We start from the raw sequence: 72089 nt of genomic DNA on the forward strand, positions 1-72089 counted from the left end.
GTACACAAAGGTTACCATAAAAAGCCAATTCATCACAGGAAAAAAAAAGTGTGACTGAGTACATAATTGAGGTCTATAAATTATAAATTATCACTATGTAGCACCTAAATTTGTACCAAATCTTAGATCAGAACAAGAGTCTCTTCTCCATCTCAGAGAATCTCTCCATTCAAAAGATATTCCAATGAGGTACATGAAATGAATTTATTCTTTCAACAAATATTTATCAATTCATGTACCTTCTTTTCTTTTCTGAGCACTGAGGTAGGACAAAGAGAATGAAAATGTAAATGTAAAAGTAGAAACTAGTGGTAAAAAGCACCCTAATTGCTAAAAAACTTTATTTGACTTTGGAATAATTTAGCCACTTAAAACCTGTGAGCTTCTTACTTCCCATCTACAGCTTTATAAATAAGAAAGTTTTACTGATCCTTTCCAGCTTCAAAATTCAATGAGCCAAAGGTTCTCCCAAATATTCTGTTTCATCTCTGAGTGAGACTGAGATATCAAGAATTAGAAAGAACACAGATTCATCAGGGATTTTAAGATTCAGAAATGGAAGTTGATGCGTCAGTCACAGGAAACAGACAAAGCCAGTCGTAGTATTTAAGGACTATGTGCTGTCTATGAGGTTCACATAAAGTTGTCAAAGTTGAATCATTAATAAAGGTCTTTCCTACAGATTATAACTAAATTTCCTCTTGGCAAGTTTTTAAACAAATTTTCTTTAATCCCTATGTGAGAAAAATATCATATTTATATTAATTTTCCAGAAAGGCTTGGTATTGTATATCATCAAGTAAGTTATATTTTACCCTTTTCAAATTTTATTCTTTCATATGAAATCAACACTAAATATAGTTTAAAGAAAGGAATTTTTTCCCAAAATAAAACTAAAAATCTCACAAGTTGTGAATGACAGGATAATTTTAAATATTTAAATCTATTAATGTTTTGAAGTTTGAAATACAGATAATAATATACTCTAGTCTTCTATCTGTCCTTAACTTCAAATTCAGATATATTTCTTAACCTAAACTAGGTGTTGACATTTATATTATATACAAAATTTACATGAATGCATATTTTTCCAACATATCTTTTGTTGATAATTAAAAGTATTTTTAAATTGCTAGTATTAACTTACAAAGAAAAAGGAGAAACATAATAAAATATTAAAAATACACTGTATACCTTATGACTACTATTTCATTAAAAATGTTAATATACAAAAGACAAGTGAAACCATTCCATAAAATACATTGCCCTGAGAAGAAAACATCCATTAGAAAATCATTGATTTTCTCTTCAAGTAACGAATAAAACAATTTCATTCTGTTCTATTCTACTTTTCTTGATTTTACTCCTAGAAAGATGATATTTTTCTTTTGGTACATATATCTCTCAAGTTATTCACTGGTGCAGTGTTGGACTTTCAAACTACAGCCAGTTGAACTGGGATTTCAAGTTGGTCTTTAACGTATATGATTAAATGTTTTCACCATTACAGATGAAAATTTTATATTACTGCTTGGCAACAAATATTTCTTTAAATTTTTTACTTTATATATTCAGAAATCAATAAATCAGTTAATATATTAATACATTAAGCAGACAAATGAATAAGCTTGGTGAACTATATTGGTAATCATGTGGGGCTTATTTATTTGATATATTTCTTGTTTTTTTCATATCTCACTTATATTTTTAATCTTTGTTATATATCCCTAATCCTTGATATTTTGTACATTCTATTTAGTTTCCAAAAATGATTTTTCTTTTCCTATCATGATGAGTTTTTACTACATAAATACCTTCTAATTTTACAAAAGTAGTTTTAACTGTTAGCATCTATATTCTTCTAAGAAAACAGCACTTTTTTTTAATCACAAAAGTAGAATTTTCTCAGAATAACAGTTTAAGTTCCTCTAATTTTTACAATATATTTCCTTTATTTTGAAAAATATTTAATAATTTAATATGTATTTTAGTCTGACCTCATCAGAGGGCAAATCTCAAAAGCAAATTCTATCATGTAATTTTTAAGTTCCTCAAGTATTTTTAACTCAGTATGCATCCCCACCCAACTAAGCCAGAGTATTAGAATTTCCTGAGAAAATTATTTTGCCTAAGTGCTAATTTTGGAAAAATGCTATTAAAGCAATATATATCAAATGGAAATATTAAAACATAGAATATCATATCAAGTGTCATCCCTCAGCAACTAGAAAATAATAAATATTATTCAGATTAATTTATAATTGAGAATCTCTTAAAATAAATTTAGAGTATAAAGTATATCTTGAAGCTGAGTTGAAAAAATAAGAATTCAGAAAATTATTATAAATATGGATGGAAAATTCACTAAATTTTGAATGGTAGTCTTGCACACTAATGCAATGGACAGTGGATCCTCTATTTGAACTAAACATGCATTTTTGCATTTTAATGCTGCAGTGGAGTTCCCCTAGCTCTTTACAGGACTTCAGTATTAACTCTCTCGATAAATTCCCTAGTCTTCTGGATGGTGAGATATATGGTACTTCAACAGCTTTCATGGTTGTGAGTCCACTCCCATCCCAATGGTGTTTTCTTCATTCCTTCTATTTCAGCCTTCATTTTCATAAAAGTATACATTATATACACACATAAAATATACATAATTTTATTTATATATATATATAAATACAAAATTTTTTCTACAAAATGTTTTATCTTTATAATTCATTTTTCGTCATATCTCATTTCTAAAATTTTGTAATCTTTATGTTTTTTTAAAATATTTTTTGGTAAATTCTTATTTTTCTTTGAGTATGTGTTTTGGGGACACATCACTCTGATGTGACTTCACTATGTTAGGGGAATTACTTATTAATAATTCTCATTTTCTTTTTGTTTCACACAACTTATATGAAATTCAACCACAGTTCTTTCCTATCACTCATGAGGTGAGATGAGCTCCCAAACAGGGATGATCTCATCACCACAGGGACACCTGGAAATGACTACAGACATTTTTGGTTATTATAACTGGTGGGTTGCCACTGACATCTACTGAGTAAGACTAAAAATATGGCTAAAAATTCTGCAATGCATAGGACAGTTTCCCTCAATAAACAACTGTCTGGTCCAAAATGTCAATGGTATGTCTGTAGATTGGGAAACTCTGGATCCACATTCTGATCAAGAAATAATCAAGATTCCAGAGAAGATAGCTCTAATATTGCTCCTTTTATTGTAATCATAAACTACTCAAAAATGGGTTTTCATAATTTTTGCAATTACTTTATCTTCTTCCCACATGTATTTTCATCTGTACATTTCTTTTGATTGCCCTTCATCTTCATTGTCTTTTCAATCTTAATTTTACTCCCAAGAGTCTGTTCTTAGTACAAGTAGTTATGTTAGGAATTACAATTTGCAAAGCCCCTTCCAGTCGGACCTGCTTTTATCAGATTGGCCTGCTAAGGTTTCCATAAGCATTTATGATCTTTCATTTTTGAGGTTAGGATCTATTGGAAAAAGCTGGCGTAAAAAACTAAGATCATGATGTCTGGTCTTATCACTTCACGGCAAACAGAAGAGGGAAAATTGGAAGCAGTGACAGATTTTATTTCTTGGGCTCCAAAATCACTACAAATGGTGACTGCAGCAGCCATGAAATCAAAAGATGTTTGTTCTTTGGAAGGAAAACTATGACAAACCTAGATATCATACTAAAAAGCAGAGACATCACTTTGCCAACAAATGTCCATATAGTCAAAGCTATGGTTTTTCCAGTAGTCATCTATGGATATGAGAGTTGAATCATAAAGAATGTTGAACACCGAAGAACTGGTGCTTTCGAACTGTGGTGCTGAAAAATACTCTTGAGAGTCCCCTGGACTACAAGATCAAACCAGTCAGTCCTAAAGGAAATCAACCCTTAATATTCATTGGAAGGATTGATGCTGAAGCTGAAGCTCCAATACTTTGGCCACCTGATGCAAAGAACTGACTCACTGGAAAATACTCTGATACTGGGGAAGATTGAAGGCAAAAGGAGAAGAGGGCAGCAGAGGACAAGATGGTTCGATGGTACCATCAATTCAATGAACATGAATCTGAGCATACTCCAGGAGAAGAGTCCAGGAGAAAGGAAAGGGAGCCTGGCGCACTGCAGTCCATGGGGTTGCAACAAGCTGGACATGACTTAGTGACTGCAAGGTCTCCAGTTATCAAGCCCATCAGAAGTCTCTACTTTCCTGCTACTTCCTCTTCACAGATGCTGATACATGATATACCACCTTGGTGCCCAATGTTTAACTCACATTTTCTTTTCTTAATATTGTCATGTATACATTCTCACTTAGTTTTCTTAGATGCTGTCCATGACAATTTTTAACCAATGATTCAATTTCTATATGAGCATCATTTTTCAATTATATGAATTCAAAATTCTTAAAATGATCTTGCTATTTCTTCTTGAAAATGCTTGACAATCTATACTTTGAAATTAGGTTGCTAGTTTAAATTTTTAAATTTACAGGCAACATCATGTTTCTATTTTTCTTTCAATGTCTTTTAATCTGTCCTTCATTTGTAGCTATGTCATTCTGTAGCTATGTCACTATGCCACTCTGTTTTCTTTTTCTATATATTAAATACATATTTATATATATATATATAATATATATATGTTAAATTTCTCAAAATAATTAACGTCAAAGAACCAGTAAACAATCCTGGTTTTATTTTTATCTTTTTTACCCCTCTATTTTCTTTCATTTGCTATGCTGGCCTTTCTAAATTATTAGGTTGGACCTTTTGTTCATCACCTCTTAGCTCTTTTATTCTCATTTATATGAACATAAATTTAAATTACTTCTTTTAAATAGTTCTTACTATTTAAAAGAATCCTACTAGTTTGAAAAGTTTTCATTAAATTTTAAGTTAATTTCCAAACTAATGTTATTATAGTTATAAAATTGTGATTTTGTATCCTTTCAATTAAGGGTCAGTTCTTGATTATTACATGCTTGAAAATAAGTTTATTTTATTGTGTAAGTATATATGTATATGTCTTTAGAGCAAGTTTATTACTTAAATATTTTTAAAATCCTTTGATCCTTACTAAGCTATTTATTCTACCAATGGTTCCAGAGAAAATTTTAAATTTCCACACATAAAGGTGGATTTGTCAATTTTTGTACTCTTTTGCAAAGTTTTGTCTTCCATAATTTGTGGTTATTTTTTATGCTTTTATAAAATTTTAAATTGTATTATGCTTTTTGGTGAAGTTTTAAATGTAGTTTCTTACTGTATTAAACTCTTTTCATTAAGCAGGCACTCTCTGTATCACTTTAAATGCCTTTATCCACAATATCTCTTTTTCTCATTATTAGTGTCTGCCTTGTATATATATATATATATTTCCATTCTTTAACTTATATTCTACCATCCATATGGGGAAATTCTAACATCTAAACTCCTTGCAGACTAAATTTCCTTTGTCCTGTTTATAGTAACTTGTTTCCCCATGTTTTTTTTAATATAAATTTATTTTAATTGGAGGTTAATTACTTTACAATATTGTATTGGTTTTGCCATACATCAACATGAATCCACCATGTGTGTCCATGTGCTCCCCATCCTGAACTCCCCTCTCACCTCCCACCCCGTACCATCCCTCTGGGTCGTCCCAGTGCTCCAGCCCCAAGCATCCTGTATCATGCATCAAACCTGGACTGGTGATTCGTTTCATATATGATATGAAATCACATTTGATGTTAATGTCAAGGATCATAGGGGCTTGAACAGATCTGTGTTTTTCTAGAGAGGATTTGCTCTAGCATTATTTAGGTGCATGTGCTTACTACCAACCTGAAACTAGTTTCTCAGATAGACCACTCAGGTAGAATAATATTAAACCTTACACCAGTGTGAATGCAGCATACAAATTACAGATTTCTAAAGGAATATTTCATTGCCACCATTTTTTTTTTATAGACCTGAGTTTGAAAAGGTTATCTCCCTTTCTCAGAGTGCCAAGATTTTTCTGCTCACTCTTTCACTGATGCTTTGTCCATTCAAGGTTCATACTGACAAAAAAGTCTCCACCATTAGTTCACCCAAGATCATTTCTTGTCTGTGTGAATATTAAAGCACAATCCTGAGGGTTTTGGCAAAGAACCTTACATCCACTAGGGTCTAAACATTATTTTTCCAGTTTGGAAACCTGATTCTGGTTTGCTTTTGATCTGTGACCATTTCACTTACTTTACTGCAAGTTTACCTAAAAGGGATGTGAGACTATGCCCAGAATTTTTGGTGTTCTACAGTTGGATACTTTGTCAGTTAACATAATTCATTCAAATTACTATGGAATTAATATTACCTAGAATGTCTTACCAGCCTCTTCCATTTATTAATTCTTCAGAGAATTTTTGGAAATACTTAACTATTTTTATCTTCCTCTGGATGATACTCTGCTGTACTTTGCATAGGACCTCACATATTAGAAATTTCTGAATCAGCCTTAGTGGAGATGCATCACAGCCTATTAGGGCATAAAGTTGCTTCACACTTCCAAAGGAGTCCATTTAAGTCTTTGCTATTTCCAAACCATCCACAATGCAATCCTATAGGAAATATTTCTATATGTTTCTAGGTATTCCTTATGAATGCACACCCTATTTGTCCATCTTCAGTTTTTTGGTTTTTTTTTCCTCCTTCTATCAGAACTCACTTTGGAATGCTTCACACTGTTACAGAGTTAATATACAATAATTTTAATAGCACCCTTGACCAAAGGATTTTTTCCTACCTGTTTGGATGAAGCTTTTCCTCACCTAAATCTAAATATCTTTATATCATCATATGTATTGGAATAGCAAGCACTAATTTAAAAGTCACACCATAAAAGAAGTCCACTTACATACTTGGCCCTCAAGAATACCTTTCAATAGTATATTGATTTACATCATTTAAAAAGTACTACTTCAGGTGAAGTAGTCCACTGGTGAAGCGTCCACTTGCCAATGCAGAGGACATGGGTTTGATCCCTGATCCGGGAAGATCCCACATGCCACGGGGCAACTAAGCCATGTGCCGTAACTACTGAGCCTGCGCTCTATAGCCCACAAGCAGCAACTACTGGAACCCGTGAACCCTGGTGCCCCTGCTCCACAACAAGAAAAGCCACCCCAATGAGGAGCCCACAAACTACAACTATAGTAGACCCCCCTCATGACAACTAGAGAAAAGCCCAGGCAGCAACAAAGATCCAGCACAGATGCAAATAAATAAATATTTTTTCAAAGTACTGCTTCTCATATATTCTATTGTTCTCACTTCCTACAACAGTTATTTTCCTAACTCCTTTCCACCCCTACTGCATACTTTCAGCAAATAAAAGTTAAGTCACTCAGTCATGTCCAACTCTTTGCGACCCCGTGGACTGTAGCCCACCAGGCTCCTCCATACATGGGATTCTCCAGGCAAGAATACTGGAGTGGGTTGCCATTTCCTTCTCCAGGGGATCTGCCTGACCCAGGGATTGAACCCAGGTCTCCCGCATTAGAGGCAGATGCTTTAACCTCTGAGCCACCAGTAAAAGTAACAAGCAAATGAAAACAACAAAAACACTGTCAAAAATCCCTTACTTTCTCAATGCCAAACTATAAACTGAAAAGAATCTACCTATATATTCTTAGTTTTAATAAATGGCTGTCTACTATCTTATTTGAGGCCAGAATAACATTCTGTCCTGAGGCTTCCATTATTTTTTCAGAAGAACTAAAATGCATTTCTTCTTTATTTATACCAAGATACTCTTTCATTTTGATTCCTCAGGTTAACTTTTTTTTCACATATAAGTTTTTGTTATTAAAAAATAAATAAATAAATTAACCTTCAATTAAAATAAATAAATTTATATTAAAAAGTAAAAATCCACACATATTCCAAAAAATAAAAATAAAACAATAAAATAGAAAATAAATTCACATATCCTTTCCCATACAGTCTTTCTGGCCTCCTCAAAACCTACTTCAGAGAGTTCATATTTTTCAATTCGTATTTCCTAGCTTCCTATTCAGTCCTCAAGCACTTTGATTTCCTCACCCATCTTTCCACAGGTATAGCTTGCTGTGATCATACTAAGCCAATGTTTTAATTCATACATTTTGTTAATCATTAAGTATGTATGGTATGCTAGTTGTTGGCGCTGCAAGATTATGCTAAAAAATTTTAGCATGAATTCATTGCTTTCATTAATACTACTTATTATAATTCAGAAAGACTCTGATTCTTATTTTTTTATTATTGTCTCAGTAATTTTTTTTTAGAAAATTTAGTATTTACAATGCTATTAAGCTAAGATATCCACTATGCACTTAAGACCTCCACTACAATAGTAGAGCTTCCAAAGATAATCCTGAGTGTAACTTCATGCCTTTTTCATGTCTTTTATCAAGTGGTCATTAAAATTATGTAATAATAACATAATTTCAGGCATATATATCTAAAATGCAAATTTTAGTATTATGATGTTTTACACTACCAGAATATGATACCGAGATCTCATACCTACTTTATGTTTCAAGTTAGTGCAGAGAATATCTTCTGCTTTATCCTTATTTGTTCTTAACATTTATCATACTTTCCCACCTGTAAAAATTAAAATCTGCATTATGAACTTTGTAGCTAAGAAATATTCCTGAAAAGGTGTTTTAACCTTTAGTACTAAATATTCAAAGCAGTCATGGATCTTTCATTTGATGTGCTATTACCCATTATACTTCTGTCACCTTCAATTCCTCAAAATGATGGGTAATGTGGACCAAGAAATATGTTAATTTTCAAATCTTTGGTCATTTTTTCAGTTTATAAAGTAAAATTATGTTAATATAAAAGTGAGATGACAATAATTTCTAAATACAGTAGTGAATTAATGTTTTTAGAGTTGATTTACAGTATCAATTACAATGAAGCAATATTTTAAGAAGCAAAGATGGAACTGAGCAAAGGTTAGCATTACTGGGTAATTTGATACCTTCACAGAAAATTCATTTAAGGAAGACTAAATATTTGTTTTTTAGGGTGTGGTTATTTGCTTTAGGATGTTTTCATTTTAAAATTTTGACAGAGCTTTGTAAACATGTACATTGCAACAAAATTGAAGAATTTTAAACAAAATGGTCAATACCAGTCTCTTTATGTCTGTCTTCCACTTTTAGTAAGCCAGGTATTTCAAGATCATGCAATTATTAACTCCAGAATTCTTGAGTGGCTACTGGCCCAATGAATCAGTATTGGCTGGCTATATAGTTTTTTAGAATAAGCCAGTTTTAGGAGCATTTTGAATTTTAAATAACTTTCCAAATAAGTTGGAGTCAGTTATATAAATTGTCTATGTAATATAGGATTTTTTAATACTTTTGTTGCCTCAATATTATATAACAGTTCTCTCAGAAGGGAACTACCATCAAAAGAGGAAGCAAAAATGAAAGAAAATGTAGAGAGGACTGGATTTTGATACGAAATGATTATAAATTGAGACTACTAAAAAATGAATTAATGTTATTTAATTTAGTGGTCTGGCTTCTCAGGTGGCTCAATGGTAAAGAACCTGCCTGCTAATGCAGGAGCCATTGGAGACACGGGTTACACAAGTAGGTCAGGAAGATCCCTTGGAGGAGGAAATGGAGACCTACTCCAGTATTCTTGCCTGGATAATCCCATGCACAGAGAAGCTTGAATGGGCTACAGTCCACAGGGTCACAAATAGTTGGACATGACTGAGAAAGAATGTAATTTAGTCGTCTATATACTCCACTAATTAGAGTAGAGTACAACTCTCTTGACTTGTTTCTTAATAGTATTTTGCTAAATTAAATCCTTATAAAAAGGGAGATTCTGAATGATCATGTATTTATTACCTTAAAATATTTTAGTCAAATTAAGGAGTATATGTAATTGGCTGGTTGATTTGAACTGTGCTGAGAAAGTGGGTAGTGAAAAGAACACTCTAAGCTTTAACTCTGCATTAGTGACCTAAAAATCCTCTCTTTGTGCCCTGAAAGAAATCCTTATTTCCTGCAACTGATGGGTAAAAATTTCTGAAAAACCAGTTCCAGAATATCATCCTGTAAGTGGCTGCATTACAACAGAAATTGAATTCTAATCCATAGCATATCTGCTGCTAAAGTGAAGTTACTGTTTAGGAAGGAATGGGATTCTAAAAAACTGGAATAGGATATTGAGTGGATCCTAATGAATCTGGGGCAGAAAACCTATCAATTCTGCTTAGTCTTCTTTACCAACAGAAGCAGCTATTATTCTTCCTCTGTCTGAGTGGGTTAGCCCTCTTTTGCCTGAAGAAACTAATTGCATCCTCTGTGGTAGTTTACCAGCAAGCTACTGCTGATTCCTTTCCATCTCTCTTTGCTTTTAGACTAAAAGTAGACTCAAATCCTATCAGGCCCCAGAGGGTAAGGTACAAAGTTAGACTCATAAGGAAGGGAACTACTCACCAAAGTAACTGAATTTTTTAAACTATTATGCAGAATAAAATCTGGGAATATGTATGGGACTCAGTCATAAATGTGTTGAATCATGATGAAAAGAATATAAAGTTGGGTCAGGCTGAATTTGATATTGGCCACTAAAGGGAGATTCTGGGTTTGATATTTAACTTGACACACTTTAAAGGGCAAACATAGCCTGTAATAAATGAAGTTAAAATGCTATTAATAAAAATTCTATAGTATAATGTTGAGGTGGGTATCCAGAGAGAAGGGATATTTTAATGTTAGGGTTACATAACATGTAGATCTGCTCAACTTCTCCTGGAGTGTCCAAAAGGACATATCTTTCACTTGACTATGAGAGATATATCTATAAGAGAAGCCCCAGCATCCTTGAAAAACTCTGTAACAGCTCTTGCTTGTAGACCAGACATTAGAGCCGGAAGTACTACCATCAAATTGTGGCCCATAAAATGTAATGGTAACAATGGGAGCCTTGATGGCAGTAGCCTAGTGACTATGATTAATTGCCATAAATAAGGTGGGCATGGTTACTCTAATGGACTACATACAGAACCAGGGCTGTAATCAGAACACTGATATACAGAGGCCTATGTTGTTGGCTGTTTTATCATGGTGTGTCTACAAGGCATCTCAGAAGCACATGAATTCTACAAATTTACTCCATAGTCTAGTCAGTAGGGACAGTGTTCCCCTTTCCCTTCCACAAGACATCACATTGGTCCACTACAATAGTGAGATTATGTTGATTGGACCTAGTAATCAGGAAGCACACTTAGTCTAGACATACTGCTAAGTCATTTTTGTGTAACGGGTGGGAAATAAATACAACAAAAACTCAGGGGCCGTTAACCAACCTCACAAAAGTTTCTAAAGGTCCAATGGTATGGACATGTCAAGTTCTCCCTTTTATAGTCATGAATAAATTGCTGTATCTGGCCCCTCCTACCAAAAAAAAAAAAAAGAGAGAGAGAGAGAAAAGAAAAACAACAGAACAAAACGGACTTGTGGGTCTCAGAATTTTGAGGCAATATAATCCTCATTCAGGACTGCTACTCTAGTGCATCTTCTGACTAAGCCAAAAAGCAGCTAGTTTTGAGTGGAGCCTGGAACAAAAGAAAACTCTGCAACAGCTACAAGTTGCCGTGTTAACAGAAGTTCCTTAAATGCCTGGAACAAAAAGTAAGAAAATACACACCTTTCTGTCCTAGCTGCTGCTGCTACTGCTAAGTCACTTCAGTCGTGTCTGACTCTGTGAGACCCCATAGAGGGCAGCCCACCAGGCTCCCCCGTCCCTGGGATTCTCCAGGCAAGAACACTGGAGTGGGTTGCCATTTCCTTCTGTCCTAGCAGATTGGCTCTACTAAGTTGTTCTGATGCTTTACAAGGCCGCTTACCGCTCCAGTCAGCAGCACGAAGTTTTCCGCCTTGAGCGGGAAGATCCGGCCGGATGAAAGCTCCCGAGTTCTCCCCCAGGTCTTGTCTGAGCATGCGCCTAGTCCTGGGTCTGTGCGTGGCTTTTAAACCCTTGTGTGCGGGCGATTTCTCATAACCTGCTTCACCGAAAGAAACACTATCTTCAGCTTTTTCCTCTCAGTTATTCAAGTTTCCTGTTTTCTTTGCCGGGAATCTTTGTCCCAGGTCGCAGAGAGGTTTTTCACTTGTCTTTCAATGTTTCGAGGACGCCCGCTACATAGAAACTTTTCTTCTCAAGAGAGTTCCAGTTTCGCTCTAAGAGAGCAGTTCTTCAGGCAACTTCTAGAAAAACTGATGCAGTTTCACGAGAAGGTCTGCTCTGCTCTTCGTGGAGCCTGGCCGCACGCTGGGAACCTGGGCTGCCTTTTTTCGAGACCGCTGGTGAGTCGGGGCATCCGGTGGCTTTTATTTGATATGGCGTTCACTTGGTTCCTGTAAACCTCCCACTGTTTTCCAGAGTTCCCACAAGTTGTTTGACACTTTTTGCTCATTCTCCTCCCCCTGTTTTTGTGGAAAAATGAGCCCCGAGAGTTACCTACACTGCCATTGTTGCTAATGCCATACCTCTCTTTTATACTGACTTTTGAAGTCAGGCAGTGAAAGTTCATTTTTTTTTTTAAGGCTGTTTTTTACGTTTTGTATCTTTTGCTTTACGTATCTTAGTAATATTTTGTAACTTTTGAAATATTCTGCTTAGACTTAATTACCATGAGCTTATAAAAGAGTGGACACAAACTTTTTCGGTAATTTTTTTTTTTAATTACCTCAAAATTTTGTGGTTTTGTGTGTGTCTCTTTTTCCACTTCTTTTGTCAACTATAATTCTAAGTATTTTTGTTACAATGCATATACTTAGTTTCTTAATTTAATTTTTTATGTTTTTTTTTAAGGGGTTATTTATTGCTGGTGTATGGAAATACATTTGGTTTTTGTATGTTGATCTTTATTCTGAGTCTTTATTTAGCTCATTAGTTTTCATAGATTTTTTTTGTGTGTGTGTAATTCTTAAGATTTTCTTTATCCATGTTCATACTATCTGTTAATAAAACAGTTTTAAACGTGGACTTTTTTTTTTTTTTTTAATCTTGCCTCATTGGCTACTTGCTCTGGCTAGAACCTCATGTATCGTCCTGAATAGAAGTGGTGATGGAAGACATTTTGTCATGTTCCTGATTTTAGGAAGAAAAAGTCATTCTTTCACTATTTTAGTTTGTTGAGACATTTTTGAGATATTTTCCCAGAAAAATAGATTTTTTCTTGAGCCATTTCCTTATTAATTACAAGTGGCATATTTTCATGTGTCTGATGATTGTTTAAAAAAGAACAATAAACACTCTTTTGTTCTATCACCAGCCAAAAATAATTGACATATTTGCATTTAGAGACTGTGGATATTAAAAAGGTACTTATTAGTTATTAACAGGAGTGTCAATTTAATTACCAAGAAATATAAGTAATTATCCATTTATTCTAAAGCTCATGAGTTACTTGAATTATCAGATTTTATGTATTTAATAAGCCTGAATAATAAACCATCTACTGTTATTTTTCACCAAGCCTCTTTTCATATTCTCTTAGAGTTAGGTCCACTCAGATATAATCTTTATAGATTAATATGTTGCTCTTTGCCTGCATAGTGTCAAATATGCAAGTAAAAATTATTGTAAAAGAAATAAGTTTTAATGTTAGTTATTTCTGAGTGGATAGACAATCATATATCAAATGACTAGGAGGGAATACACTAAAATGTTAACTATAGTTATACATCAGTGTTGGATTATGATTTATTTTGGTATTTTATATGCATATTTTCAATTTTATTTTTGAAATATTTTAATATTTAAATAGGTTAAGTAATTCAACTTGATTTTAGCAAAGAATAACACCTTAGATCTTGTCCCCAGGCTATCATTATTACATGGATAATTTTTTTCACAGATTTTACACATTTTTTTAAAGTTGTCTTCCTTTTAGTCATCTTAATGTCTTCGGAATATCAAGTGATAGGAGCAGATAAAAAGGGATAAGTGTGAAATGTATCATAAGAGAGAGATGGCACCCAGGAGAATTCTAGGTGGTGTGTAAACAAGCATAGGAAAAATCGAACATTTAACTTAACCTTATTTGGTATTTGTATTGTAGTGCTATTTTCCCATAGACCTTGAGTATTTTATGCAATTTGGGTGTAACATAAATACATCTATATTTTTTAAATAGTTTATAAGAGACATCATGTGAAAATTGTATGTTCCATATTTGAATTAGTACTAGGCAGGGAATGAGACTTGGCAACAGTGAGTAAGGGAAGAGTAGAACTGGAACCAGGGGGTAACATGAAATCATAAGCCATAGTATTTTTCAGCATACTGTAAAGTGTATTGAACTTCCACAAGATTAAGGAGATATTTAAATCACCTATAATTTTAGTGATTCATGGATCCATCTGGATTAAAGTTGGGTCTCTTCACACATGAAGTTATTTGAACTGTGTTATAACAGTCCAAACCAGCCAACCTCTCTTTGTATTGTGCTTGTGATTTATTTGCACAATTTTCAAAGTTTGGAATATTTTGAGTCTCTCTGAATTATTCACCATCTGCTTGTCTCCTTTGAGTGCAGAAGTCACCATTTGCTCTGTTGTTGCTCAGGAGCCAGTTTGCTTGTATGATACTCCAAGGTTTACTGTGCATCTGCACTATTGCATATTAGAGTTCAGAAAAATATGTCTCTGAAGCTTAGTTTATATATTCAACCAAATGCAATTATTTGGAAAATACAGAATGATCTCTGTACTAAAATTGATCTGCTCTAATCTAGAGAGAGTTAATATATTCAGTGATCAATTCCATGCAAGGCGTGTAAATTTTACATAGACTAACACTAACAGATTGCAAGGAATCTAATGAGTGAGTTTCTGTGTCTTCTAGGACCTATACAAATATGCAACCATAATAAATTAGAAGAGCTGGAAAAAAGAAAAAAAAGGTACACACACTCTTCATATGGTAATTACCCAAGTGGAGATTATATTAATAGGTGTTTTACTCAATTTCTAAAATAAATTCACACATTTTTTACCTTAAGAATGGTAACATACCTGGAATATTGCCTGAATATAAAATCATTGTACAGGTGTTTTCACTACAGTGAGGGATGTTGAGAGAGAATATTCAATTCAATAATTCAGGAAGTTTCAAAAGGTATTACGTAACCTAGAGTTGGCAGTTATGCATAATTTTCATATGCAGTTGCATAAAACTTCCTAATTCTAGGCATCAACTCAAATTCCGAGAACTTATAATTTGATTTTTATTGAAACCAGCACCTTGGTAATAATATATGGTACAGCAATATATCTGAGTAACATTTATACGTGAGATATCAACATGATTAAAAATATTAACAAGAAGTCTGAATTTCCTTCTCCTGAAAGGCATAGAATAAAAGTACATTATTTAACTTGTTGGTCTACTCTTTTCCAAATGTTCACAAAATAATGCAAATATAATCCTCCAAAGAGAAACGAAGTGCTGTTTTCAATATCAATAAAAGAGATGCAGTAATTGAACATTAAATGTTGCTGCTAGAATTTATGTCTAGGTTGAGCGGTTAAGCAAATTGCGATCTGTTATAAAAGATAGCTGTGATTGCTATCTATATGAGCCATATTGCCCCATTTGCACAATGTTGAAAATTCAGTAGTACTGGACTTTTCAGTGTCTACTTTGTGTAACTGTCAGGGTGAGGGGCCAGGATCTTAGACGGTGCATTTTAAGATGTTGCTAATTCTGGACACCAAATCCTCCAAAAATTTCAGTTTTACTATTTTTATCATTTGTGGTATTGAATGCTCTTACTTGTTTTCCAGTATTCTGGGTTTTAAGTTTTCAAGACAAATTTATTATATCACTCATACAGCCTACAGTCCTCCCATGGAATAAGGATAGAATATATAACCAAAGCTGTTACAAACTCCAGTGTTGTTGCAAATTTCTAGATGGCAGTTAAATGTTCCAGTTAGACTAAAGTGATCTCTTAAAATGGTGCAAACTGACAAAAATACTCTGATTTATACATTGCCTCACTTTATTTCTAGTATCCTGTTTCTCTTTATGGCATGGAAGAAGATGGGTAAGCCAGCGTATTTTTTTATTCTTTAAAATGGAAATAAAAATAGTAAAATAGACTACAACCCTGCTTTTCAACAGTTTAACTTGACTTTAAAGACACACAACACCCCTTATATGGGTTAGCTGACTTCCAAAGACAATGTGAAACCTATCCACCATTCCCTTCACTGTCTACCATGAGAAGAGGAAATTCTGCTCTCCTTGAATCTGAACTACTTGTGATGGTTTCTGACCCAGTCATTAAAAAGACCTAGCAGCCTAAGGTCTCCATCATAGAGTCCTAAGCTGCCAAGAAGTCCAAGTTGTCCTGCTAGAAAAAGCATATGATGAGGTCTTGGAAGATTAGCTACAACAGAGAGAGACCAAAAAGAATAGTACAGAAGCAACATACAGCCCAGCCACTATCTGATTATACCTGCTTAAGAGAACTCAAGCCAGACAGATAGAACAATCTATACTAGCTTATTCTGGCCAACCCACAGAATCATAGAATAGAGTAAAATGGTTGTTGAATGAACCACCAAATTTAAAGTTACCTGTTACTTGACAATATTGAAGTGAAATAACATATTGCTATCACACACACACATACACAAAAAATCTTACAGTGTGTGTCATTCATTTGAGGATAACATGGTGGGTAGAAACTGGAAGCTCCTTGATAAGATTTAGGATTGAAGGAAAGAAGGAAATTATTTGAGCTGAAAAGAAAGGGGCCTAAGTTATAGTAAACAAAGCAGTCAATGAAGGGATCATGAAAGATGAAAGGAAATCTAAAAAACTTGTTGATCTGGTTAATGAGATATCGAGGCAGAATGTTAAGAATGTAAGCTGTTTTATGGTTTTGTTTCGTTTAAAACAAAAATCTGTTGATGATAAAGTATAGGAGAAGCCAGATGAGCTAAAAAGGAACTTCTCAATTTGTCAAGATAACTGAGAGGAAACATAAAGAAGCAAGGATGTTCTGACTTCAAAAATAAAACTTTGTATTCATTTCAGTTTTTATAGAAGACCAAAAAGAATGGAAATAGGCAATAGACTCAGAGCAAAGGTCAAATCTAGGCCATTGCCGGTAAAACTCAACCTTGAGATAAATTTTAAATCAAGGATTACTGTAAACCTCTGTTAAACATCAAAACAAATGTTATTTCTAAACATTTTCCCCTAGATATAAAAGTCTCTTGATCAAAAATACGATTTCTAAGTACCTTAAGGATGCTTTACCCCAATAGCCTCACAGGAGAAAATGGTGGCGAAGGTTTCACTTTTGGAAGAAATGAATGGTATTTTTAATCTAAATAATTTTATTGTAATTTGACACTTGTTGTTAAAGGAATTATACCACCTTATACTGAAAGGAATAAATGAAGTTCATAATGGCAAAAGTTGCCCTGGGACCAAATCTATAAGCAGGATGCAGGCTGAAGTTAATGAGCTGCAACTTGCCTCATTTCTTAGACAAAAGTGAAGTTAACTCTGAGGACAAAGTAAGGGCTGGAGATTGGAGCCAACATCTGTGGGGAGCCACTTCAAAGGAAGTGGAAGTTCTAATCAAGGAAATATATATATGTATCCAAATGGCTTTGGGATGCTTATTCCTCTCTTTCTCCTACTTTCTGCTTACATCCAGAGTGAGAGCCTGCTATGGATTATTTGTCCCATTCACTGTTGTGTGTTGAGTGAATGGAGTACAGAAAACCTGTCCCTATTTCAAAGTCCCTAGCTCAAAAATGTCAGTATCCAAGGAGGTAAAACAAATCACACCAGAGGACCCTCATCTACACTGTTCCTGTTTTAAAGTAGGGATTTCTAGAGTTGAAGCTGATACTGTAAAGGGACGATACTTTTGGGGGTCTAGGGGCTTCCCAGGTGGCTCAGTGGTAAAGAGTAGGCCTACCAGTGCAGGAGACACAGGAGACACGGGTTCAATCCCTGGGTCAGGAAAATCCCTTGAAGGAGGAAATTGCAACCTACTCCAGCATTCTTGCCTGGAGAATCCCATGGACGGAGAACCATGGTGGGCTACAGTCCATGAGATCACAAAGAGTTCAACATGACTGAGCACTCACACATGCACACACACAAGGGAATGGGTATACTTGGCACATGGAAGGAAATAAATTGTTAAGTCCTAGAGGTGGATGGTTTCAAAATGTCTGACCCTCACAATAGGCAGATGATATTCTATAAATTGGGAGGTGGGACTTAATGTCTTTCCACTTGAATTCAGGCTAGAATTGTGACTAATTTGATAAATAGAATGGAGAGGAAGTGGCATTCTGAAAGTTCTTAGCCCAGGCATTAAGAAGAGCATCAAGTCAGAATAGAATAAAATATTTGCAGACGATGTGACCTGCAAGAGACTAGTCTCCAAAATTTACAAATATCTCAAGCTGCTTTATATCATCAAAACGAACAACCCAATCAGAAGATGGTAGAAGACCTATATAGACATTTCTGCAAAGAAGACCCACAAATGGCCAAGAGACACATGAAGAGATGGTCAACATTGCTAATTACTAGAGAAATGGAAATGAAAAGTACAATGAGATAACACCTCACATCAGTCAGTATGCTGCTGCTGCTGCTAAGTCACTTCAGTCGTGTCCAACTCTGTGCAGTCCCATAGACGGCAGCCCACTAGGCTCCTCTGTCCCTGGGATTCTCCAGTCAAGAATACTAGAGCGGGTTGCCATTTCCTTTTCCAATGCATGAAAGTGAAAGTGAAGTTGCTCAGTCGTGCCGGACTCTTAGTGACCCCATGGACTGCAGCCTACCAGGCTCCTCCATCCATGGGAGTTTCCAGGCAAGAGTACTGGAGTGGGTTGCCATAGTATGGCTGTTATCAAAAAATCCACAAACAATAAATGCTGAAGAGAGAGAGTGGAGAGAATGGAGCTCTCCTTCACTGTTGGTGAGAATGTAAATTAGTAGAACTACTGTGGAGAACAGTATGGAGGTTCCTTACAAAACTAGAGAGCTGCCAGATAATCTAGCAATCTCACTCGTGGGCATATATCTGGAGAAATACATGGTCCAAAAGGATACATGCACCCCAGTGTTCATTGCAGCATTGTTTACAGTAGCCAAGACATGGAAGCAACCTAAATGTCCATTGAAAGAGGAATGGATAAAGAGGTGGTACATACATACAATGGAATATTACTCAGCCATTAAAAAGAATGAAACAGTGCTATCTGCAGCAACGTGGATGGACCTAGAGATTGTCATACTGAGAGAAGTCAAAGAAAGGAATACCACATGATACTGCTTAAATGCAGAATCTAAAAAAGAAAATGATACAAATCAACTTATTTACAAAACAGAAACAGACTCAACAGACCTAGAAAATGAAATTGTGGTTATTAGGGGGTGAAGGGTGTGGGTGAGGAGTAGTTAGAGAGTTTGGGATTGACATGTACATACTGCTGTATTTAAAATAAATGACCAACAAAGTAAAAAAAAAAAGGAGTACAGGGAAGGTCTCCAACCATCCCCACCCCACAAAAAATATATATATTATTAAGGTAGCTTCCTCTTCTATACTCTTGTGGCTGCAAGACATCAGGCGGGAAATTCAGGCTACTCATGTAGAGAGGTCCTGGATGATGAGGTATCACCTAGAGAGAAAAGCCACTTGGAGAAGTACAAGATTATAATTAACCAGCTTCAGCTTTAATCCCAGTTCCCATTTGAGATACTGCAACCACTTGAGATACCTGAAGCAAGATAAGTGACTCAATCAGCTGAGCCCCATTTGGATTGTAACATAACAAAATGGTGGTTTGTTTAAGCTAGATATTGACAACCATTTTTGCAAAGGGTCATATATTAAATGTTTTAGGACTTGTGGTCCACATATGGTCCCTGGCCTTACAAACCTTTAAAAGTATGAAAATCATGCTTAACTTGCAGGTTTACAACAAAGGCCACAGGCTGTGGGTATTTTCTCAGCACATATTTTAAGCCATTACATCTTAGGCTTGTTTGTTATGGTGCAGGATGTAACCAAAATTATTTATAACCATAGTTAAATCATAAGAGGGAAATTTAACAGCACATTTAAGAAGTTAATACATGCTAGATAGAACAATATACTTTTGTTACATTTTTAAAACAAAATACACTCATACCTAGAAGGTAATATTCTTTGATTTGATTTCTTAAACAGTAACACAAAAGATAAAAGTATGTTAAAAAGTAAATAACCACTATTTCTGGGAATAAAAAGTAACATTACAATTTTAGTTTGAATATATTCTAGTTGATCGAATAGATTGAGTCTCTGAATTCTAACTTGCTGCCTATAAATTGTAAGGTAATTAGCCTCCAATTAAATAAATTTATATTAAAATATAAAAATAAAATAAATTTCAAAACAATTAGTTCTTTACCAAAAGCACATGTTTCATTTTACCTGGCCAAAATCCATCGTATTAACTGACAAGAACTGTCTAACCCACATGTATACCAATATTTGTATTTAAGACCCTGTGACTCCTTATTTGTCTTGTTATAAAACAAATATTTTAGTTTCTACTGTGGGATATAGCAGTTGTTTAGTTCCTGTGTGGGGAAAAATAAAATGTTTACAACATGTACTTTGATGGAGAATGATCATCTGAAGGAAATAAAAGTAAATGGTAAACAATTTTTACCTTGTGTTTATGTTCACATGGTCATTTTTGTAGAGTAACTACTCAGAATATTTGGCAATTGACTGAAAATAAGGTAAGACATAATTAGGTGTCAAGTGGTTGTTATGATTGGAAGTTTAGAAGAAGGGTATTTATTGCTAAACTTTTTAAAAGTTGATTTGTTACTCATCTTCTGTATTTGTTATTTTTGGTATAGATTTAAATATTCCAAAAAATTGAAATCTTTCATTTGTTGTGCATCAGTTATTCAGATTTTTTATTGCATGGAAAAAATGGATAAATTATCTAGTAATCAAAGAAAAAATATATATAGTAGAATAAAATGAAAATTTGGATGCTTGCTTCTTGGAGGGAATGTACAGAAAATTTAGAATATATTTAACGTAAGTGAAATTCAGAATTAAGATTAGTAGTTTTATTCTTTATAATGATGTGTGTTAATTGATGGACAACTAAAGAAAACTCATTTTACAAGTCTTCACTTTTTTTACTCATTTTACTTTGCTTCACTTTGAAGCAAAATAACTTTGCTTCAAAGTTATTTCTTAAGTATGCAGTCACAAAGCGATTTCATTTTCCTCTTATAAATAGCATACAATATACCAGACATTTTTGTTCATCATTGTTGCATAATAGTTTGCATTGTTATAGCCCTATAGCATCAATTTCAATCTGGACCCTACCTGATAAACATGCCAAATTGTAGATGATCCTTTCCCTACATTCTCTTGCCCATACAAAAGTACAGCATGCCAAATTACTATTAGATTTTAAAACTTTGTAAGGAGAATAAATGTGCAGCCCTTGAGATTTTCATAAAAACGCACAAAACACTTCAAAACACCTACTCTAGCCACTGTAAAATTTATGATCCCAGTTACGTTTATTAGACAATATGAAGGAAATGTCCTTTCCTGTTTTTCACAGGGAAAGAAGATAAAACTATTATTATAACTAACAAAAAGGCAAAGAAAATGCATGTATTGTTTGATCTACATTTAGAATGCTTATTAGCCACAGTTTTCCACATTTGTGCTTCTCTAGCATAATCCACATCTTGATCAAACTGTCAGATTCATTTATTTTTAGTTTGTACATTCTGACTAGTAAAATTTGAGAGTTATAATCAAGACAGCAAATTACTTTGTCTCAATTCTGAGAAAAAGAGTATCACTGATTCCTTTACCTAACTTTTCGATTCCAAGATTTCCCACATCACCTTCGACAGACTTCAATGTGATATTCCTCAGATACTCATCTGGTGCTAATAAACATTTCTCATGGAACACCCAACGTCACACATCTCTCTCTTTTAATCAGGTCATTGTTTATTAGTTCCAGCCCATGTGAACCAGACTGTATTGTAAGAATTAAGTTTTATTATTTAGAATTCAGTACTTCCTCTGAGCAGACTTCTTTTTATCCATCTGCACAAGATACTTCATTATGTTTCCATTGTTTTTTTCTTTTTGTTTGTTCTTCCTGTTTCAGGAATTCCATGTAATTCCCCTTGTTAGAATTGTTGATACATTTCTTGAGTAGAAAGAACTGTAGCAACATTTCTGAGAAAAGAAAGCCCACTTAAAAAAAAAAAAAACTGACATTGATTTCACTAATTGCATGTTTTATGGTAATAAAACAATATAGACATTTTCAAATAATATTTTTAAAACTATTATTTATTTTAAACTATTATTCATTTACCAAGTACAAGTGCCTTAAGAAAAATTTCATTGTAATTCACTTGTATCTTTCATGTTGCCAGTAAAAAACTGAGCATACATAGTACTTAATACATATTTGTGAATTAATCAATAAAATCATGTTTTTATACTTTAACCTACATCATTTGCACTTACATATATGTAAGAGTAAGCTTTCAGTACCTAATCTTTATTTTTTTTTTTGCATATTCTGGCCTTTCTCTTTGAATTCTGAAACCATTGTTTAAGGTTTGAACAAAATAAGCACTTTTAACAAATAAAGTATGAATAACCAAAGTTATTTCTCCACTGTCAGGGAATCTTCTACATGAAAAGTAAAACACTAATCAAAATTATTATCATCAGCACATGTAATTATAATTTTTTTCTGAAATAAAAACATAACTTTAACCAATATGAAACAAGAGTTAATATATTTGATATATTTATAGCTTGCAAATCTAAATGAGAAAAAAGTTAAAATACAATCCAGATGCTTAAAGGACATCAACATAAGACTAAAAATACACATGGATAATAAAATATGAATGCAAATATAAACAAATTTAAAAAGCATTAAGTGTAAGGTAGCAGTTTTCACCCATCAGATTGACATTTTTTAATGATAATCAATGCTTTTGAAAGTAAGGCAGTATGTAAGACATTCAAAGCCAATCAGAGTTGTGTAAATTGATGACATTTATGAAAATATTTAAATATCCCATGTACTTTAGTATTCCCATAGTAAGTAATCCTTGGGAATCTATCTGATGAGAAGAAGATTTTAAAATGTTAACCAATCCTATATATGCCAAAGAATTTATGCAAATATCAAACACTTAAGAATAACTGAAGTTTCAAACCATAGCAAAATAGTAAATAAACCACCTCTTCCACCCTGAGATAGTTACACCTCTCCCACATGCTTGCTAGAATATGCAGCTACAACTTCATGTTGGCCACTTTTGAATTAAAGCCTCATTGGGTTGCTTTGAACTGGCAGTATCTAAGAATGGTGCATGCACACCAGAAGGATAATAATCTGGAACTGTTTATTGTCTAGTTTTTACCTTAGGAAGCCCAGGCCGACAATGTGGAAAATTACTGAGTTATAGAGTGCTTGCCCTACAATGTCAGAGACAATATGTATTCACTGTAAATGTCTTCTTTCTATGTTATTTATATAAATGTGTACTGTTTAATACATGTGGAAAATGCCAGTTCTTCCTTTGGTAGTCACCATTCTCCTTTTACAATGAACTTAAGCAAATAGGTTTTTATTGACTTGTTATGCAAGTTAAGCATTGCAGAACATCTTTTATATAATTTGATTTATTATTTTGATGGCAAAACTTTCTCAATCTCCCAAGTTTTAGCAAAAGTAGCATAATTTGAACCATAGTTACAGTAAGTATATACAAAACTTGGTTATGTATACATAAATCCTGTCTGCACCATTTATTAGCTATATGCTTTGAGTAGTGATATTACTATTTAATTGTTTCTTCATCTATAAAATTATAGTAAATAATAATGTTGTGAGGACTGATTCACTTGATGTATATAAAGAATTTAGAACAATGCCTGGCAGAGAGTATATAAATGTTATTAACCCAGTACCTTTCACGAAAATACAGATTGCTTGCTACACACTTTTTTCTTTTTCATGTGTGGAACTTTTACTCAAACAGGCATACAGAGAGCTATGATTTGACTAGCTTTATTGTCTCTCTGTGTATTATACAGTGTCTACCTGCATACACATTTCTTTCAATACTATTTTGCAGAAGTGGGAGTTACTTCCTTCTGTTTATCAGCTATTTATTTCTAACTACAACACACACACACACACACACACACACACTTTTTGTATGCTTACCAGAGGAAAATCATAGTGTTCCCAGTTTTAGGATGTTGCAGAGACAAATATACATGAAACTTTATTTCAAATGTTACATATATTCAAACAAGAGTATAAATTGCTTTTATATGAAATGTATAGGTTAAAATCATAGCAGGACGATGTTGTTTCAGCTTTTTCACCTGAGGGTATTAGTGAAAATTCACTAAAAGGAAAAAGAAAGAATGCAACACCATATACCATTGCTGTTATAGGACTTGTTAAAGGTTCTTGAGGGTAAAATTTGGAGATTCACTCCTTCCACATTTTTGCATGCTCAAACACTGCTTATACTTGCAGATTCGGTGGTCTTCTATCCATCTTGATGTACTAAAATCCTGCCTTGATAGAATGCTCTGACAGGCATAAATTGATATTATGTGTTTCCTGGCAATATGTTTTCTATGTCTTGATGGTCATAGAAGTACCTGATCCTAAGAAAATTATGCTAAATCCTGCTCAAATCTTCCTATGGAAGACAATCTCCTTCAATATCATAAGCTTCTCTGTTGAAATGCTTTGAAAAGTAAAATGTTCCTGTTATATGGCTTTTTAGTATTACAGACTTCCTAATATCTTTTCTCATTGATCACTTTGCATAAGCCAAACTTAAAACTCAGGATTTTAAACCCATCCATTAACTTGCACGAATTACACTCACTGCCATAACTATTATTCATTCATGGCACCTCACACTGACATAGTATTTTACCCTACAACCAAGAATGCTCTTAATACCTCATAATAGTTACTTTCTACAGTAGCATAGTATTAGCTTTAAGGTCTTCATCTGAAGACAGTATATAAAGTGACCTGAATGTGATTCTGTTTAATATATCATCAGGGACCTGTACAGTAGTTTTAAGATGACAAATAGTAACTATGTAGTTATATACCAAACATTTCCTTTTGTAAAATTTGCTGTTTCTTCAAAAGTAGCTATAGCCTATCCCATCATTATCCTGTTTAATGAATTCTTTAAATTTTTCTGAAAATCAGATTCCTGTTATAATTAATTTTCTTGATGGCTTATAATTAAAATTATTTTTTAAATGCCAGTTTAGCATGTAGAAAACATTGGCAAACCGTATAAGCTCATTCTGAACAAGTTATTTTATTGGTTTCAGTATTTATGTTTGAATCTGTTATGGTCCAACCAGGAGACAGAAACCACATAACAGTTGTTTTAACAGACATTTATCATAAAAGTTAGTTCTTAAAGTACTAAAAAGGCTTTATCAATTATATACTAATATGTAACCAATTACTCCTTTACCTAATGACTTAAAACAATCATGATTTATTTTTTCTCATGATTCTGTTGGTTTCCAGGGATCATCTGGTCTGTTCTTCTATTCCAAATGGTCCAACTTAGATAATTCATACAACTTCATATATCTGGGAGCACAGCTTGAGCTAATCAATCCTAACAGCTCAGAATGTCTCTGACATCTCAGGGTAGCTGAAATGTCAGGGTCTGCTTCTCTCAAAACAGCGTAGTTGTACTTCTTACATGGTAGTGCAAAACTTCAAATGAGCAAGTATAAAGTCGCCAGGCTTCATTCCTGTCCCATGCTATTGGTCAAGGCATGTTGCAGTGCCAACTCATCCAGCAGGAGGGGAAGTAAACTCTACCTAATGGGAAGAATTGCCAAAAGGTACAAGGATGGGAGAATAGTTCACAATTATCATTGAAGACAAGGCATTAAAAAGAAATATGAAGTACATGGAGGTTGTCTGGTGGGACAAAGAGAAGATGGGGATAATTAAAACTTAAAAGATTAGAGCAGAAGCAACATAAGGCTAGAACTCAGACACCTAATAAGAAGGTACCACTCAGCTGGTACTGTCTTCTCAAAGCCAGCAGAGGGACCCATGGATGGGACCAAACATTTTATATATTAACACATCAACTCTTAATCTCATTCAGTCTTCCATGAATGCTGGCATCTCTGAAAGTATATGATAAGGATGGTTTTATTGACGTTTTAAGAAAAGGAATCACATTCTTACTGGAACAAATTGTCCACTGTGTGTCACAGTTGTGAATCAAAATAGAAAGCAAATAGAGAAAAGTCAATGGGTAGAAAACAGAGAGTCTATTCTCCCTCTAGCTTTTTCTCTTCCCTTTTGTACCCATTCTATATGAGCCTGACCAAATGGGAGCAGAAATGTGGCTTATGGATTCTTTGCACCGGCAATATAAAAGTCAGAGTACTTCAGTGGATAATTAAAGGTGAAACGTCATAAATTAATTTGCTATGAAGTTTTAAAGCTAATAAAAGACACACTCCCTGATGTTGACTTTTGTAATCTCGCCAATGTTTAGTGACCCTTACCTAAATATATTATTAAAAAGTTGCATGATTTTCCTGTGCTAAAAAATGTATTAAGTCCTATGAGTCTCACAAGTCTGAAGGCAATATCAAAATTAAGTTCAGTGATCACATTATTTTAATAAATTCATAAGACTCCAAGGATGGCTACTTATAAAGATGTATTTGTGTATTTAAAGTCTATATATTTTTGTTTTTTTCTTATCAGTATCATTAATTTATACCATGGATATGTAATGCACCAACATGAAGAGTTCAATTCTACCACAGAATTATGAGAAATATTTTACTTGTGCATATTTTAATGAATATTTAAATATGTCAAATACTTAAAAATGTGTTTGCAGAATATTTGCAGTAAATAATTCTTGGTTGTGGATAGCAGACCCACCTTGTTTATCTTTAGAAAAATAAATGAAGCCTCACATTTGTTTCAGCACAGTTATTATGGTCAGTCCTCTGTTCTCTTTTTACTCTTTAGTTTGCTCTTACTATTAATGAAAGGAGAGTTCTGCAAACAGTTGAATAGGTTGTAGAAAATTTCTTTTGTGTAACAACCTGTAGGTAGATAACTAGAATTTCAATATTTTAAGAAATTAATTATTATACCTATTTGAAATTAGGATAAGAAAGAATTTGGTATGTGAATGACTTTAACATAAACCTTGTAGCTGAGCAATGAGACTAGAAAAATAAAAGTTTACACTGCATACCTAAGGCTCTCATCATATAGTATTCTTCATGCAGACGGAATTACTTTTAGAACAGGTATGCTTTTTCCATTCTGACTAAATGGACTGCTGGCCGGCATGGCTATAATTACATGATGTCAGTATTCCCTGCACTAGGTAGAGATTTTCATTTCATACATCATTCACAAAGAGCAGCAGGGATTCCACAGGCATCAGTTCACATTTCAATTGTTTTAAACTCTAGGAGTTGTTTTTAAGTTAAAAAGAATCAAAGATCATGTAGTCAGTCATTATGACCTGCATCCGTATAATTTTAAACCAGGAGATTTACCACTCACTTGGGACAAGACACAGCAAGTGTTCTTGTAAGAACAATGGAAAGAGGAAAGAAGCTACTATCACAATGTCTCAGTCTTTTATGAAGAAACATTTTTTGTTTGTTTTATTGTTCTATGTGAAATACTGCACTATAAATGATGCTTTCACAAGTGTTATCTCTGATCCTCTGAATACTTAAGGGGGAAAGAGATACAATGTATTCTCCATCAAAATGCATTCACATCAACACATTTACAAAGGAAGTCATAGCACAGACTCTTCTGGTGAATTCTTTTGGTGCCTTGCAGCAAGCAATGGGAATGCTGCACTCAGTAATTTAGAAAATCCCTCTGTTGGCTTTCTTTGATTTTGTGTAGCCATAGAGAAATTGTAAAGTAGGCTGAGTTCATAGTCTATATTCAAATGTTCTCATTGCCCTTATGGTACCCCCTCTCTCCATGTAACATTTAATTTATAATACTGTTTCCTGGTTCTGATTCTTTGTTCTCACCATCTGAAAATTCTAAAAACTGAGGTGTAGAAACATTCCCTAGAAGTTCTCTATTTTATTGCTCATAAAATTCAGTATGCTTTTGTGCAACATTAATAATGCATGGATGCATGGCCATCCACCTATGTTTGAAATGATATTTATATTGGGGGTAATAAATTTATGCTGTGTTTGAAATTTTCTAAATTTTAATATGTAAACCTTGTAAGATTTTTAAAATTTTCTTCAATGTTATGGTTATCTTTATATATGGTATGAAGAAAGGGTAGAAACTATAAGCATGAAAAGATCAATTAGAATTAAGGAGAAGGTACCCTGAGCGCAGAATGCTTGGTTAGAATCCTGGCTCTATGATTCTGTGCCTGAAGAACTTCACCCTCCCTGTCTGAAGAACTTCAACCTCCCTGTCTTTCCATTTGTCATCTCAGTGGGAGAGTCAGTAATATTCACCCCATAGAGTTTTATAAGGTTTAATGTATTAGTGTTTTAAAAGTATATTGGTATATTTACAGTAATTTTGAGTAACTGGTATGTGTTAAGTACTACATATAATCCTCCCAAGGACACGGAATTAGTTGATTTTGTTTATTGCTGAATTCCTATTATTAACACTTAAAAGAGTACCTGGTACATAGTTGAAATTTGAACCACTTTTTATTACTTGAATTTCAATTCTTTATTGTTCTCTTGAAAATCTATTTTCTAGTGATTTTTTGTTTGTTTCTTTTTGTTTTGCTCAGTGAGGCACTATTTAGCTGTTAAGGGACTGTTTGACAATGAGAAGTAGGAGAGGAGAAGACAGGGTATTCCTCTTACTTCAGCTCTCCCAAGTTGATTTTTCTGCAGTGGGTGCGTGTTCTTTGTTTACCTGGTTGCTTGTGCAACTCCTTCCTGGGAGTTCCTATATTGTTACAGATGGTCTGGTTTTTGAGTTCTAGTAATACTATTTCATTTCTCTGTCTCTCCTATCCTGGATGTTAACTATCCTCCTAGTTGCTGTCCTTTATGGCACTTCACCATCTCCTCTTTGTCTTTTCAGCTCCTGTATTATCTAAACAGTTACCTCTGTAAAATTATGACTGAACAAAATACCTAGAATGTTTATTTCCTTGCAAGGCACTTATTGATACATTGTTCAATAAATAAACGCTGCCCAAATGAGTTAATAAAGCAGCAGTTACAGTGATACACTATACATTCTGATTACTGAGGTTGTGACATGTTCACTCAATGAGGAGAAAGTTGTAGTTCAGTGTGGGAGTCTTTAAATGAAAGGTGTCTTAGAAATGAGACATTATTCCTAATATTACAATTTTGAGAGTAATAAAGGAGAGAGAAATCAGACTCTATTTCTACAGACTGAAATTAAAAAAAAAAAAAAAAGATAAGAAGATCTCAGACTGGAACAGTCATAGTAAAGACTTTTACGTGTGTGTATGATACTTTGAGACTGGTCCAGGTTCATCATCTTTCCCAAATAAAAAGAAGGAGAAGGAGGTCCTTCTTGGCTGTCCAGTGGTTAAGACTCTATGCTCCCAATGCATGGGGAATGGGTTCAGTCCCTGGCTGGGGAACTAAGATCCCACATGCCACAAGCCCCAGCCAAAACAAACGAACAAGCAACAACAACAAAAACAAGCAAAACAAAAAGACAGAGGAGGGGAAGGAGAGAGGAGGAGAACAATGAGCCTTATAGAAGTAAAGCCATATGTCAAGAAGAATAGCCACTATAATACATGTCACTAGTGCATCAATTCAAGTGGAGGATAAATAGAGTGTGAGGCTAATGCAAGACATTAGGGATGTAGTGAAATGTCTTTCTCCTTTATTTCTTTCCAGTGCCCTAATAGAGTAGATTACCTACTTCCTAGAATGTGCCTTTTCTTTGAATGAGCACCTTTGTGTGAATTAGAGTTTAAGTTTTGGTTTTCTTTTGTTTCCCTTCTGTATTATTCAAGTACCATCTTATAAAGAAACAATCCCATTTTAATAGAGAATAGTAAGTTAAAAGTAAATCAATGATTTTTAGCAGTGAAATTTCACAGGCAGGAAAATTCTCATGAGAAAAATAGTTTAGCGACCAGGCGGTTTCCCATCACTCCTAAAGTCATATAAAGTAAGAAACTTTCTACACATTTTTCATAGAAGCTATATTTTGTTGCTAAATTAACTTTCAACATATCTAACATCTTCATAGTAAACATTGCATTTACTGCATAAACATTCTTTCTATTCTCATAGCATCTTCATAAAATTATCCTTTTATGTAAACAGAATTGAAATAATTGAGATAAGCATTTCCCTTTCTCTAAATACAGCATTAACTACCCATGTACTGAAATTAGTATTACGTTAATGCTCAATCTTTGATTGACTTTGGCTATCACTATTTGATGAGCTGCATGACTTAGAAATAACAAGCTTCAGTGCACCTCCTGTAACTGAAAAATAGGATAGGGTTTGCTGTCAGCCAAACTCCTAATACTCCTAAGGACTCAAGGATTGTCCCTTGGATGACTCTATTTCAGGGCACCTGTATATACAATGAATCATTTAATATGATGTTTCCCAGAGCTCATTGATATTATTTTGAATGTGGCAGCAGTAGTACCAAAAAAAAAAAAAAAAGAGCATTTACTACAACTCTCGTATCCATACATGACCACTGGAAAAACCATAGCCTTGACTAGACGGACCTTTGTTGGCAAATAATATCTCTGCTTTTGAATATGCTATCTAGGTTGGTCATAACTTTCCTTCCAAGGAATAAGCATCTTTTAATTTCATGGCTGCAATCATCATCTGCATTGGTTTTGGAGCCCAAAAAAGTAAAGTCTGACACTGTGTCCACTGTTTCCTCATCTACTTGCCATGAAGTGATGGGACCGGATGCCATGATCTTCATTTTCTGAATGTTGAGCTTTAAGCCAACTTTTTCACTCTCCTCTTTCACCTTCATCAAGAGGCCCTTTAGTTCTTCTTCACTTTCTGCCATAAGGGTGGTGTCATCTGCATATCTGAGGTTATTGATATTTCTCCTGGCAATCTTGATTCCAGCTCGTGCTTTTTCCAGCCCAGCGTTTCTCATGATGTACTCTGCATATAAGTTAAATAAGCAGGGTGACAATATACAGCCTTGATGTACTCCTTTTCCTATTTGGAACCAGTCTGTTGTTCCATGTCCAATTCTAACTGTTGCTTCCTGACCTGCATACAGGTTTCTCAAGAGGCAGGTCAGGTGGTCTGGTATTCCCATCTCTTTTAGAATTTTCCACAGTTTATTGTGATCCACACAGTAAAAGGCTTTGGCATAGTCAATGAAGCAGAAATAGATGTTTTTCTGGAACTCTCTTGCTTTTTTGATGATCCAGCGGATGTTGGGAATTAGATCTCTGGTTCCTCTGCCTTTTCTAAAACCAGCTTGAACATCTGAAGTTCACAGTTCATGTATTGCTGAAGCCTGGCTTGGAGAATTTTGAACTTTAATAAATATCAATAGAAAAGTTTTTAGGTTTTGAAAGACTGATAAGCAACTAACCATTTCTTCCCAAATGGAATTAACCATTCATCATAAAAGTACTCTTATTTATGGAAACAATCACTATTTCTCAAAAAAAGATCCTCCCTGCATCTCCTGTAAGTTAAACCAATCAGTATAAATAATTTAGGATCCACTTGTAGATGTAATGTATAAGGTTGAATTTTATCAAATACTTGCTTTGACTTACAGGTATAATTGATGCAAATAAATTAGCCCATAACTTGTTTACATAAATTTTCTTTAAAAATATGGTTCATAGTTTTAATGATTATTAGTGATTGTTATATATTTAGCAATTTAGTATATTAGTAAATATTTAGTTTTTTTTTTTTTTTTGCATTAAATGACATCTAAAACTTGAAGATGCTTGGACATGCACCAGTTTGTGAGCTTTTAAGTAATACTGTTCATCACTCTCCTCAAATATATGTAACAAAATAGTCCTACACAGCTGCTTCCCTTTCACTTTCCACCTTATTTTCCTCATTTTACTCAAGAAAAGGTTGGTTCATTTGCCTTTTGTAAAAAGTCAGCTGGACATCTTCAGTTCTGGACATCCTCGGTTCAGCTATACCTTTGTCTCTACTGGATAGCTTCCCCTTGTCCTCCAGAAGACTACCTCTCCTACACCATGTGGGGCTCCCTTCCCTGCAACCATAGCATTGCCTCTGTGTGTCTGGGTGGACTCTTCCAGATCTGGGGTTCAGTTTGAAGACCCATTTTGACCTTCAAAGCAACACTGCCAATTAAACTGTTAGCAACAAGAGTAACGTTTGAATCACCATCTTTTATTCCTTTATTTCTCAACTCTGTCAGAGAATAGAGGACTATTTTGGGTGTCACCACAAAGTTCTCAACATTTGGACATTCATCAAAAATGGCGAGAAAAAATATGGAATAGACTTTCAGATCAAAATAACACGTCAGTGCCCTGTGATTAGGCAGAGTATATAAACATTGGTTAATATGTGGAAAGGGCATTTTTAACTTAGTAGTTTATAGAGGCTTCTGCATGGCTAAGCAGGTTGTTGCAGTGATTCAGTTCAGTTCAGTTGCTCAGTCGTGTCCGACTCTTTGCGACCCCATCAATTGCAGCACGCCAGGTGTCCCTGTCCATTACCAGCTCCTGGAGTTCACCCAAACTCGTGCATCAAGTCGGTGATGCCATCCAGCCATCTCATCCTCTTGTCATCCCCTTCTCCTCCTGCCCCCAATCCCTCCCAGCATCAGGGTCTTTTCCAATGAGTCAACTCTTCTCATGAGGTGGCCAAAGTACTGGAGTTTCAGCTTCAGTATCAGTACTTCCAATGAAAACCCAGGACTGATCTCCTTTAGGATGGACTGGTTGGATCTCCTTGCAGTCCGAGGGTCTTGGAAGAGTCTTCTCCAACACCACAGTTCAAAAGCATCAATTCTTCGACACTCAGCTTTCTTCACCATCCAACTCTCACATCCATACATGATCACTGGAAAAACCATAGCCTTGACTAGACGGACCTTTGTTGGCAAAGTTATGTCTCTGCTTTTTAATATGCTGTCTAAGTTCGTCATAACTTTTCTTCCAAGGAGTAAGCGTCTTTTAATTTCATGGCTGGAATCACCATCTGCATTGGTTTTGGAGCCCAAAAAAAGAAAGTCTGACACTGTTTCCACTGTTTCCCCATCTATTTCCCATGAAGTGATAGAACCAGATGCCATGATCTTCGTTTTCTGAATGTTGAGCTTTAAGCCAACTTTTTCACTGTCCTCTTTCACTTTCATCAAGAGGCTTTTGAGTTCCTCTTCACTTTCTGCCATAAGGGAGGTGTCATCTGCATATCTGAGGTTATTGATATTTCTCCTGGCAATCTTGATTCCAGCTTGCTCTTCTTCCAGCCCAGCATTTCTCATGATGTACTCTGCATATAAGTTAAGTAAGTGGGGTGACAATATACAGCCTTGACGTAACTCCTTTCCCTATTTGGAACCAGTCTGTTGTTTCATGTCCAGTTCTAACTGTTGCTTTCTAACCTGCATATAGGTTTCTCAAGAGGCTGGTCAGGTGGTCTGGTATTCCCATCTGAGTTTAAACTGTTCTGACCTAAAGAAAAGAGCCACCCGGTATTTTGACTCCTACTTCTAATAAGGCTATCCACTGAGTCACCTTGAATACAGGTCGTAAATTTTAGGCCTTACCAGAAGTGAAGGGTGTGTGGCCAGTCTTGGCAAATTTCTGGATAATTTAAGTAGGTTGCTGCAGTGTCCAAGCAGCATATACTACCAACAGAAACTCCAGCAAAGAACCAGTCTGGAGGGCCTGTTTCAGAGGCACACAACTTCAGAATGCAAGGCTGCTATTTGTCTCTACACAGATATGTTTTTCTGATAGGCATGGATTTATTTTTGAAATAGTGCAGTCTTTCTAGACCTCCCGAGCTAATGAGTTTTACTTGTGTTTAAGAGCACTACTGAGAAATTATCAGCATGAGATTTAGGTAGATAACTTTAGATCCATTCCTTTAAATTTGAATAGGCGTAAAAAGAAAAGGAATCCTTTAGAAAGACTAACCTTAAATGCATGTAGCTTGATCATGACATCAAGAGTAGGGGAAAATGATTATTTAATTTCAAGCTGTTAACATTTATGCATGTGGATTTGCAAGTTTGCCTACAAAAATATAAAAGTCTAAAGAAAAGAAGTTCTTGAAGGAGAACAAGACAGAAATACCAGTTCTAAGCAGATTGAATGGACCTAAGATTCAGATTTTAAATTTTAGCTTTAGTTATGTTCTCCTAAATGCTGTCATTACTTTGCCAACAAAGGTCTTCTGGTCAAAGCTATGGTTTTTCCAGTAGTCATGTATGGATGTGAGAGTTGGACCATAAAGAAAGCTGAACGCTGAAGAATCGATGCTTTTGAACTGTGTTGGAGAAGACTCTTTAGAGTCCCTTGGTCTACAAGGAGATCAATACTAAAGTCAATCCTAAAGGAAATCAGTCATGAATATTCATTGGAAGGACTGATGCTGAAGCTGAAACTCCAATACTTTGGCCACCTGATGTGAAGGACTGACTCATTGGAAAAGACCTTGATGCTGGGAAAGATTGAAGGCAGGAGAAGAAGGGGATGACGGAGGATGAGATGGTTGGATGGCATCACTGACTTGATGGACATGAGTTTGAGAAAGCTCCAGGAGTTGGTGATGGACAAGGAAGCATGGCGTGCTGCAGTCCATGGGGTTGCAAAGAGTCTGACACGACTCAGTGACTGAACTGAACTGAAATGCTGTTTACTAGCTGTTTACTGTTTACTAGCAGTTTACTTCATTACATGATAAATGAATATCACCTGAAAGTCTTCTCTAGGAGGCAGGGTTCTTGGAACTAAGAGTATATTTTTAGCCCAGATATAGGAAACACATAAAGCTAAATAAAAGTCTATGTACAGTTGAATAACACTTGTTGCTCAGTGAGTTCAACTCAAGTTAATTTTTAATTCTGAACATATTGTTAATTCTGAAGAGAACATTAGCCAATTTAATATACAGATGCACTTGAAAACAAAAATCTTCATCGACACTTGCTCCCTCAGATATCTCTGTATCTTTGATACAGTGTTGGGCATCCCACAGAGACTCATTCTGAAAACATAATTTTGCCCAAACTTAATTCCTCTCAGAGTGTAATAAGCTTGCTTTTAAACTTGATTGTTGTGAGCTCTCTAATATTTCTACCCTATTAAATAACAATATGAGGTACCTGAAGACTTGGCCTTAATCTCATTCAACTTTTGGGTCTCTAAAGGAACTGTGATAGGTCCAACAAAAGATACCTCATATCCAAGCAGCTGACAGAACTCAACCACCACCTGAGGTTGAAGAACCACTTTGTCTACGACAAAGTGCTGCAACAAATTGGAACATTTTAATTCCCTTCTATTGTTAACATACTAAGGCAGAATATTTTTATTTCAGACTTGAATTCATTTGAAATTTAACTAGTGGGAGGATTTAATCTTTGAACTTTAATACCTCCATGTAAAGTTCATATTGCTAAGGGGCGTATATTCAAGTTTATGGCATGTCTATGGTGTTGACATTTTATTATTGAATGGCCTTATGTATCTTATTATTAAACTTCTTAATGGAGTCATTTAAACTCATTGTATAATTCCTAATAGGCTATGTTGTAGTCTGAATAAACTTAACTTGAGATGAGAAATGGAATAGAGAATACATTTTCAGCCTTAGAGCAGAGTAGATTTGACATGAAATCAAATTAGTGCATTATTCATATCTATTTCAGATTCCCAGACAGCAAAATGCTAACCATTCTCAAAGAATGAGAAGTTGTTTTGGGAGAGGCAGTATCAGGAAGGTGGGAGCAGGCTCATACTGTTGCTGCTGCTGCTGCTGCTGCTAAGTCACTTCAGTCATGTCCGACTCTGTGTGACCCCACTGATGGCAGCCCACCAGGATCCCCCGTCCCTGGGATTCTCCAGGCAAGAACACTGGAGTGGGCTGTCATTTCCTTCTCCGCTCATACTGTTAGGCAAGACAAATAACCTCATCTTGGTGTGGTCATGGTCTTAATGGTCAAGTCAAATAGGTTCAGGAAAAGCAGCTGAGGAATGATTGTGGGAGCATTATTTAGTTTCTCTTCATAATGGTTCTTCCCAGGTAGTAAGAATTCTCTTATAACTCTTCTCACTTTAACCTCCTTTAACTAATTTCACCAAGGGAAACTTGGAAATGATTTTAAACTAATCCTTAATTAACACTGTTATGTCCATCTTTTCCTTGAGCATGAGTTTCCCCCAGGACAGGGCCTCTAATCCTGAAGAGTGGGAAAGCTACTTTCATTTAGTTATACAATGACAGAATGTATTTTATTCAGAGATTTATCTAGAAGGTCAGTTTGACTGACAAGTATAATTGTAACCTCCACATGAGGCTTAATCATAAATAAAATTTGTATCTTTCTCTTTGCTTTCTTATATTTTTTCCTGGTATGAAGATGGGGATGTTTATTGGGTATCACTTTGGGATATGTAATACATATTTTTTTTAAATTTTATTTTATTTTAAAACTTTACAATATTGTATTGGTTTTGCCAAATATCGAAATGAATCCGCCACAGGTATACATGTGTTACCCATCCTGAACCCTCGTCCCTCCTCCCTTCCCATACCATCATGGCCACAATAAAAAATGTTACAATATTTTTCATCCTGTAACAATATAAGTTTAATCTTCCGAGGCTTTGTCATTTTGGGCCAAATATACACAAACATCAAAGATACACATAACATATATATGGAGGCTGTTGAAAACAGAAGATACTGAAAAAGGAAAATCTGCTTTTTATAGAGTCACTATGTGTGTTTCAAATAAATTAGCCCTTGTGGAGGTGCTCAGTTTTGTGTACAACTCTTTGAGACCTCATGGGCTATAGACTGCCAGGATCTTATTTCCAAGGAATTTTCCAGGCAAGAATACTGGAGGGGGTACCATTTCCTACTCCAGGGGATCTTCCGACCCAGGCATCAAACCCACATTTCCTGAGTCTCCTGCACTGGCGGGCAGATTCTTTACCACTGAGCTTCATGGGAAGCCCCTTGTCGGTCATTTCCTAATTCAGTTGTTGTATTAGCTGAGTAAAGAAAATATGTAAGAATAGGTACCATAAAAAATCCAGAGTACTATTATAAAGTGAGATAATTTATAATAGTAACTAAGAAATTACTTTGTAATAGCATATAAGAAATTGACTAACCTATTTAATTAACAAAAGCAATGCTGTTAGTAGGTATTAATTCTGTATTTTAGCAAGGAATAAACAGAGGCTCTTATAAGTTAAAGTCATGTAACTAGATTTTAATCTAATGATAGATTAAAATTTTGATTCCACTTTCTGTGATTCCACACAATACTCTTAATCAAAGCTATGATGTTTTAATAAAAACCAAGCTGGGTAATGATGAAAGGATAAAGACAAAGCCTAGCTTCTTTTTTTTTTTTTTTTTTTGGCTCTGATTGTTTTCCTTTTTCACTTGGGAATAATGCTTCCCCCATAGAATGACATTTAATTCTTATTTCCAATATTATGCCTACCAATGGATGATTGAGTAGTTGTTTGAGAATGGCTCATTATATTAAACAAACTTAAACTTATAATTAACAAATATATAACGAGTGGTTACTATACATTTTTATATAGCAGCTATTGATACAAATTCATCTAAGATAATTCATATTCCAAGAAGCAATCAGCCTTGGTGAAATAAATATGAAAATAATTTTTAAACCATCTTATTAAGGTATGCTGCTGCTGCTGCTGCTGCTGCTGCTGTTAAGTCGCTTCAGTTGTGTCCAACTCTGTACGACCCCATAGACGGCAGCCCACCAGGCTCCCCCATCCCTGGGATTCTCCAGGCAAGAACACTGGAGTGGGCTGCCATTTCCTTCTCCAATGCATGAAAGTGAAAAGTGAAAGTGAAGTCGCTCAGTTGTGTCCGACTCTTCACGATCTCATGGACTGCAGCCTACCAGGCTCCTCCATCCATGGGATTTTCCAGGCAAGAGTACTGGAGTGGGCTGCCATTGCCTTCTCCGATTAAGGTATGATTGGCATACAAAATGTCTCCATATATAACGTGTACAATTTGATGAGTGTGGAGATAATATACAGTCTTGAAACTGTCACCGTAATCTATGCTATAAACATATCCATAACCTCCAAAAGTTTCCTTCTGCTCTATTATTGTTTAAAAAGAAAAATATTTACTTAAATGGAAGAATATTGAATGCAGAATTGCCGGGAGCCGGCATATTGCATATTGAGTGCATATTGCATATTGAGTGCAGCACTTTCCACAGCATCATCTTTCAGGATCTGGAATAGCTCAACTGGAATTCTATCACTGCCGGTAGCCAGCGTGAGGAACTCCGCCCATGACAAAGGTCATGAGGAAGGAGGCTCGGCATACGCAAAGGCGGGAAGGAGCTTCAGGAGTCCCCCTGGAAATTCTCGAGCATATACCCCCAAAACCAGAGTCTGCCTACTTTCTGCTTTGTGCTTTCACCTACACCTCTGACTTTACGGGGGGGCTGTCCCCCACTACCTCTCTGAAAAAAAAGTTAGCTTACAGCTCCAGTTAATAATTCCTGGGTGTGACAGTGTTTAACCTACAAACTCCTTTGGAAATCCTCTAGCCTGCCTGAATAGGTTTTTCCGGCCACATGTGATTGTTCAGAGCCTCCCAACTGTGAGAGGCAGGAGATGTTCTAAACTGTCTAAATACAGATTCTTTTGAGTAGTTAAAAGATTGATTAGAAATTGTATTGGTGAAGGGATTTTCACTTGTTGGGCCAATGTTTGCTGCTAAGTTTCCATATCCCTTACCTGCTGTGTCCCTGGCAGTGTATTGATTAATATAATTGGTGTAAGTAGTAGCTTTAGTGTTTGTAACCTGTTAATTCTTTTTCTTGTTATAGCCCACCACACCTTTGCTCTGTAGGAATGCAACTTTATCTAATGCTTTTGGAGGGTGGCTCCTGACCAATCACCTTTAGAGAAAAATAAGTTTTCTGAAGAAAGGGTCTTAAAATGTTAACAGGCCTCCGGGCCAGAAGATGATGCAAATCACCTAAGCTTTTGCATATGATAAGTTTGCAGGAAGAAAGCCTGGTTTGCTGCAAGACTCTACCCCTTCCCCCATTATCCTCTATGCATAACTTAAGGTATAAAAACTACTTTGGAAAATAAAGTGCGGGCCTTGTTCACTGAAACTTGGTCTCACCATGTCGTTCTTTCTCTTACCTTCTGGCTGAATTATTCAGCCTCTTTTCTCCACTGAATTTCCTCACTGAGCAATCCTTATTTCAGCCTCTTTTCTCCACTGAATTTCCTCACTGAGCTATCCTCATTCTATTACTCTTTATATCCTTAATTAACATTTAATTAAGCAGTTGTTTCCTGATCTTCGCCTACGCCGTCTCTCCTTCGAATACCCTGGATCAGCCGGGGCTGGTCCCCGGCACAGAATAACGAGGTGATTTTTTTTGTTAATTTAGCAAGAGTTTATCATATCCCCTGTGTATTCAATTTAACTTTAAATAATTTGTATCAAGGGTGTCACTATTGAACTGGTTGGTTAGTAATCCTTCTGAATTATTTTTATTGATTTTTTGCAGTTGATCTTATTCTATATTTTAAATGACTATATTTATATCTTGTGAAATATTAAAATCACACAGTGAAGCTTTACTACCATCTTGACCTTTATATATTTCCTGTTCTATCTTATTTCCTAGCCATTTCTTATTCTTCATTCTACAACATTTCATTTCATTTCATACATTTATATTCAGAAACTTTTTCAACTTCCATGGCTTTTATGGCTTTCAAATTGATTTATGGTATTTTTAATAATTAACTAGTTAAATCATTTCTGATAAGTAATCATAAGGAGATTAATATCAAATATTTTCATTAAAATTTCCATCATATAAATGTGAAATTCCATTAATATCAAATGAACATTTGCACAACACAATGGTTTTTCCTTTGGACATATAGGTCAGTAATCATTTGATATTTGGCAAATTTTATATAGCTTCAATTTAAAATATCATATTTGACTATGATGGTTTAAAGCACAGTAGTGAAGATTCACTTCTAGAATGAAAAAGTGAAGAACTCCATTTATGTGCTCTCCAAAAAACAACCGTAACTGGTAAAAAAATATTTTTGAAAACCCTCACACACAGATTTAAAGTGTCTGGAATTTGTCCTAAATGTGTACACAAAAGTAAACACCTGAGAAAATCTACCAAGTCTACATAAAGCAGCAAGTCTGTGGGGCTTGAGTTACAACATGCTGCCTCCAGCCTTTTGATATCTCAGCACAAAATGATGAAAGATCCACTCCAGGTGGTTATGTCCAAGAAGTGGGGGCTTCCCCTTGCCTAACCTCGATTCTCCAAGATCTGTGTTACTGGGACTATACGTCAGGTGAGAGGTTGTAGGCTTTATTCTTCATCTGCCTTTCTTGCTCCACCCAGCCCTGTTTTTAGGGTAGAGGCTATGTCCCAGGCACAGCAGGCCATCCCATCAAAATCCCAGCTAGTCTTGGCAGGCAAATTGATCAAAAAATTTATACAAAAATTCAAGGGACCTAGAATAAACAAAACAATCTTTAAAATAATAATTTTGATAATAACAAAGTTGAAGGACTCACACTTCCTGATATCTAAATTTACTACAAAACAATAGTAATCAGTGACAGACTTTATTTTCTTGGGCTCCAAAATCACTACAGATGGTGACTGCAGCCATGAAATTAAAAGACGCTTTCTCCTTGGAAGAAAAGCTATGACCAACTTAGGAAGTATATTAAAAAGCAGAGACATTATTTTGCCAACAAAGGTCTGTCTATCAAAGCTATGGTTTCTCCAGTAGTTAAGTATGGATGTGAGAGTTAGACCACAAAGAAAGCTGAGCAGCGAAGAATGATGCTTTTGAACTGTGGTGTTGGAGAAGACTCTTGAAAGTCCCTTGGACTGCAAGGGGATCAAACCAGTCAATCCTAAAGGAAATCAGTCATGAATATTTATTGGAAGGACCGATGCTGAAGTTGAAGCTCCAATACTTTGGCCACCTGATGTGAAGAACTGACTCACTGGAAAAGACCCTGATGCTGGGAAAGATTGAAGGCAGGAGGAGAAGGATGCGATGGTTGGATGGCATCACCGACTCAATGGACATGAATTTGAGCAAGCATTGGGAGTTGATTATAGACAGGGAAGCCTGGCATGCTTCAGTCCATGGGGTCTGCAGTCCATGGGGTCCAGGCCGCCTTGTCCATCACCAAATCCTGGAGTTTACTCAAACTCATCTCCATTGAGTCAGTGATGCCATCCAGCCATCTCATCCTCTGTCGTCCCCTTCTCCTCTGGCCTTCAATCTTTTCCAGCATCAGTGTCTTTTCCAATGAGTCAGTTCTTCGTGTGAGGTGGCCAAAGTATTGGAGTTTCAGCTTCAACATCAGTCCTTCCAGTGAACACTCAGGACTGATGTCCTTTAGGATGGACTGGTTGGATCTCCTTGCAGTCCAAGGGACTCTCAAGAGTCTTCGTAACACCACAGTTCAAAAGCATCAATTCTTCAGTGCTCAGCTTTCTTTATAGTCCAATTTTCACATCCATACATGACTTCTGGAAAAACCATAGCCTTGACGAGATGGACCTTTGTTGGTAAAGTCATGTCTCTGCTTTTTAATATGCTATCTAGGTTGATCATAACTTTTCTTCCAAGGAGTAAGCGTATTTTTAATTAATAGATACATAAAAAATTTTGTATTAACAATGTTAATGAGATTATACATAGGTAAAATCTTGTATGGTTCAATATATTAACTTTCTTTGATGTCAGTTACACATCAGTCAGTAAACTCTTAAACAAAATAATGTACATGTGTCATTTATAGGATATTTTCCAAACCTGATCCTATATGAGGCACAAAGATTATTTCAAGGCATATTAAACTGCAGAGTTAAACAAATTGGTAATATCAATTAATACTTATATCTTAAAGTGTTAATTATGACAAAAACGAAAACAAGGATAGCTATTGGTAATACAAAAATTAGATTAAAATGTTGAGATACAAGAAATGGGTCTAAATTCAGTGTATCTAAGTTAACTTTTGTGAGGCTTTTTTGTTTCTTTAAATATGTGGTTTCCCTGGAGTTAAATGGAAGCCTGTCTTTGTTAGACTTACTTTTATATGTACCTTTCACTGACTATTCCTAATCACCTACTGCAGCTCAGCAGCTTTATTCAATATAGATTGAGAACATCATATCACTATTATCCATCAGTCTTCTCCCTACCTCTCTTACCTCTGCCATCCATTGTGTAACCCTCTGTCCTTCCCAGTTTAGAATGTTTGCTTACTATGTCTTCTCTACATTAGGCCTCCTAGCTCATTCCTTAATCGTCCTTCATAGAATTCTCTAAATATCCCACTTAAAGTATTTCCTTGCTCTCACATATTTCTACTGTTTCTTGAGATTTGTGTGTGTGTGTTTCCCCCCATTGATTTACTACAGATTTCTCTTGACTATATCTTTGTGCATGTTTTTTTTCCTCTCTCCTATTTAGCAGTAAGTGTAATTTAAATGATTCCTAGGACACAGAGCTAGAATTGGAAAAGATCCTATATCATGAAAATCCAAAAGCCCACACTAAAAATTGATAGGTTCAACATCAAAAGCAATGTAACTAGGTTTTTGTTTTCTTTTTAGCTTTTGATTCCCTTGTTTTTGTTTTCTTTTTAGCTTTTGATTCCCGCTACTCATTTCTCCCACTCTGCATCCCCACATCTGGCAATCCCCAATCTGTCCTCTATATCTATGAGTTCGTTATTGTTTTGTTTTTTTTGTTTGTTTTTTTAATTGCACATATAAGGTAGGTCATATGACATTCGTCTTTTTTGGTCTGATTCATCTCATTTAGCATAATGTCTCAAGGTCTATTCATGTCGTTCCAAATGGAAAGATTGCATTCTTTTTTTATGGCTCAGTAATCTCTATTTATATATAAATATATCATATTTTCTTCATCCATCCATCAATGGATACTTAGCTGGTTCCATGTCTTGGCTATTATAAATAATGTGCAGTGAACATGAGCGTGCATGTCTTTTTGATTTAGTGTTTTAATTTTCCTTGGATAAATATCCAGAAGTGGAATCATTTATCATACTTTTAATTTCTTGAGGAACTTTATATGATTTTCCAAAGTGACTGCACCAATTAACATTCCCATCAACAGTGCACAAGGGTTCCCTTTTCTCCACATCCTTGCCTACACTTGATTATTTCTTGTCTTTTTGTTAATAGTAATTCTAACATGCGTGAGGTGGTATGTTATTGTGGTTTTGATTTACATTTCCCTGATGGTTAATTATATTGAGCATCTTTTAATGTGCTGTTGGCTATCTGTATGTCTTCTTTGGAAAATTGTCTGTTCAGGTCTTCTGCCTATATTTTAATCAGAATTTATTTTGGTATTGAGTTTTACATGTATTTATGTATTTTTGATATTAACCCCTATTCAGGTATATGACTTTCAAGTATTTTCTCCCATTCAATAGGTTGTTTTTTTGTTGTTTTTTTGTTTGTTTGTTTGTTTTTGATGATTTCCTTTGCTGTGTAAAAACTTTTTACTGTGATGTAGTCCTAATTATTTATTTTTGCCTTTGTTGTCAGATTTAAGAAATCATCTTCAAGACCAACGTTAGGCACCTTACTGCCTGTGTATTCTTATAAGGGTTTTATGGTCTTAAGTCTTAGTCAAGGCTTTGGTCCACTTGGAATTACTTTTTCTGTATAATATAAAATAGTGGTCAGGTTTCATTCTTTTGTGTGTGGCTATCCAGTTCTCCCGACACTACTGAAGGGATTGTATTATATGTTCTTGGATCCTTTGTATAAGTTAATTAATCATATGTGCATGGGTTTATTTCTACTCTTTTTCCCCCATTGATCTGTGTGTCCATTTTTATGCCAATACCAACTATTTTAATTACTGTGCTGTGCTTAGTCACTCAGTCCTGTCTGACTCTTTGTGACCTCATGTCTGTAGCCTGCCAAGGTCCTCTGTCCATGGGGATTCTTCAGGCAAGAATACTGGAGTGGGTTGCCACTCCTTTCTCCAGATACCAAACCCAGGTCTCCCTCCCTGCAGGTGGATCTACCATCTGAGCTACCAGGGAAGCATATTACAGCTTTATAATTTGTAGTTTGAAATCAGGTCCTGTGATGCATCCAACTTTGATTCCTCAAAAGGGAGATTTTATTTGTTTCTGTCTGGATTCTTCATGTACTTCTTATTATCTTTGGTTCTCTGATAATTAATTATACACATTGGTGTGAATCTTTATTTATCTTATTGGATGAGCCATTCACTATGATAACTTTTCTTTTTTGATCTTGGGCATTTTTTTAAACTATTTATGTGATCATTCTTTTTTATTTCCCTGCTGTTTTTCTGTGTTGTCTGTCCTACAGATTAATTCTCTAACTTTGTTAATTTTCCTCCTATATATATTTGTTTTTCTTTTTTTTTTTTTTACACTTACTTGTGAGAGAGTTAATTCCTAGGCAGGTTGATAAGAAGTCCCGGGTCCCCAAGGAGGAAAAAGGGATCTGGGGCTCTCAGGGAGGAGATAGGGATCTGGAATTCTCAAGGAAAAGAACAGGACAAAAGGACATTTTTTTTCTACATTCCTTAGTGAGGGTTATATAACAATAATGTGTCCTGCCTGAGGACTTGTTTCTCCTTCCTGAAAACCTCCTGATTAATCCTATTCTCTTAAAATGTATATTATGGGAGTGGATCTAGTAAAATCTTTACAACCTTGAGACATTCTTTTGATTTATTGTAATAACTGGTTAAAAAGTATATAACTCCCTTGCTTAGACAAGCAAGAGGGGCACTCTCCATCACCCTTCTGATGTCTAGGTCAGAAGCTTTCTCTGTACCTTTTCATACTTTAATAAAACTCTGCTACACAAAAGCTCTTGAGTGATCAAGCCTGTGTCCCTGGTCCTGAAGCTAAGTCTTTTTTTTCGGAGATAACAAATATGACTTCTTCACCATAAGCTATCACTTGGAAGTTTTCTCAATTTATCTTCCACTCTTCATAATCACTTTCTATTGTTATTATATATATTTGATATATATAAGAATATAATTATGATTGTATTAATGTAGGAGATCAGTCCTGGGTGTTCATTGGAAGGACTGATGCTGAAGCTGAAACTCCAATACTTTGGCCACCTCATGCGAAAAGTTGACTCATTGGAAAAGACCCTGATGCTGGGAGGGATTGGGGGCAGGAGGAGAAGGGGATGACAGAGGATGAGATGGCTGTATGGCATCACCGAATCGATGGATATGAGTTTGGGTAAACTCCAGGAGTTGGTGATGGACAGGGAGGCCTGGTGTGCTGCGATTCATGGGGTCGCAAAGAGTCAGACACGACTGAGCAACTGAACTGAACTGAACTGAAATATGTATTCATATTTATAAGTATGCTTTTATTCTACTATTGGTATTTTTATGAAATAATTATAGGTTTTTTTACAATTTTTTTTGGTTACTGTGATAACTCCTTTTCTTTTGCTGTTTTTCTCTTTCATTTAGAAGCTTTGTTTTTACTGAATTCCTGACTGTACATTTCCCTGTGTAATTTAAAACAATATTAAAATATATATTGACATGATCTTTACAAATTTGATATGAAACAGCAAGACACTTTTCATTATGCATTCCTTAAATCGTTTTATTGATAGGTTTGTTTTGGTTAGTTGCTCAGAGAGATATATATCAGACTTTTACTTAGAGGATTTGAGAGTGGTTATCAGAATTCTGGGACCTGATAAATAAAAGATGGACTGGAGTTATCAGAATACAACATTTCTTTTAATTATCTTATTTTTATATGCTGGTTTCTACTTTCCTTGGGTTTGCAAAAATTTCCAGAGACCAAAAAGTAATTCCTCTCTACCCTACCACTCAGATTCTTATCTGGTACAGATGTTCACTCATATGCTATGTAATGCCCCAAAAAGAATTTAAACATTTAACTTCTCCTCATAAATCTTTCCACCAATCTTGTTTTTGGCCCCACTCTGCATCCCTGGTTTATGAGGTATATGGTGTCTCCGTGTCCAAGAAGTTTTTGAATTCTTAAGAAAAATATTTTGCTTATTGGCTTTTTCTTACTTTTCCTCAACTCCTCAAAAACTTATAATACATTTCACATTGTTTGATTTTTCAGAATTTTTTAATGTTTTATTTTGTTTGGTTTTATTTTGGTTTCCAAGATATTTGTTCACCATTTTTTTCATTTATTTAACAATATTTTATATGTTGTTCAATGTGCCATTAATTACAAGTTTAAAAAAAAGGTAATATATAAGATTATATATATATAATCATGTAATTTACTGCTTTGAACAACTCACTTTCTGATTCCTAAAAATTAACGTAGTATCATCCACTCTTTCAGAGAATATTCATTTTTTGTCTTGTTTAATTTTCCAAAGTATTAGTCATGATATACTTCTCATGTATTTCTTACTGCTTTGACTGATACTGTGTGCAATACTTTGGCAAAAGAAATATTCTGGAATGATAAAATTCTGATTATTAAAAGGAAAAGCAACAATAATGATTCCCCCTACAATATTTTATGCTTTGTAAAAAATTTACCTTCTCTAGGGAAGGTTAGCCACTACTTCTTTTATTATAATATAATTATTTTATCCATCTTACCTTTTATGACAACATCTTTGTAGTCATTTGTAGAGAAGTCTGCTCACTTAATAGTTAACTATTTTAGATATAAACCAAGCAATAATTATGTTTTTTCTCTAGTGCTTAGCTGTTTCTCATGCACATAAATCTTCAACAAATTATTTTTGAATTTGTGTTATAATTTTAGGTTTAAAGTAGTAGAGTGTATTTTTTTTTATTTCATTAGTGAAATAAAATAGCAGGGTAGCATATTTTTTTCAGATGTATATATGGTGGCTATGGATTAGAAAGCCCTGAATGTTATAGATATAGAATTTATATGTTATTATATATTATATATATCCAATATATTAATTTATAAGTAATTATAATTTATAATTTAATAAGAATTACATTATATAAATTATTAATTTATATTAATATTTTCTAAATCTATAAATTTATAAAGGCATTTATATACATATATTTATACTAATATGGATTATTTTATAATTATAATTTAATATGTAATTATATATTGTAAATATACTATATTATATATTAAGTTTTAAATAATTATAATTTATAGTTTAATATAATAATAATATGTTATAAGTAATTATAATTTATAAATTATGGATAAGTTATGAATAATTGTAGTTTAAATACATAATATTGATATAAAGTATTAATTTGTATTAATATTTTATAAATATATTTATAAATTTATATTTACAGATATATATTTTATAATATATATTTATATATGGGGTATATTTGTAATATATAATTTATATATAAATGAATTATCAGAGCACCAGGATAAACAGAAGTATATAAAGGGTCCAGAATTAAACAAACTAACAAAAAATTCTCCATCTTGAGGGATCAAAGGATGCCTTCCTTAGAGGCATTACATGCCCTGATTTCAAAATACATTACAAATCTATAGTTATTAAACAGGTTGGTACTAGCATAAAATGGTATCTGTGTGTGCCACACAATAAACTACTTTTCTACACACAAAGATACACACACATACACACACACATAATGAGTGAGTCTTGATTTTAAACAGTGGTAGAATGAAAACTATTAAAACTTCTAGTTAAGCAGCAAGAAAATAGCAATTAGAATATACATTTAATAAAACATTAATGGTAAGGTTTCTGTAGGCTGGGGCAAATTATTTAATATATATTTGCTTATTTTGTGTATACTGACCTCACTAAACATGGCTTGCATTCTGAGATGGTGTATTTTACATTATACCTTATTATATAAAAGATATATAAAATTTTACCCATTTTCTTTTTCATGTTGTCTTTATTTACTAAAAAAAGGTAACTATCTTGCGTTTTAAGCACTTACTCTTAATAAAATCAGATGTAATAATTTTATAACATCTATTGAGACTGTTAACTTTGATTCACTTAAAATTCATGCACAAAAAAACTGAAGGCTGTGATTTTATGATCAATAAAAATACATTTCCTCTTCTTTGTTATTATTTTTGAAATAGAATTTACTATAACTGTCAAACAAGTCTAAGTCTGTTAATCTGTTTTTAAGCTCTTTCTTCACAAACTGCAAATCCAGAGTAAAAATACCCTGGCTATTGTGGAATGCTCTACTAATGAAAAGCTGTCTTTGCAACCAGACTGCTTTTTGCAGTGCTCCTGAGAGCAGGTGTGGCCTGAATACAGAAGTCAATACCACAGTCATTTATGAACATTTGATTGAAAATTTAATAACAGGCACAATTATCCCTGACTCTCATACGCTACGCAAGGTCAGTTACTTTAAATTTGCCCTATTTCTCAACAGAATATTCTTACCTATGCATTTCTCTTGTCCTTTTTTCTTCTGTCAGTCTTTTTTTTTTTTTTTGAGCCACAGTGTCATGACATTATATCAATCAGAAAAAAAGAAAGTACAATTAAACATACAAACTAAAATTACCTAGGGTTTTAATTTGAATTTTTTTTTTTAAAAAGGTCCTTTTCTTTTTCACTAAACAGGGTAAATAGTATGGTTCTTAATTTTTTTCTCTCAAGAGTATAACATGGCAATGCATAAGATAAAACACATTTTGGTTGAGGTTTTGTAAATGATTTTGACTTCTTTAGATAGTTATAGTGATAATAAGATTTTTTAATATTTTTATTTTCTACCTTGAGAAAGATTTATTAATATACATGTTGCTAACTATTGCCTTATATATTTTTGCAGCATATTCCTAAAAGTAATACTAGAAATCACTTAACGGTATTTACAGAGATTTCACATGTGTAGATCCACAGTGCATTTAATACATCAAGACACTAATATCTGTCAGTATATTTTAAAATTAAATAAAATTGAGAAAGTGATTGAGAAATATCATAAACTCTGGATCGGAAATGCTCTGTCAAGTTGAGGGCTATTGAAACTTTAATAGTAATTTCTTCAAATTTTTCTTCCCTTTGTTTTATCTATATTTTTGGCTTAAAGTTATAGAACTCTAGATTCAGTCCTCCTGAAATTTTTTCATATTAGCCTATTTTTTATTTTGATAATATGAAATAATTTGTAAACCTCAGTCACCAACTTGATTTTGTAAACAAATGCTTTAAATATTTTTTTTATATGTGTATACTTCATTGATGTATAGTTGACTTATTTCAAGTGCACAGCAAGGTGATTCACTTATACATATACACATATATTATTTAAAAAATTATTTTCCATTATAGATTATTACATATATTGTCTCTAGTTCCCTATGCTAGTAAACCTTTTTTGCTTGTTGCATATATATATATTTTTATTAGAAATCTAGCATTCTATTCATACTGAGTCAAACAAGTGTAATCAAACTGTCATAAATCTTTTTAGGCAAAAGCTCATGTTTCCTAAAATACTATTTATAAAAAAAATACTTTTTCTAAAGCCAACTTGGCCCTTGGAAATGTTACAAACTCAGAGAGTATGAATTTCTAGCATACCCAATATCCTTGTCTCGTTCATCGGTATCAGTCCCACCAATGATGGGATGCTGCTGAAGCATGCATGTTTGAATTTCTTAATGATGATAAAAGAGCACATTTCCAATCCTTCTTTCTGGGTACTGTGACCTCAGACCTATTGCTGTCAAACAGCTATAAGCATCTAAGCAGAAAAACAGATACTTCTTGGAATATTACACTAAGATTATTTCCTCCAACCCTACCTTCCTTTACTATAAAATCTACTCATAGATTGTCTGTGGCCACTAGAGGGGATGGAAACTAGGACAGAATCTTAATGATACCCTGGATTATTGCTTTGGCATGATTGTGTTTTTTCAGTGGCAATAGAAGAAAATGTCCAATGCAATGTATTTCTTAAAAAGAATATGTGAAGGGTTTATGATATCAAAAGTAATTAGGTAGAAAAAATAAATTTGGATGTTCAATCAGTTTAAAGTAAATATAAAATAGCAATAATTTCCTAGCTTTTCAGGCAATGATTTATTTGACTTTTAAAAGACATTGTTTATAAACACTGATTATACAGATTTATATTATCTAGTACTAAAATGCACAAGAAAAAATATGTTTTTTTGAAATAAGAAATTAACATGTAATCTAATGCAGTTTTTGGAGAAGGAAATGGCAACCCACTCCAGTGTTCTTGCCTGGAGAATCCCATGGACGGAGAAACCTGGTAGGCTGCAGTCCATGGGGTCTCACAGAGTTGGACATGACTGAAGCGACTTAGCAGCAGTAGCAGCAGCAGCTAGTGCAGTTTTAGAGTGGTGATCTCCTGAAACCCTAATATTCACTAACTAGTTTTCAAAAAAAAAAAAAAGAATAATAATTCTACAGTTTAAAAATTCCTTATTAAAACTATATTTTATAATTTCCTCTTTGAGTTCAGTTCAGTCGCTCAGTCGTGTCCGACTCTTTGCAACACCATGGACCGCAACATGCCAAGCCTCCTTGTCCATCACCAACTCCCGGAGTCTACTCAAACTCATGTCCTTTGAGTCGGTGATGCCATCCAACAATCTCATCCTCTGTCCCCTTCTCTTCCCACCTTCAATCTTTGCCAGCATCAGGGTCTTTTCGAAAGAGTCATTTCTTTCCACAGGTGGCCAAAGTACTGAAGTTTCAGTCTCAACATCAGTCTCAACATCAGTCCTTCCAATGAACACTTAGGATTGATCTCCTTTAGGATGGACTGTTTGGATCTCCTTGCAGTCCAAGGGACTCTCAACAGTCTTGTCCAAGACCGCAGTGTTCAAAAGCATCAATTATCTGGCACTCAGCTTTCTTTATAGTCCAACTCTCACATCCATACATGACTACTGGAAAAACCATAGCCTTGACTAGACGACCTTTGTTGGCAAAGTAATGTCTCTGTTATTTAATATGCTGTCTAGGTTGTTCATAACTTTTCTTCCAAGGAATAAGCATCTTTTAATTTCATGGCTGCAGTCACCATCTTCAGTGATTTAGGAGCCCCAAAAAATAACATCAGCCACTGTTTCCACTATTTCCCCATATATTTGCCACAAAATGATGGGACCAGATGCCATGATCTTAGTTTTCTGAATGTTGAACTTTAAGCCAACTTTTTCACTCTCCTCTTTCACTTTCATCAAGAGGCTCTTTAGTTTTTCTTCACTTTCTGCCATAAGGGTGGTGTCATCTGCATATCTGAGGTTATTGATATTTCTCCTGGCAATCTTGATTCCAGCCTGTGCTTTTTCCAGCCCAGCATTTCTCATGATGTACTCTGCATATAAGTTAAATAAGCAGGGTGACAATATACAGTCTTGACGTACTCCTTTTCCTATTTGGAACTAGTCTGTTGTTCCATGTCCAGTTCTAACTGTTGCTTCCTGACCTGCATACAGATTTTTCAGGAGGTAGGTCAGGTGGTCTGGTATTCCCATCTCTTTTAGAATTTTCCACAGTTTATTGTGATCCACACAGTCAAAGGCTTTGGCATAGTCAATAAAGCAGAAATAGATGTTTTTCTGGAACTCTCTTGCTTTTTCCATGATCCAGCGGATCAGTTGCTCAGTTCTTTCCAAATAGGCTAGTAAATCTCTTTAATCTTAATGAGTCTTTGGTAAAAAGAATAACCCAATAATTTTATTTTTAAATTTATATGTGTATGTAAATTTTGTATGTAAGTCATATCTGACTCTTTTGAGACCCCATGACCTGCAGACCCCGAGGCTCCTCTGGCCATGGGATTTCCCAGGCAAGAATATTGGAGTTGGTTGCCATTTTCTTCTCCAGGGGATCTTCCCAACCTAGGCGTCAAAGTCATGTCTCATGCATTGGAAGAATTCTTTACCACTGAGGCATACATATGATATATAAAAACATATATATATATATATATATATATATATATATATATATATCTGCTCTGGAGTTTCTCTCATACCTATGACCCTATACTGGAGTCAATATAGAAAAATGGTAAGTATGATTTAAATACTAGCTCTGTCATATGAAAGCTTCAGGTCTCTGTGCCTAACTTTACAAAATGGAGGCCCTAATGGCCATCTAGGCATTCTTAAAAAGCATCAGTAATAAGTTTTAAAACTTGGTACCACTTTGGAATAACCTGGGGATAGAATCCAGGCATCAGCAGTTTAATATCCTCCCAGGTGATTCTAATGTACAGCAAACTGTGAGAATTTTAGGTCTGCAGCAAGGGTTCTAAAACTTAAAAATTGATCGACTAATGTTCTAGTTAGAATCCAGATTCTAGTTCTGGGAGGTCCTCAGAGTCTGAACTTTCAAATAAAACCTTATAGATGATACTGGTGCTTATGGTTCATGAACTACACTTGGATTATCAAGGGAGGGCTTGAAAGATCCTAACCCGTTATCCCAGAAAGTTTGAGAAAAGCATAAAATTGAAAAGAGATTTGTTTAATTCACTGAAGCAGTGCAACTTCTACACTCAGCAAATTAATTTGCAGCTTAAGGCACAATCTTTATTATTATTATTAAAATAGCTATTATTATTTAAATTTGAACATTTCTGGAAAATTAATGATCACTCCTTTCTGTCTGAGGTGAAACTGAAAACTAAAAATATACCTTGCTTTTTCATTTATGTAAAAAGTCATTAAAAGTGGGAGAATGAATAATTTCATTTTTACTTGGAAATATCAAAATTATATAAATTCTGAATCAAATTTGAACTTTTAAAATTAAAAATAACCTCTTATTACTCATGCTGCATTATCAAAGCAGCTTTTTAAGCTATACACACACATACACACACACATATGTGCTTAAAAACAGAATTATATTAGCATGAATATTAAGAGTTTTTCCAGATGGGTGCTTCTGAAGAATTGTAGCTGTTACATTTTGAAACCCTTTTGTCTTCTTTCCAAATAAGCTAGTGATATTGAGGTTTTCTATTTTTGCCTGAAGAGTTTCTTAAAATTGTTACAGGGCTTCTGAGAGATTACCTCAAGCTTTATCTATATTTTATTTTACATACTATTGCTCTTCCCAAAGGTATGTTTTTCTGTGATTGAAAATTTCTTATTGGAGAAAATATAAGGAAAAAAAAAAAACTGATTCCTCAAGAAAATACTAAATGTTTCTAACTTTCTCTTTTGAAATACATTTTAAAATAATTACTTTAGAAAGGTTTTATTTGTTTACTAGTTGTTTAATCGTGATTTATTTCAGAGGAACAGGGGCACATAGATTATTAGTGCCACATAGTGTAGTTATAAAATACTGGATTGTTTTTGTGAGGATGTAGAGGAGGTCTCACAGGCAGAGAGGAAGCAGAGCACACAAGATCACCAGGCTCCCATGGTCTCATAGAGAGCTATGTACCATGGACAGAGCTGGACTACAATCATAATGGCTGCTCCTCCATTACAGGGTGCCCTTGTCTTCTGAGTGATTTATTATAGGGACACTGAGTCACAGATCTTCTAACTGAAGTTATGAATATCACTACTGGTTGAAGAAAAGGCCCAGGTACACGTTGGAAACTTCCCAAGTTATATAAACCTCATATAAACCTCTTCTTTCCATGGGTTGATTTAGCTCTGGGGCACCAACTGTCTGATAAGTATATATATACTCATTCTGCTAATTAATCATTACAAAATTTTGTTAAAGAGCACTGTGAAAAAAAGTTTTCTATGTAATAATAGTTCCAAAATATATTAAAGTAGAAATATAAAGCATGCAGTTAATTAAAAACTATATACCAATCCTTGTACTTTACCTGGAAATCTTCATTCCAAATAAACTTATACAGTATAGATTTAAACGCAGTCTTTCAAAATATTTCTCAGTTAAAAGGTAGTAAAATTTTGTTTGACACATACGAAAGTTATATGATACTTTGCCAGTAAGGACTCATGATTATTATATTGTTCAGTGTTGAAAAAAAAGGAAGTAAATATTAATAATGACCCATGTTCTAGGTTATATCATCTCTGAAATACATTGGAAACATGCACTTGTTAACTTTTATTATTAATAATAAATTTTAAAATGGATATTATCAAGTTGATATTTCCAATAAGATGGAATTTATCAACTTAAGATTATAAGTATAAAATATAAAATAAGGTATCACAATGAGGAAAAACAGAAACATAAACTATTTATGGTAATAGAATGGAATTAGATAGCATATTGAAAAGCAGAGACACTACTTTGCCAACAAAGGTCCGTCTAGTCAAGGCTATGGTTTTTCCTGTGGTCATGTATGGATGTGAGAGTTGGACTGTGAAGAAAGCTGAGCGCCATAGAATTGATGCTTTTGAATTGTGGTGTTGGAGAAGACTCTTGAGAGTCCCTTGGACTGCAAGGAGATCCAGCCAGTCCATTCTGAAGGAGATCAGCCCTGGGATTTCTTTGGAAGGAATGATGCTAAAGGTGAAACTCCAGTACTTTGGCCACCTCATGCGAAGAGTTGATTCATTGGAAAAGACTCTGATGCTGGGAGAGATTGGGGGCAGGAGGAGAAGGGTATGACAGAGGATGAGATGGCTGGATGGCATCACTGACTCGATGGACTTGAGTCTGAGTGAACTCCTGGAGTTGGTGATGGACGGGGAGGCCTGGCGTGCTGAGATTCATGGGGTCGCAAAGAGTTGGACACGACTGAGCGACTGAACTGAACTGAACCGAAGAGAAAAACAATAGAAACAACAACGTACATATAAAACTACCTGAGTGCAAGTGTTTTTTCTTCATTTACTATTTCTATGATTTTGCGTAAATCACATAAAATCCCAGAGACTTGTCTTTTCATTTGTCAAAGAAGAATAAAACCTCACATACACGCTTGCACATATGCACATATGAAAGTGATGTACCAGGTTACATGATAACCTAAATTAATATTTTATGGCTGAGCCACAATGCATAGATGTGACCATTGTTGATTTTTTTTTCTTTTGGTTCATCATGAAATTTTGGAAAAAATCACACACATACATACATGTGTATGTGCACACACACATATTCTTAAATATGGAGCATACCTAAACACTTCTGGAGACTACACAAATACTGAAAAATTGTATTTTCTTATTTTGAATACATATTTTAGAGGATTGATCAAAATGCCTGATGCACATCTGTATTGTATTATAGCTGAATTGTAAAATGTATCACAGTTGCTCAGAGAAATCATTATTCATTGGAAGAAATGTTATACACCAATTAAATGCAAAAAATAATGTTCAAGAATTCCTGGGTAAACCAAAACTAAATGTTGTAAATTCATACATTTTTTTTTTTTTTTTTCTGCAATAAGAAATGTCCGGAAGAGGAGCTAAGATGGCAGAGGAATAGGACGGGGAGACTACTTTCTCCCCCACAAATTCATCAAAAGAACATTTAAATGCCGAGTAAATTCCACAAAACAACTTCTGAATGCCGGCAGAGGACATCAGGCACCCAGAAAAGCAGCCCATTGTCTTCGAAAGGAGGTAGGAAAAAATATAAAAGATAAAAAAAGAGACAAAAGAGGGAGGGATGGAGCTCCGTCCTGGGAAGGGAGTCTTAAAAAGAGAGAAGTTTCCAAACACCAGGAAACACTCTCATTTCCGAGTCTGTGCCGAGCCTTGGAGGGCACAGAGACCCCAGCCACAGAGGGCAACATAACAGGGAGGAAAAGTAAATAAGCAATTAAAACCCACAGATTACGAGCCCAACGGTAACTTCCCCAGCAGAGAAGCAGCGCAGACGCCTGCACCCACCACTAGCAAGCCAGGGCTGCGCAGGGAGGTGCGGGCTGCACTGCTTAGAGTAAGGATCTGGCCTGAATACCCCAAGCGCTATCTGAGCGAACTAATTTGGGCTAGCAAACCAGACTGTGGGATATCTACCACACAAAAAGCCAGCCGTAACCTAAGGCACTGCCAGGCCCTCGCACAGAACAAAGGACTGAACAGAGATAGCCGGCTGCAGACCATCCCCCTCCGGTGACAGGCAGCCAGAGCCGGAAGGGGGCAATCGCAGCCCCAGAGAGACATTATCTACAAAATTGTAAGCAGGCTTCTTTGCTAACTAAGACTTCTTGGGGTTCTGGACTGTCAACATCCGCATAAGAAGGTGCGCCAGTTTTACACCCAGAAAACCCAGTGGAGGGGAGGGGATAAGTCGCAGCAACCGCGCTTGCCAGACACCTCATCATCTGAGCTGCTTGGACCTGGGAAGGGCACAAAACGTAGGCCCAACCGAGTCTGCGCCTCTGAGGACTACCCGAGTGCCTGAACCTGAGCGGCTTAGACCTGGGAGGTGCAAGCAGCCCAGGGCCGGCCTCGGATGGTTCCCGGCAAAGCAACCTAGAGCCTGAGCTGTGTGGGCAGGGAGGCTACACGCGCCATGAGCAGGGGCGGACCCAGTGTGGCTGAGGCACTGCGAGCACACGCCAGTGTTACTTGTTTTCAGCGTCCCTCCCTCCCCACAGCCTAAAAAAGTGAACAAGTGAGCCTAAAAAAAAAAAAAAGTGTCCACCACCGCCCCCTTTGTATCAGGGCGGAAACCAGACACTGAAGAGACCAGCAAACAGAAGAAGCTATAACAGAGGGATCCGGCTTGGGAGCGACAGGCAATAGATTAAAACCCTGTCATTAGTACCGACTACATAGGAATGGGGCTATAGATCTTGAGAAATATAAGCCGGACCAAGGAACTAGCCAAAAATGAACTGACCTCACAATACCCACAACAACACCAGAGAAAGTCCTAGATATATTTTTACTATTTTTACAATCATTCTTTCTTTCTTACTTTTTTAAAAAAAATTTTAAGTCCTCCATTACTCCTTTAATTTTCACTTTTATAACCTACTATTACTTTGAAAAAAAAAAAAGACCCTATTTTTTTTTTAAAGCAAACTTCATATATATTTTTTTATAATTTTTGTGACCTTGTTTTTTTTTTCTTTTTCTCTTTCTTTTTTTGTTTTTGTTTTGTTTGTTTGTTTGTTTTGTTTTTTTTTCCTTTTCTTCTTTTCTTTAACATTGTATTTTTGACATTCCAAACTCTAGATTTTTAGTTTTGCTTTTTGGTATTTGTTATCAATTTTGTACCTATATTTTCTTTATAATTTTTATGACTTTTTTTTCTTTCTTTTCCTTAATATTGTATTTTTGAAATTCCAAACTCTACTCTAGATTTTTAATTTATGCTTTTAGGTATTTGTTACCAATTTTGTACCTTTAAGAACCTGATCTTCAGTACCCATTTTTTACTTGGGAGCGAGATTACTGGCTTGACTGCTCTCTCCCCCTTTGCACTCTCCTTTTTCTCCACCAGGTCGCCTGTGTCTCTTCCCTAACCCCTCTCTACTCTACCCAACTCTGAATTTCTGTGTGTTCCAGATGGTGGAGAACACTTAGGGGACTGATTACTGGATGGATCTCTCTCCTTTTCATTCCCCCCTTTTATCCTCCTGGCCACATCTGTCTCTTTCCTCCCTCTTCTCTTCTCTGTATAACTCCGTGAACATCTCTGAGCGGTCCAGTTGTGGAGTGCACATAAGGAAGTGATTACTGTCTAGCCTGCTGTCTCCTCTATTGATTCCACCTCATCTCATTTGGGTCACCTCTAACTCCCTCCTCCCTCTTCTCTTCTCCATGTAACTCTGTGAACCTCTCTGGGTGACCTTCATGGTGGAGAAACTTTTCATCTTTAACCTAGATGTTTTATCAGTGGTGCTGTATAGAAGGAGAAGTTTTGAAACTACTGTAAAAATAAGATCAATAACTGGAAGCAGGAGGCTTAAGTCCAAACCCTGACTCCAGGGAACTCCTGACTCCAGGGAACATTAATTGACAGGAGCTCATCAAACGCCTCCATACCTACACTGAAACCAAGCACCGCACAAGGACCAAGTTCCAGGGCAAGACATACCAAGAAAATTCTTCAGCAACACAGGAACACAGCCCTGAGCTCCAATATACAGGCTGCCCAAAGTTACTCCAAAACCATAGACATCTCATCACTCATTACTGGACACTTCATTGCACTCCAGAGAGAAGAAATCCAGCTTCACCCAACAGAACACCGACACAAGCTTCCCTAACCAAGAAACCTTGACAAGACACCTGTACAAACCCACACACAGCAAGGAAACTCCACAATAAAGAGAACTCCACAAACTGCCAGAATACAGAAAGGACACCCCAAACTCAGCAATATAAACAAGATGAAGAGACAGAGGAATACCCAGCAGGTAAAGGAACAGGATAAATGCCCACCAAACCAAACAAAAGAGGAAGAGATAAGGAATCTACCTGATAAAGAATTCCGAATAATGATAGTGAAATTGATCCAAAATCTTGAAATCGAAATGGAATCACAGATAAATAGCCTGGAGACAAGGATTGAGAAGATGCAAGAAAGGTTTAACAAGGACCTAGAAGAAATAAAAAAGAGTCAATATATAATGAATAATGCAATAAATGAGATCAAAAACACTCTGGAGGCAACAAATAGTAGAATAACAGAGGCAAAAGATAGGATTAGTGAATTAGAAGATAGAATGGTAGAAATAAATGAATCAGAGAGGAAAAAGGAAAAACGAATTGAAAGAAATGAGGACAATCTCAGAGACCTCCAGGACAGTATTAAACGCTACAACATTCGAATCATAGGAGTCCCAGAAGAAGAAGACAAAAAGAAAGACCATGAGAAAATACTTGAGGAGATAATAGTTGAAAACTTCCCTAAAATGGGGAAGGAAATAATCACCCAAGTCCAAGAAACCCAGAGAGTCCCAAACAGGATAAACCCAAGGCGAAACACCCCAAGACACATATTAATCAAATTAACAAAGATCAAACACAAAGAACAAATGTTAAAAGCATCAAGGGAAAAACAACAAATATCACACAAGGGAATTCCCATAAGGATAACAACTGATCTTTCAATAGAAACTCTTCAAGCCAGGAGGGAATGGCAAGACATACTTAAAATGATGAAAGAAAATAACCTACAGCCCAGATTATTGTACCCAGCAAGGATCTCATTCAAATATGAAGGAGAAATCAAAAGCTTTTCAGACAAGCAAAAGCTGAGAGAAATCAGCACCACCAAACCAGCTCTCCAACAAATACTAAAGGATATTCTCTAGACAGAAAACACAAAAAGGGTGTATAAATTCAAGCCTGAAACAATAAAGTAAATGGCAATAGGATCATACTTATCAATAATTACCTTAAACGTAAATGGGTTGAATGCCCCAACCAAAAGACAAAGACTGGCTGAATGGATACAAAAACAAGACCCCTACATTTGTTGTCTACAAGAGACCCACCTCAAATCAGGGGACATATATAGACTGAAAGTGAAGGGCTGAAAAAAGATTTTCCATGCAAATAGAGACCAAAAGAAAGCAGGAGTAGTAATACTCATATCAGATGAAATAGACTTTAAAACAAAGGCTGTGAAAAGAGACAAAGAAGGTCACTACATAATGATCAAAGGATGAATCCAAGAAAAAGATATAACAATTATAAATATATAGGCACCCAACATAGGAGCAATGCAATATGTAAGACAAATGCTAACAAGTATGAAAGGAGAAATAAACAATAACACAATAATAGTGGGAGACTTTAATACCCCACTCACACCTATGGATAGATCAACTAAACAGAAAATTAACAAGGAAACACAAACTTTAAATGATACAATAGACCAGTTAGACCTAATTGATATCTATAGGACATTTCATCCCCAAACAATGAATTTCACCTTTTTTCTCAAGCGCACACGGAACCTTCTCCCAGATAGATCACATCCTGGGGCATAAATCTAGCCTTGGTAAATTCAGAAAAATTGAAATCATTCCAAGCATCTTTTCTGACCACAATGCAGTAAGAATAGATCTCAATTACAGGAGAAAAACTATTAAAAATCCCAACATATGGAGGCTGAACAACACACTGCTGAATAACCAACAAATCACAGAAGAAATCACAAAAAAGAAATCAAAATTTGCATAGAAACGAATGAAAATGAAAACACAACAACCCAAAACCTGTGGAACACTGTAAAAGCAGTCCTAAGGGGAAATTTCATAGAAAAACAGGCATACCTCAAGAAATAAGAAAAAAAGTCAAATAAATAACCTAACTCTACACCTAAAGCAACTAGAAAAGGAAGAAATGAAGAACCCCAGGGTTAGTAGAAGGAAAGAAATCTTAAAAATTAGGGCAGAAATAAATGGAAAAGAAACAAAAGAGACCATAGCAAAAATCAACAAAGCCAAAAGCTGGTTCTTTGAAAGGATAAATAAAACTGACAAACCATTAGCCAGACTCATCAAGAAACAAAGGGAGAAAAATCAAATCAATAAAATTAGAAATGAAAATGGAGCGATCATAACAGATAACACAGAAATACAAAGGATCATAAGAGACTACTATCAGCAATTATATGCCGATAAAATGGACAACGTGGAAGAAAAGGACAAATTCTTATAAAAGTACAAATTTCCAAAACTGGACCAGGAAGAAATAAAAAATCTTTACAGACCCATCACAAGCATGGAAATTGAAACTGTAATCAGAAATCTTCCAGCAAACAAAAGTCCAGGTCCAGATGGCTTCACAGCTGAATTCTACCAAAAATTTAGAGAAGAGCTAACACCTATCCTACTCAAACTCTTCCAGAAAATTGCAGAGGAAGGTAAACTTCCAAACTCATTCTATGAGGCCACCATCACCCTAATACCAAAACCTGACAAAGATGCCACAAAAAAAGAAAACTACATACCAATATCACTGATGAATATAGAGGCAAAAATTCTTAACAAAATTCTAGCAATCAGAATCCTACAACACATTGAAAAGATCATACACCATGACCAAGTGGGCTTTATCCCAGGGATGCAAAGATTCTTCAATATTTGCAAATCAATCAATGTAATACACCACATTAACAAACTGAAAAATAAAAACCATACGATTATCTCAATAGATGCAGAGAAAGCCTTTGACAAAATTCAACATCCATTTATGATAAAAACTCTCCAGAAAGCAGGAATAGAAGGAACATACCTCAACATAATAAAAGCTATATATGATAAACCCACAGCAAATGTTATCCTCAATGGTGAAAAATTGAAAGCATTTCCTCTAAAGTCAGGAACAAGACAAGGGTGCCCACTTTCACCATTACTATTCAACATAGTTTTGGAAGTTTTGGCCACAGCAATCAGAGCAGAAAAAGAAATAAAAGGAATCCAAATTGGAAAAGAAGTAAAACTCTCACAGTTTGCAGATGACATGATCCTCTACATAGAAAACCCTAAAGACTCCACCAGAAAATTACTAGAACTAATCAGTGAATATAGTAAAGTTGCAGTATATAAAATCAACACACAGAAATCCCTTGCATTCCTATACACTAATAATGAGAAAATAGAGAAATTAAGGAAATAATTCCATTCACCATTGCAACGAAAAGAATAAAATACTTAAGAATATATCTACCTAAAGAAACTAAAGACTTATGTATAGAAAACTATAAAACACTGGTGAAAGAAATCAAAGAGGACACTAATAGATGGAGAAATATACCATGTTCATGGATTGGAAGAATCAATATAGTGAAAATGAGTATACTACCCAAAGCAATTTATAGATTCAATGCAATCCCTATCAAGCTACCAACAGTATTCTTCACAGAGCTAGAACAAATAATTTCACAATTTGTATGGAAATACAAAAAACCTCGAATAGCCAAAGCAACCTTGAGAAAGAATGGAACTGGAGGAATCAACCTACCTGACTTCAGGCTCTACTACAAAGCCACAGTCATCAAGACACTATGGTACTGGCACAAAGACAGAAATATAGATCAATGGAACAAAATAGAAAGCCCAGAGATAAGCCCACGCACCTATGGACACCTTATCTTTGACAAAGGAGGCAAGAATATACAATAGATTAAAGACAATCTCTTTAACAAGTGGTGCTGGGAAAACTGGTCAACCACTTGTAAAAGAGTGAAACTAGAACACTTTCTAACACCATAGACAAAAGTAAACTCAAAATGGATTAAAGATCTCAACGTAAGACCAGAAACTATACAACTCCTAGAGGAGAACATAGGCAAAACACTCTCCGACATACATCACAGCAGGATCCTCTATGACCCACCTCCCAGAATATTGGAAATAAAAGCAAAAATAAACAAATGGGACCTAATTAAACTTAAAAGCCTCTGCACAACAAAGGAAACTATCAGCAAGGTGAAAAGGCAGCCTTCAGAATGGGAGAAAATAATAGCAAATGAAGCAACTGACAAACAACTAATCTCAAAAATATACAAGCAACTCCTACAGCTCAACTCCAGAAAAAAAAATGACCCAATCAAAAAATGGGTCAAAGAACTGAATAGACATTTCTCCAAAGAAGACATACAGTTGGCTAACAAACACATGAAAAGATGCTCAACATCACTCATTATCAGAGAAATGCAAATCAAAACCACTATGAGGTACCATTTCACACCAGTCAGAATGGCTGCGATCCAACAGTCTACAAGCAGTAAATGCTGGAGAGTATGTGGAGAAAAGGGAACCCTCTTACACTGTTGGTGGGAATGCAAACTAGTACAGCCACTAGGGAGAACAGTGTGGAGATTCCTTAAAAAACTGGAAATAGAACTGCCTTATGATCCAGCAATCCCACTGCTGGGCATACACACTGAGGAAACCAGAAGGGAAAGAGACACGTGTACCCCAATGTTCATCTCAGCATTGTTTATAATAGCCAGGACATGGAAGCAACCTAGATGTCCATCAGCAGGTGAATGGATAAGAAAGCAGTGGTACATATACACAATGGAGTATTACTCAGCCATTAAAAATAATGCATTTGAATCAGTTCTAATGAGGTGGATGAAACTGGAGCCTATTATACAGAGTGAAGTAAGCCAGAAAGAAAAACACCAGTACAGTATACTAACACATAAATATGGAATTTAGAAAGATGGTAACAATAACCCTGTATACAAGACAGCAAAAGAGATACTAATGTATAGAACAGTATTTTGGACTCTGTGGGAGAGGGAGAGGGTGGGATGATTTGGGAGAATGGCATTGAAACATGTATAATATCATATATGAAACGAGTCGCCAGTCCAGGTTCAGTGCATGATACTGGATGCTTGAGGCTGGTGCACTGGGATGACCCAGAGGGATGGTATGGGGAGGAAGGAGGGAGGAGGGTTCAGGGTGGGAAACACATGTATACCTGTGGCGGATTCATTTTGATATATGGTAAAACCAATACAATATTATAAAGTTAAAAAATAAAAAAAAATTTTTTTTAAATAAATAAGAAGAATAAACTTTGGCTAATATGATCCTAAAAATAAAAGAAAGAAAGAAATGTCCACAAATGAATGTGAAAACATGCATGACAAATAACAAGAGACATAGAAAAGAAAGAGAGTATAAAACATCCAGTTGAACAATTCAGGTATGATTGCTTTAGAGTTGGTATTTGACATGATCCATGAATGGTGAATCGCGTATTGGCGATGTTGAGGGAAATTGACTGTTTCTGTAAAGCTTTACAATATACATCTGTATTATCAAGTGGGGTTCTACTTGTATACATCATTGAATTTTCCATTAAAAAATCAAAAAGCAACAAAGGCTACTGCCTTAACTTTTTCTTGATCTGCTTGCTTTCTATGAAATATTAAGATATTACCTGTTCTTACATATCTTTGTGTTTGCATTTGTAAAGTTTCCCCCATTTTTGTGATTCTTATAATAGCAGTATTACTATTTGAAGAATTTACCACCAGGAAATGTTGTTTTTTACTGTTGATGTTTTTGGCATGTTACAGTCTATGGGGGTCTCAGAGAGTCAGACATGACTGAGTGACTGACACACACACATGCACACACACACAAGATTGTTATAATTAAATAATAAATTTACCTATATGGTATATATTCAATCTCTATGCTTAGAAAATTAGTCTTCCCTAGTAGCTCAGATGGTAAAGAATCTGCGTGCAAAGGTGGTACAGATGGTAAAGAATCCACCTGCAATGTGGGAGACCTGGGTTCGATCCCTGGGTTGGGAAGATCCCCTGGAGGAGGGCATGGCAACCCACTGCAGTATTTTTGCCTGGAGAATCCCCATGGGCAGAGGAGCCTGGCGGGCTACAGTCCATGGGGTCACAAAGAGTCGGACATGACTAAGCACAACACAGCACGTGCTCAGAAAATTACAGATACAAATGTAGGATGATAGATATATTAACAATGAATATGTTCGGATATAATTTACCGTGATAAATGATACCTTTCCTACACCATATAGCACATCTCTGAACAAGTGTTGTGTATATAAACATTGGGGAAAGACATCTTAATCAAATAAAGTCACATATAAAACATGTTTCTAATCACAGCTCAGGGCAATAACCGAATTAACTAACTCCTTTTCTAAGATTTAAGGAGTGTTATGCCTAATTGATTTTACATTAGCAATAGCCTGAATCACTTTTTAAGACAAAGTTATTCCTAATTATTGAGACTGTGACTTGATTTTGATTAAAATTTAAAAGACCAAATCAAGATACATTAAAAACAAGCATTATTTCATATATCTAAAGGAATATCTATGGTAATGTCCATAATTCTTATTAGAATGGCTTTAGTATCCCTCCATAAGTCAATATGATTATAAACAGGGAAGAGGCATTTAAAAAGCTTCAGTGTTTTATCTATTTAATTAACTCTATTTATGATACATAATCGGAGAAGGCAATGGCAACCCACTCCAGTACTCTTGCCTGGAAAATCCCATGGGCGAAGGAGCCTGGTAGGCTGCAGTCCATGGGGTCGTGAAGAGTCAGCTATGACTGAGCGACTTCACTTTCACTTTTCACTTTCATGCATTGGAGAAGGAAACGGCAACCCACTCCAGTGTTCTTGCCTGGAGAATCCCAGGGACGGGGGAACCTGGTGGGCTGCCGTCTGTGGGGTCACACAGAGCTGGACACGACTGAAGCGACTTAGCAACAGCAGCAGCATGATACATAATTGGGAGCTGGACTAAAGTAGTGTTCATTTGCATCAGACATATGCCCCTTCAATACTAAATGACTTATTAGGCCAGATGCTGGGGTCTTCTGTCTACTCTACTGCCAACTTTCTTCTAAGAAACTTTGCTGAAATGGAAAGAACTTCCCCCAGTAGAGGGAAGTGAGTGTTAGTCACTCAGTCTTGTCCACCTCTTTGCGAACCCATGGACAGTAGCCCAACCAGGCTCCTCTCTCCATGGAATTCTCCAGACATGAATACTGAAGAGGGTTGTCATTCCTTTCTCCAGGGGATCTTACCAACCCAGGAATTGAAGTCGGGTCTCCTGCATTGCAGGCGTTCTTTACTGTCTGAGCCACCAGGGAAACCCATGGGGGAAAGGAATATGCCAATGTAGGAATATAAAGAACTGGCCCTCTCTCTACCATGCATTTTAACCATATAGGAGAACTGTTTATTTATAACAGCTATACTGTGTCCTGATAAGAATATGAAGCAAAATAGAACTCTCAGTTGCTAATAGTAAAAGTGAAATTGGTGCAAACACTGGTGAGTTTTACAAAATTGAATGCCTGCACACAATATAACTCAGCGATTTTTCTCTTAGCCTTTACATAGCAAATTGGATTGCCTTTTTGCATGCTTCAAAATCCACATAACAGGATATTTATAGAGGCAATATTCAGGACACCAAAATGACTCAAATGTCTATCAATAGGATATTAAATAATCTGTACTAAATGATACTATATGAGAATTAATGAGTTACTGCTATTTAAAAGGATAAATAAACATAATACACAAATGTATGATTCTATAAACATAAAATACAAAGTCAGGCAAAATTATGGTGTTAAAAATTAGGCTTGTGTTTAAATTTGATTGGTGGGAGTAACTATTGAATAGACGGTGGCAGATCAGGACATTGGAGTTCTAGAAATTTTTAAATTGATGCGTATTGATTTGTTTATGTTGTGATAATTTATTGAACACATGATTTAGGGATTTACATCTTTGTGTTACACTGTATTAAAAATTTAATTAAAAAGGTAAAAGAAGCTTTGAAGCCATTTTTTTGTTTGTTTAAGGTGTAAATTTCTTTTTTGTTCTTGATTACAAACAGTTAAATTTGAAGTTGGTGCAGATCAGTGAGATGCACTAGTGGCCAGAGGATCAAGATTCACATTCTTGTAGTTCCATAAAGTATTGGTATGACTTTGGGAAATGATTTAATGTTTATGGGCTTAGTTAACCCTGTCTACATAATTGAAAATCTGAAGACTTTGAGTTCAGTTCTCTTGGAACTGTTCAATTTATAAGTGGGCCTTTTCATTTTGGAGTATCTGGCAGAGATTACAACATCCATGTTACTCTTTTTCCTTAGAAATTATGCCCTTTTATTTTAAAATCTGGATACAATATTCCTTAGGAGGGAAAAAAATTATTTTCAAATTTCAGCTTTAGTACATTTTTGCCACATTGTCAAGTTCTGGACAGTGAATTATAAGTACAGGTGTTGGGTGAGATTGCCAGTGGAACTTCGTAAGGAAGGGCTTGCCCTTCTTCTTTTCCTTCTTATGTAGTCTCTGTTGTCATGATTGGAGTTCCAGAAGTCAAAGGAAAATATCATATACTAAGGGATAGAAACCCCATATAAGGATGGTGAAGACTTTTATAAAGAATTCCACAGAGATGCTCAATTCTGGATTGCCTACTCCAGACTTTTTTGTATGAAAGAAATATAAATAAAGGTTTGATTAATTCAAGGCTATTAAGCTTTTTTCCTAATATACAAATGAATATAATCTTCAACAATCTGGACTGACACATATAATAGATTATTCTTTGGGAAAATAACATTAATTTTTACATCACTTATTACCAATAAGAATAACGGTAAGTTGTCAACATTGAGTGTAAAACTGCATAACCACTGCCTTTAATTTGTAACCTCAGAAACTAATTTCTGCACTCTTTTACTCCTCGCCATGGAGTCTATCTGAATTATTGCTAAAATGTTCTTCCCTAACCCTTATTTCTGGATATAGAATTAGTTTAATATGCAGTTTCTTTCACTTGTTGTAGTACATCACTGGATTTATTTTTCAAAAGACATATGAAGTCTCTATATAGCTACTGTACTTTTTATTTTTCACATCCAGACACTATAGTTATAGTGCCCTAAATTTTTCTTTATTACAGCTATTGCATTTGTCCAGTACATTAAATTAATACTGTGATGTTTATCTCATTGCTAGTAGTATTTCTAACATGAACTTCTCACTTCAATTTCAGACATTAATTAGCTCTGAAAAATGTTTATTTATAACTAAGGTAATGGCATTTATTTTTTATTATGTAATATCTCATTTTTTTTCATTTTCACAATTCATTAGTCCATAAAGGCAGCACAATCCACAGAAGGAATACTCCAACTAGAAATCAGGATTATCCTGCATAAAACCAGGATAGTGCCTACAAATATAATTTAACATGACTCTAATGGTACAATCCGTGGAATGTGAAGAGAGGTACCATAGTGTAGTATCTTAGCATGTGAGTTCTTGGGTCAAACTATTTGAGGTGGATTTTTTCTCCATCACTCAGTAACTGTGTTACATTCGTATGTGCTTTAATACTTCCAGCTTCAGTTTCCTCATTGAATAATGGAAATACGATTTAATTGCATGGATATCATAATACCCACCAAGTATTCCATTTACTGCTTCCCAATTCCCAGTCCCTGGAAGTAAGCCGAAGGCAAAGTTATTTGACAAAGAAAACTACGGTCTGTTTGATTTCTGTAATTTTTTTATTACTAAAATGGTGTAGAATGCTAAGGTACAATTCTTCAGTTTATTTTCCTTTGACGTAATGACTAACATCGGTCCAAGAAAAAATAACTTAAAACAACTCCATATCCTTTTAGGCTTCTATTCTTGGTCCCCAGGCAGTATTATTTTATGGCTAAGCAGTCTCTCTCCCTGGACGTGGGGTATCTCCTCTCAGCTGCTCCAGCACCAGGCAGCCACAGCTCTGTATCCAATGTCAGAGAAGTCCCAGACAGTAGGCGCTGGAGCAGCAGCTGCACATCACTGGAGCAGCTGAGAGGAAATACCCCATATCCAAGGGCAAAGGAACAGCCCCAACAAGACGGTAGGTGCTGGAGCAGCAGATGTGCAGTTCTGGAATGAATTTGAGGAGATACCCCATATCCAAGCGCAAAGGAGAAATCCCAGAAAGACTGTAGGAGGAGCAAATTCACATTTAGAATCAAACCCCATTCCTGCCAGAGATGCTCAGTGGGCTCAAACAAACCTTGTGTGCACCAGGACCCAGGAACCCCACAGAGACTGAGACAGAACTGTGTTTGAGCATCTCCTGTGGAGGTACGGCTCAGCAGTGGACTGCCGCAGGGGCAGGGGCTCTGGGTGGAGCAGACGGGGTATGGCATAAGCCCTCTTGGAGGAGGTCTCCATTAACCCCACCATACAGCTGCCAGCACTTATACAGGACTGGGAAATAAGACACTTGGAGGGCACAGACAGAAACCCATACACAACAGGACACAGGAAAAAGGAGCAGTGATTCCACAAGAGTCTGACCCAGCCTTGCCCTTGAGTATCCAGGAGTCTCCAGCAGAGGTGTGGGTTGGTGGTGGCCTGCTGCAGGGTTGGGGCAGTGAGTGTAGCAGTACATGCATGGGATCTTTTGAAGGAGGTCACCATTATCTTAATTAACCTTCATGATAGTTTGGCCCCAGGTAAATGGACATGGGTTTAAGTGGACTCTGGGAGTTGGTGATGGACAGGGAGGTGTGCTTCGATTCATGGGGTCACAAAGAGTCAGACAAACTGAGCAACTGAACTGAAACTGAAAAATATCAGGGAGGGAACACAGCTCCGCCCATCAACAGAAAAGTGTATTTAAGATTTACTGAGCATGGCCCCGCCAATCAAAACTGTTTCCCCCTCAATCAGTCAATCCCATTAGGAAGCTTCCATCACCCTCTTATCCTTCTCCATCAGAGTGCAGACAGACTGAAAACCACAATCACAGAAAACTAACCAGTCTAATCACATGGACCACAGCCTTGTCTAACTCAATGAAACTATGAGCCATGCCATGTAGGGCCACCCAAGACGGAAGGGTCATGGTTGTGATTTCTGACAAAATGTGGTCCACTGGAGAAGGGCATGGCAAACCACTTCAGTATTCTTGCCTTGAGAACCCCATGAACAGTATGAAAAGTCAAAAGATAGGACACAGAAAGATGAAATCCCCAGGTCAGTAGGTGCCCAATATGCTACTGGAGGTCAGTGGAGAAATAACTCCAGAAAGAAGGAAGAGATGGAGCCAAAGCAAAAACAACACCCAGTTGTGGATGTGACTGTTGATGGAAGCAAGGTCCGATGCTGTAAAGAGCAATGTTGCATAGGAACCTGGAAGGTTAGGTCCATGAATCAAGGCAAATTGGAAGTGGTCAAATGGGAGATGGCAAAAGTGACCATTGACATTTTAAAAATCAGTGATCTAAAATGGATTGGAATGGGTGAATTTAACTATGGTAATCATTATGTCTACTACTGTGGGCAAGAATCCCTTAGAAGACAATGGAATAGCCATCATAGTCAACAAAAGAGTATGAAATGCAGTACTTCAATGCAAATTCAAAAATGACAAAATGATCTCTATTTGTTTCCAAGGCAAACCATTCAAAATCATGGTAATCCAAGTCTATGGCCCAACGAGTAATGCTGAAGTATCTGAAGTTGAACGGTTCTGTGAAGACCTACCAGACTTTCTAGAACTAATACCCAAAAAAGATGTCCTTTTCATTATATGGAACTGGAATGCAAAGTAGGAAGTCAAGAAACACCTGGGGTATCAGGCAGATTTGGCTTTTGAGTATAGAATGAAGCACAGCAAAGGCTAATAGAGTTTTGCCAAGACAATGCACTGATCTTGGCAAACACTCTCTTCCAATAATACAAGCGAAGACTTTAATGGACATCACCAGATGGTCAATACAAAAACAAGATTGATTATATGTTTTGTAGTCAAAGATGAAGATACTCTATAGAGTCAGCAAAAACAAAATTGGGAGTGGCTCAGATCATGAACTCCTTTTTGACAAATTCAGAGTGAAATTGAAGAAAGTACGGAAAACCACTAGACCATTCAAGTATGACCTAAATCATATCCCTTACAATTATGCAGTGGAAGTTAGAAATAGATTCAAGGGATTAGATCTGATAGAGTGCCTGAAGAACTATGAAAAGCTGTTCATGACATTGTACAGGAGACAGGGATCAAGACCATCCCCAAGAAAGAAGTAATGCAAAAAAAAAAGCAAAATGGCTGTCTGAGGAGGCCTTACAAAAAGCTGTGAAAAGAAGAGAAGCAGAAAGCAAAGGAGAAAAGGAAAAATATACCCATCTGAATGCAGAGTTCCAAAGACTAGAAAGGAGAGATAAGAAAGCCTTTCTCAGTGATCAATGCAAAGAAATAGAGGAAAACAACAGAATGGGAAAGACGAGAAATCTCTTCAAGAAAATTAGAGATACCAAGGGAACATTTCATGCAAAGATGGGCACAATAAAGGACAGAAATCATATGGACCTAACCAAAACAGAAGATATTAAGTAGAGGTGGCAGGAATACACAGAAGAACTATATGAAAAAAAAAATCTTCATAACCCAGATAATCACGATGGTATGATCACTCACCTATAGCCAGACATCCTGTAATGGGAAGTCAAGTGGGCCTTAGGAGGCATCACTATGAACACAGCTAGAGGCAGTGATGGAATTCCAGTGATCCATTTCAATTACTAAAAGATGATGCTGTTATAGTGCTGCACTCCATATGCCAGCAAATTTGGAAACTCAGCAGTGGCCACAGGACTGGAAAAGGTCAGTTTTCATTCCAATCCCAAAGAAAGGCAATGCCAAAGAAGGCTCAAACTATCACACAGTTGCACTCATCTCACATGGTAGTAAAGTAATGCTCAAAATTCTCCAAACCAGGCTTCAACAACACATGAACTGTGAACGTCCAGATGTTCAAGCTGGATTTAGAAAAGGCAGAGGGACCAGAGATCAAATTGCCAACATCGGTTGGATCATCGAAAAAGCAAGCGAGTTCCAGAAAAACATCTATTTCTGCTTTATTGACTATGCCAAAGCCTTTTAATTGTGTGGGTCATGACAAACTGTAGAAAATTCTGAAAGAGATGGGAATACCAGAACACCTGATCTGCCTCTTGAGAAACCTGTATGCAGGTCAGGAAGCAACAGTTAAAACTTTACATGGAACAACAGACTGGTTCCAAATGGGAAAAGGAGTACGTCAAGGCTGTATGTTGTCACCCTGCTTCTTTAACTTATATGAAGAGTACATAATGAGAAACGCTGGGCTGGATGAACCACAAGCAGGAATC

The 72089-nt window shown here is 35.6% G+C and overlaps 1 long non-coding RNA gene across 2 annotated transcripts; it reads left to right on the forward strand.

Annotated features, from left to right (window-relative positions):
- Positions 1-11827: 11827 nt before the first annotated feature.
- LOC147359238 (uncharacterized) lies at positions 11828-38190 on the forward strand. 2 transcript variants are annotated; one of them, XR_015140205.1, is made up of 2 exons: positions 11828-12386; positions 16101-19602. It is a non-coding gene; the product is annotated as an uncharacterized LOC147359238 (long non-coding RNA). The 2 variants fall into 2 exon arrangements; XR_015140206.1 differs by lacking the exon at positions 16101-19602 and adding an exon at positions 38093-38190 and having other exon boundaries at positions 11911-12386.
- Positions 38191-72089: the final 33899 nt, after the last annotated feature.

This window comes from Bos grunniens, chromosome 14 (assembly GCF_055505025.1).
Source record: "Bos grunniens cultivar Pamir isolate PY7600 chromosome 14, Bosgru_T2T1.0, whole genome shotgun sequence".
NCBI classification, from domain to species: domain Eukaryota; kingdom Metazoa; phylum Chordata; class Mammalia; order Artiodactyla; family Bovidae; genus Bos; species Bos grunniens.